At 37.0% G+C, this 72,089-nt stretch overlaps 2 protein-coding genes and 1 long non-coding RNA gene across 5 annotated transcripts; 1 reads left to right on the forward strand and 2 right to left on the reverse strand.

Moving 5' to 3' along the window:
- Positions 1 to 2,067: 2,067 nt before the first annotated feature.
- Positions 2,068 to 5,925, reverse strand: LOC130470319 (uncharacterized). Of its 2 annotated transcripts, none has more exons than XM_056840266.1 (2): positions 5,611 to 5,925; positions 2,068 to 2,898 (listed from the first exon to the last, which is right to left on the reverse strand). In XM_056840266.1, the coding sequence occupies exons 1-2, from the start codon at positions 5,815 to 5,817 to the stop codon at positions 2,767 to 2,769; spliced, it is 339 nt and encodes a 112-aa protein (XP_056696244.1). In that variant the 5' UTR covers positions 5,818 to 5,925; the 3' UTR covers positions 2,068 to 2,766. The 2 variants fall into 2 exon arrangements, with proteins under 2 accessions (XP_056696244.1, XP_056696243.1); XM_056840265.1 differs by having other exon boundaries at positions 2,072 to 2,901; positions 5,611 to 5,912.
- A 7,601-nt stretch (positions 5,926 to 13,526) lies between these two features.
- Positions 13,527 to 19,996, forward strand: LOC130470320 (uncharacterized). The gene is made up of 3 exons (XR_008930473.1): positions 13,527 to 13,716; positions 13,934 to 14,088; positions 19,782 to 19,996. It is a non-coding gene; the product is annotated as an uncharacterized lncRNA (long non-coding RNA).
- A 1,659-nt stretch (positions 19,997 to 21,655) lies between these two features.
- Positions 21,656 to 41,958, reverse strand: LOC110799929 (uncharacterized protein At4g19900). Of its 2 annotated transcripts, none has more exons than XM_022005209.2 (7): positions 41,688 to 41,958; positions 40,379 to 40,820; positions 36,562 to 37,484; positions 34,931 to 35,080; positions 30,487 to 30,621; positions 27,609 to 27,803; positions 21,656 to 21,930 (listed from the first exon to the last, which is right to left on the reverse strand). In XM_022005209.2, the coding sequence occupies exons 2-7, from the start codon at positions 40,793 to 40,795 to the stop codon at positions 21,744 to 21,746; spliced, it is 2,007 nt and encodes a 668-aa protein (XP_021860901.2). In that variant the 5' UTR covers positions 40,796 to 40,820; positions 41,688 to 41,958; the 3' UTR covers positions 21,656 to 21,743. The 2 variants fall into 2 exon arrangements, with proteins under 2 accessions (XP_021860901.2, XP_056696245.1); XM_056840267.1 differs by lacking the exon at positions 41,688 to 41,958 and having other exon boundaries at positions 40,379 to 40,455; positions 40,571 to 40,707.
- Positions 41,959 to 72,089: the final 30,131 nt, after the last annotated feature.

A 72,089-nucleotide genomic window follows, 5' to 3' on the forward strand; every position in this document is an offset into this window, starting at 1 on the left:
ATGGCGGAATTAAGCTTCTCCTCAACCTCTTTCTCTCTCCTCAAACACCGCAAGGTTCTAGCAGCAATGGTTTTATCTTTTAATTAAAATCATCTTCTGAATTTTAGATTGTCGGAGAGAAATTGATGAAAATTATCTTTTGAATGCAAAAGTAGGCTTTCGAAATTATTGAATCAACTACAACTTGATTTCGTAATAGAATAGATCAGTAAATTTGATTGTGAATGTTTAGTTTTGATCATCAAGTTTGCTCAATTTTCATCTTCTATTCAATTTTTTCATCAGTTGGCACTTTGGGTCAATTATTTTCAACATTTAATTATTCATGTGGATTACGAGGAGACTACCAAATTCAATATAGTAAGAAATGTCAATGAATCATTAATCCAGATTGGCTAAAACGACATCAACAACTTCTTGGTTCAGTACTTGCCCTCTTCGATTGCACGCTGCACAACAATCTCTAGTCGTCTGCAAACGAAGGAAACTGAAGATGCCTCAACATCATATCTGAAGATTGTGATCGAGAAGATATCGATTTGTGTTTTTACAATGAGCACATTTGACTTAATTGAATAGTAGATTAATTGGTGAATTGGGGTTGATCAGATCTCTTTCTTGTTAAGGTTCATGGTGTTCAGTAGTACGAAATTTAGAAAGAGGAAGAAAAGTTAGGGAAATTTGCTCATTTTGTTCCAATGAGCAAAAAAGTATATTAAATGACCAAAAAAAAAAAAAAACCTAAATGAGCAAAAATAATAATTAAATGAGCAAAAAAAATTTTAATGAGCAAATCTGATCTTGACGGTACACGTGGATGCGCAAAATAATATGAATTTCAAAAATAAATTTACTCATTTTCAAAATGAACAAAATAAATTTACTCATTTGTGTAAATGAGAAAAATAAATTTACACATTTATAATATGAATAATATAAATTCAAAAATAAATTTACTCATTTGTGCAAATGAGCAAAATAAATTTACTTATTTGTGGAAATGAGCAAAATAAATTTACTCATTTGTGTAAATGAGCAAAATAAATTTACTCATTTGTTAAAATGAGCTAAATTTTTTTCTCATTTGCTAATTTGGCTAATTTATAAAAATAATGCGCAAATTTTTTGAATGTGAAGTAATCGGAGATTTTAAAATATTTTTTCATTTAGACACAATGAGCAAAAATTTTGAATATTAACAAACCCAAATTTTAAATTTTGAAAAATGAGCAAAAATATTTGCTCATTTGTGTGAACTATGTAAAAAATGAGCAAAAATATTTTTGCTCATTGTGTCTAAATGAGCAAATATTAAAGTTCGGATTTTAAAGTTTTTGCTCATTGTGTCTAAGTGAGCAAATATTAAATTTCGGATTTTAAACATTTGCTCATTATTTTTAAATGAGCAAATATTAAAGTTTGGATTTTAAACATTTGCTCATTGTGTCTAAATGAGCAAATACTAAAATCCGAACTTTAAACTTTTGCTCATTGTGTCTAAATGAGCAAATATTAAAGTTTGGATTTTAAAATTTTGCTCGTTGTATCTAAATGAGCAAATATTAAAGCTCGGATTTTAAACATTTGCTCATTGTGTCTAAATGAGCAAATATTAAAGTTCGGATTTTAAATATTTGCTCATTTAGACAAAATGAGCAAAAGTTTTGTATATTAACAAACCCGAAACTTAAAATTTTAAAAATGAGAAAAAAAATTTGATATTAACAAACACGAACTTTAGAATATTAAAAATGAGCAAAAATATTTGCTCATTTGTATAAACTATAAGAAATGAGCGAAAATATATGCTCATTTATAAAAAAATGAGCAAGTTTTTTTAATGTTAAGTAATCTGATATTTTAAAATATTTGCTCATTTAGACACAATGAGCAAAAGTTTTGAATATTAAAAAATTCGAACTTTAGAATTTTAAAAATGAGCAAAAATATTCGCTCATTTATGTAAACTATAAAAAATGAGCAAAAAAATTTGCTCATTTATGTAAACTATAAAAAATGAGCAATTTTTTTGGATGTTAAATAAGTTAAGATTTTAAAATATTTACTCATTTAGACACAATGAGCAAAACTTTTCAATATTAACAAATCCGGACTTAAAATTTACAAATGAGCAAAAATATTTGCTCATTTGTGTAAACTATAAAAAAATGAGCAAAAATATTTGCTCATTTGTGTAAATTACAAAAAAATGAGCAAATTTTTTGAATGTTAAGTAATATGTAATTTTAAAATATTTGCTCATTTAGAAACAATGAGCAAAATTTTTGAATGTTTACAAATCCGAACTCTAAAATTTAAAAAATGAGCAAAACTTTGGCCTTGTTGCTGATGCAGTAAGTCGGGCAGGTTTGGTTTAGTTTTCTATACAGTCATTTAGTCCTGCTCGGTTAGTTCAGTAGCCTGTTAGGTTCAAGTCTGCCTTGAAAGGGTCTTTTTTAATCTGCCTTGGTTGATTTGGCTTGAGTTGACTTAGGCTTAGTTGGGTACTGCAGATTTTCTTTGTGGTGCTGGTACTGAACTTGTGCTGGACATTAAGGATAGAAAGAAAGCTGATGTGGTGGTTCTTGATGATCATAAAACCATATAGTTGACTCCTTCCCGGGGCAACGAGTTGGTAGCGCGCCACTGCCATAGTGCCAAGGGAAACACACTTCTTACAGGCGGCATCATTGACATCCAGACGACAGAAAAGCAGGTCGTAGACCTTATCCCGTCCGTTGCCAGCACTTGTGTTGTAAAAGCACTTCACCCAGCCAGAGTTTGAAGAGAGGTAAGAGAGAACTGTATTGATGTTGTGCTGATATCTGCTACCCAGAGCAATTGTGGTCTTGTCTGGGCAAAGAGCATAAACATATTCTTGGGGTGCGTCAGGATCAGCTGCTGAGAAACACATAATCCACCCATTAAACAGATAAAAGAAGACAAACAAGGATGACCATGGTCTAATATGAAGTTTCATGTCTAAGAAAAGATTATGCAGTACTATGATCAGCATAAGGTGTGAATGTAAATGACATAGGGGTGTTACATTAAAACACTCACATACTCCAGATAGAGAAGATATACTCCCCTGTGGACAATAACATTAACCATAAAGTAAGTAAAATAATACAAAAAGTAAATGTTAACCTACGTAGGATTCGAACCCACAATTTTTGTGCATTTGCACAATGCTCTACCTATTGAGCTAGTAGGCTAGTATATTTTCTCGTGGTTATTTTTTTATGATCAGATGCAGTGGTTACTTTTTTATGATCAGATGCAGTCAGTGAGACAAGTTCTTACCTTAGCATGTAATATAACCAGAAGACAACAACGTAAATCAACAACGTAAGAAATGTTTACATCCTACAACGAGCCTAAACAGATACTTAAGTGCAATCATGACGACACCAAGAATGAAGCAATTATTGGCAGAGAAGTTATAGGCTCAAAAGGACAAACTAAAGCAAGAGATACGACTTCAGACAGAACTATATTTGACCCTTTGTTTTCCATTCAAGTCAAAGGAAATGAAATCTTTCCTTTGGGTTTTGCTGTACATCCGAAGACTACTCTGATATCTATAAAGTTCACTTTGACTATCTGGAGGTAGGGATAAAGTACTTGAAGAATGCTCTACTGGTAATAACAGCGCGTGATTATCAACCAGTGGGCCTTTCGCCAATGCACAGTACAAGTTTTCTCCAACAATTATAATTAGATGAGACTCCACACTGGGGCTTGACAAGCAAAACCAGCATTCTTTTGACCTGGCATTATATGATCATGTATAATCCAAACCTGGTGTAACACTAGCAGCACACGAGAAAGCTAATCTATAAAAAAAACTTGCTGAATCCATCAGTCTTGGTGTCAACCTTTGCAGTTGAAGTATTTGTTCTTCACTGGGAAGCGACAACTTTCTCATTAAATCACTTAGACGAGAAGCTTGGCAAGTGATATACGCACTCTTGATCCTGGCAGCTGACTGCATAGGTCTATACTAAAATAACTAAAGACAACAACGTAAATCAACCTTGCAGAGCTGAGAGCCTCCATCTAGTATCACTACAATAAAAAAGATGTCACTAAATGTTCAATACCATCTGAAATAATAGACAGTTTGAAAGAGGGAAAAAAATAAAAAATCTAATGACATGGTATACAATGCAGCAACATAAACTCAGAACAACAAGTATGTGAACCATCAAACTGTGAAGGGTAAAAGCACATTGATCACTCACAGAAAAAGGAATTTTGTACCTTTTTATGATGAATTTAGATATCTAATTCAATATAGGTAACCTTAAGTCCTTGACAACCCAAAGAGAAGAAGAGATGACTGTATCAAGTGGAGGAGGAACTAAAACCAAAGGGCTATGAGGTTAGAAGGCGAGAGTAAATATTGTGTTGGTAGAGAGCAGGATAACAAAAAAATGGCATTGAAATAGAGAAACTGAAAGAAGGTTTCAGCTAAGTTAAGACACAGAAATGGAGATGTAAAGAAGATATTGCTTGCTACATAGAACAGAAAACCAGGATATTCCCTTTAACTTATTGGAAGTGCTTGATGCCGTAAGATTTTCACACTACACCAATATTATGCTTCATTATATAACTGCAAAAATGCAGTACTACAACTATACGAGGCATTTCACCTTCTTTCTTCCTCCCAAGTCCTCTAACATAATTCTAAAAAGGCATCTGCAAGTCCGCAAAACAAACTTGATATTCCCTTGTCAAGCAAACACATAGCATAAAAAAATCCGTAACAAATCTCAAAGAACCAGCAACTTCAGAAATACACTCATTAAATCCATCAGATCATTTTACAGCCTTTGCTACTAATTCTAAAGTAATGGGAAATTGTCTATGTCTTAACGGCTACCTAAAGATAGTAGACGGGGATTACACTAGTCACTATCAAACAGTTCAAATCCAACTAAAAGGAAATCATACAGACGGGAGAACGGTTGCAGTGCTTAAGGCTCATCTCCAACAGGATTCTGGAAATCGAAGCATGAAATTGGTAAGCTCTTGTCTACCACACCAGTAGAAGCATGAGTTGTTGCAGAAGGTGTCATGGTAATAACTACATTGTCATAAGGTTTCAATAAAAGAAAAAAGCCCACTATAACTTTGTAAATTTCCACAATCAATGACAATTAGCTAGACACAAAATGCTTTTAACCTGATAATCAACCAATCATAGTAGTTTATTAAGAAATGAGCAAAATTGAATCAAAATAATGAACAATTAAATTTGCTCATTTGAACAAATTAATAATTATAATTTTTCTCATTTGGAATAAATGAGCAAATTTTTCAGTACAACCAGCTTCAGAATAGATTCTAAAAGCATTTGCTCATCTGTGTCAACAATCCGAAAACAATTGCGCAAAGAAACAGAACCAGACAGAATTCAACATCACACATTTCAATCATTCAATCATTTGAGGAGCTTCAAATTAATCAATTTTAACTAATCAACACTGTAATTATCAACACAAAATCACAGGAAAGAACAATCAATAACCTACTCAATTGCAGAAAATTCCAACACGAACTAAAACCCTTAAATTTAAATAAACCCTAAAAATAACTCACGATAGGAGAAGACGTAGATATGGTGGCGGTCGGAGATGGAAGGGTGGAGATGGTGGCGTCTCGGTGGATGACGGTAGCGTGGAGATGGTGCCGGCGCGGTGGTTGCAGCAGGTGAGGATAGGAGAGAAAATCACGAAGGAGCTCCTGAGAGGGAACTCGTGAAGAGAGAGAAAATGGAGCACCAGAAGTCAAGAGAGAGAAAACCATTATTCTTTTGTTCGATGATGATGCCAATTGTTTTTTTGTAATATTTACAATAATGCCATTACTAAAACGCAATAGGAGCGGTTATATTGAATCTCATCGAACGCACGAGATTGCTTCTCATTCTTCTCATTTTAAGCTCCCTTCTCATTTGAGTGTAAATATATACTTCGCATATATATATATATATATATATATATATATATATATATATATATATATATTAGATTATACGGACGGAAATGATTAAATAATTTGTTTACAAATTTTAACTTGGACTGTTGTTGTTTATATCGTGAGTTTCGGAAGCAGCAGGTCACTTCAACCGTATCATTGAGCAATTAAAAAAATGTTAGTTGAGCATTAAGTGGATTTTGACAAGGTCCTAGTCTCTTAGTTTATCTCCATGGAGGATATTAAAATAAACGGAAATTTCATGAAATGCCCCCGAGTTTTGCAGTAATTCACCAAACGCCCATCAAGTTTCAACAATTCATAAAATACCCCTCACAATCCGTACAAATACCCACCATACCCTTACTAATAACGTGCCGTTAGTCCGCCGTTAGCCAAGTTTCCAATTCACCAAATACCCCTATTCTTAAACTTAATGCACCAAATGCCCCTATTTTTAAACCTAATTTCCCAAATGCCATATAAATAACTGCCAACAATACAACCTTTAAACGAGCATTATCTTCTCCAAATTTTCAGTATGCACTTTATATAAACGGCAGTAACAACTATTATGAGATTTTATAAGAGCAATAGTTGCACTAGTTTGATTAAAAGTATAACTGAGTATAATCCGAAAATTTTAAAATAAATAAAATTTAATAAAAAATGATGGGAAAGGATGATTATCACACGGTCAAATTTTATGGCAATGCAATATGATACAAGCAGGAATTTCTTATCATTGACAGCTTCCCGAAGGTAGCATTGAAGCTGCTCCTTGTTCAGTTGGTGGCAATCACTTCGATTTACGGATTTCAGAATTTTTCTTGCTATCTCTTCTAAGCTGAGACTTTAGAAATGCAAGCCCAAACTTTAAGCTCAAAATGCTTTTAAATACGGAGTACTACGGAGTATCATCATAAATAAAGACAAGTTGAGCAGAGTTGTTTTTCCTAACCCACCAATCCCAACAATCGGGATAACTGAGATACTTCCTCCTTCATTATCACAAAATTGTCTAAAACCATTGTTGTAATTTCCTTTTTATCAGTATCTCTCCCAATTATCTCTTCCCCCAACATGAAAGAGTGTGTTTCTCTCCTACTCACCAGACTAACATAAGGTTGTACATCAACAGATGCACTCTACAAGCTCATCAAACTACTCCATAACAATTGATAGTTGTCCATACTACAACATCCTTCCCATCAAGCTCATCAAACTACTCCATAACAGCCTCCATCGCCCCACCCTTAGCATACGCAACAATGAGTGAAGTCCTAGATATAACATCTCTCACAGGCATTTCATCAAACACTTTGCGCGCACTTTCCATAACCCCACATTTCACATACAAATCAATCAAAGTATTCCCAGCCTGCAAAAAAAAAAAAAAACCGACCCACCAATTCTCTTTAGCACAAAATTGTATTTCCTGCCGCAAAGTCGATTACTCCAAGATCAACCTTCTTCGACGACTTATTATTACTCCCACCACCCCTGCATTCCCATCAATCGGTGTCGATTTCATGGCGGATTGTGATCTAAATCTAACAAAAGTATTTGGCAGTAGAAGTATTTGGGTTTTTGTTATCTTAAGAGATTGATTCAGAAGAAACATCTCCAGACTCTAAAGTTTCGAACTTTGTCAACAATTAACGGTGGTGGAGGTTGTTGGTCTTTTTCCGGCGAACAAAAACGAAGAAGAAAAAGCCGTGTGAGGAGAGATACGGGCGGTGGTGGAGGTTGCTAGTTTTTTCCGGCGAGAAACAATTAAGCAGGCAGCCATGGAGGAAAGGTCGGTGAAGGAGGAATGCGTTGATCTGAGTAAGGATGGGCAGTGGAAGGAGTAAAGACAATAATAAGGGCATAATGGTAATCTTACACTAACGGCAAGTTAACGTCTGTTAAGTCTGAGGGCATTTAATGATATTGTATGGTTTGTGGAGGGTATTTTATGAATTGTTGAAACTTGATGGGCGTTTGGTGAATTACTGTAAAACTCGGGGGCATTTCATGAAATTTCCGTAAAAGAAATAATAAGCTCAACATTTCGTGGGTTTTGCAAATTTTTAACTCCTAAGTGGCGCTGCACTCGCTCATTTCAAGTACGCTAACAGCTCAACACTAGATCAAAGCATAAAAAAGAGGTTAGCCCATACAAAAATATAAAACCGTCAAGTCCAAGTCTAAGGAGTTGTTATTGGGTCAAGTACTCAAGTGGAGTGAGCTACAATTGTGTTATAAGAGAGTTCAAGACTCAATCACGAGCAAACACCCAAAATCGTGTATGTGACTCAGCCTCGAGGGGGCAATTTGTAGGCACCAAAAAATTGTTAACATGTCACGTCGAATATCATTCGGGTCAAAGGTCAAAATATTGACTCGGTAACGATTTGATATGAAGTTAATAATTTGGTTATGCAAATTAATTTCTGCACATTTTGGTTATTTTAAACCCATTCATTTACGGTTAAAATCCAATAAAATGGTCAAAGAGTATTTAATGGGTCATTACTACCAAGTCCATTTAAAAATTCCTAGTGTGCATCAAAACCCAAAAATCCCCTTCACTCTATAAATCAACCTTTTCTAAGCCTAACTTCAAGAAGGCCATGATACATGTGTGGGGGTGAAGCAACAGATTCTGAAGATGATGAGGAACAGCCAAGTGAAGAGACTGCCGATCTATGTCTTATGGCTAAGGTGAATGAAACCGAGCAAGTTCCATAAAATAAAGTAAGTTCCTCCTGTTTTCTTTCCCTTTCAAAGTCTAAATTAATTGAATTGTTGCTGGAAACACTAGAAGATTACAAAAAGCTCAGTATATTAAAAAGTCAAAGTAGTAAGGCCTTGGAACTTAGTAAGGGACATATGACCTACCTAAACAATGTTAGATCTGATGTACAGGGTAGGTTCTTTGAATTTCTTAACAGGAACACCACCATTAGTGAGTTGTTTGAAAAGGTTAAAAATGAGAACATTCTACTCCAGGTGGAACTCAGTCAATGTAAGATGTTTAATACGAGTCTAGACCCTACTAGGTCGATGGAAATTAGTATGGGAATTTTTAATGTCGACTTAGAAAAATTAAACAGTGACTTGATTACAACGAAGGAACATAAAGGAAAATTGGAAAAAGGAACTAGCAAAGGCCAAGGCTCAGAAACAGCCACATAAGGACCCTCCCAAATGGATTGAAAATGCTCAATCTAAACGATCATAAGGCTTAGGGTTCTCATATAAAAAGGGGCACAATAAGGTCAAAAAGTATGTGGAACTACCTAGTGTAAAAGTCTGTTACTTTTGCAAGAATGGTAATCATGTCAGTACTGAGTGTTCCATGAAAAGGGAACAAGATAAGAAAAATGAAAATTATGTGAAACAAATATGGGTTAAAAAGTCAGATGTTGTACTCGAGGAAATACAAGTTTATGTAACTAATAATTAATTTTATACAGGTTCTAGTGAGGGGGAACAACTCGTGGTATCTCGACAGCGGGTGTTCCAAACACACGACATGAGACAAATCAAAGTTTCTCTCACTAGAAGCCTACAATAGAGGAACTGTGACCTTTGGAGACAACAAGAAAGGAGACATTGTTGCCAATGAAAAAGTTGGAAGGTCAAGTTCCCATGCAATTGACAATGTATTATTGGTCGAGGGTCTCATGCACAGTTTACTAAGTACTTCCCAATTTTGTGACAAGGGAAACTATATAAGTTTTAACTGAAAGTTGTCAAATTATTAACAATGACACTGGAAAGGTTATTTTGGAAGGAACTCGTAAAGGGAACACATATACTGTGGATCTCAACAAAGTTCCAAAGAACAACTTAACTTGCCTAAGTTCCATTGATGATGATCCACTACTATGGCATAAGAGATTCAGGCATGCTAGCTTCTCACTACTTGACAAACTGATATCAAAGGAACTAGTTCGAGGTTTACCTTCAATCAAGTTCCTAAATGATAGAGTTTGTGATGCTTGTGCTAAAGGAAAGCATGTCATGAGCTCTTTCAAGCCTAAGGAAATGTTCAGCACAACGAAACCATTGGAACTCATCCATATGGACTTGTGTGGACCAATGAGAACTCAAAGAAGAAGTGGAAACATATATGTTTTGGTAATTGTTGATGATTATTCTCGTTTTACTTGGGTAATTTTCTTAGCTAGTAAGGATGAAACATTTAATGAATTTGTTGTTTTCTCTAAGAAAATACAAAGAACCACAATCATCAACTGATACACATAAGGTCGGATCATGGAACATAATTTGAAAATCACAAGTTCGACGAGTACTGCAAAGAAAAAGGTACGGATCACAACTTTTCTGCCCCTAGGACTCCTCAACAAAATGGAGTTGTTGAGAGGAAAAACATAATCTTTGAAGACATGGATAGAACCATGTTAATTTCCAGTTCCTTACCAAGGAAGTTCTGGGCAGAAGCAGTAAACACAACTTGTTATATAATTAATAGGATAATGATTCGTGCCATATAAACAAAACTCCCCATGAACTGTTAAAAGGAATTAAACTCAATATCTCTTATTCTAGAGCTTTTGGGTGCAAATACTTTGTCCACAATAACGGCAAAAAGGAACTCTTATTTTCAAGTTCAAAGCTTCAATCTTCAATGCTTATTTTTGAAAACCATGATTAGTGAGTAAGGTTTTCACTCTTGAAAATGCTCCTTACTACAATCATCATACAAGTTTTACAAAAATCCTAACTTTACAAATGTTCAAGGATGTTTGAAGAAGTGAAATTCATTCTTCAAACTAGAACTCATGAACTTCAAATTTCATGTTCAAAATTCAAAGTTCAATGATGTTTAAATGAGAGCAAACTCTCTTTAAATTAGAACAAGTTCAAGTATTGGAGCATATAAAAAATGAGCTCTTTTTAGCATAAAAGTTTTAATATTTGAATATCTAGCCATCTAATTTCAATACTCAAGTTCTATATTTTATATATGCATATTATATAGAGATTTTACCCCCACCCCTTAGTACTTTTATGTGTTAAATGAGCTCTTAGGAGCCATTTTTAGTACTAATATGTGTTATGAAGTGTGCCTTGAGTTTCAGGTTGTTTGAAGAGGAATTGGCCTTTTTAGGCTCGTTTCGTGATATTACGGGCCACTACGCGATCCCGAGTAGGTTTCGGACGGTCATTGTCAACTCTCGGGAGCCTAGGATGTACATGTTTGAGCCTAAAGAGTTAGACTTGGTGATGTTAATGAAGGATGAAGGGAGACCAACCGGACGAGAAAAGGAGGATTTCCCCCTTTCATCACGCGCCCGATCGGGCGCCCACATTGCAGCAACCACATAAGGATATAAATCCGCCCGATCGGGCGGATGCATGCCCGTCGGGTGGGTTACGAGCTGTTCTCCCAATCAGGCGGCCCAATGCCCGATCAGGCGACGACAACCACGGGCATGCTTTACTTAGTTTGTTTCCGGGTTTTTTTTATTTAATTTGGGCATTACTATAAATATAGCCCTTAGTTATTTGTCGGAGCTATCTAATTTTAAGCACTTTTTAATTGAGTACTTAGTTTTTATTCTCTCAACTTGTTCCAATCATATTTGTTATTTCAATCAAAGCTCGAAGTTTTCATTCAATTCGTCGTTCATATTTTCAGTGTTGTTTCATTTCTTGCTTAATTATTCTAGATTAATTATGTTTTCATTTAGTATTATTGCTTTTCTTATTTCGATTATGCGTGAGATTTTAATCTAGGCTTTTGGGAATCCGTGAACTAATATGAAGGGATGATTGGTTATTGATAATTGTTGGCATTGTTGGTTGATTTCCTAATGGTTGATTTCATATACTATGCAATTAGATTTGCGCAGATTTTATTGTATTAGTCTAGCAATATCAAGTTTGCAATTTGATGTTTAGGCTTGTTTCAATAGGTAGAATTGGGTTTAATAAATTACGAAAGCCTGTTAATCCTAAGTCTATGATTAGTATCGATTCGAGAGAGCATGATAGTCTGATTAATTGCTTTGTTGGCTATTAGTGATTGTTTATCGTCCCAGACTATTGTTCATTGGTGAACCTATATCCTAGGTCTTTTATTAATTTATTTATGCCTATTTAATTATTGTTGTAGTTTAATTACTCAAACCGAACCAATTTCTTGTTACCAATAGTCTAGACCTGTCGATTAATAGTAGAAAGAACATTGTTTCCCTGTGGATAGGATCCCTACTTCCTTGTTATACTTTTAGTTGGTGAATGTAAGGTTTATCTTTGATAGGAGTGCGATTTAGCCTGTCAATATTCAAGTTTCCAGTTCAATATTCAAGTTCAAAATCGCTGATAATGAGCAACTTATTTAAAAGTTAGATTCATACGAAAATTGGGTTCAAGGGGAAACATGTAATGCTTGAACAAAGCTTCCCTCGATTGAACTTTCAAGATCGCACCTTTCAATTCCTTTATTGCAATTTCGGTTGTTATGCATTGACATTGCTTATTTAGTTGCTTATTTCAATATTGCACCTTTACAATTTCACACCTTTTGTAATAGCCCTGATTTTTAAGCAGCTCGTAATCTCATGCTGAGTATATTTATAGTCTTAAACTCGCTCTCAAAATACTTCCTTTGAAACTAACTTGGAATTTAGGTCGATTGTTCGTAATCTAAATTATTCTTTGAATTAAGTTATCGAATTTCACTCCAATTTAAAATTTTGAAAACTAATGCATTTAAGGATTAAATGACATGCTTTCCTAAAAATTTGTTTAAACTCAAAGATTAATTATGAAATTACAATTTAAATTTCAAAATCGAATTAGTGTTTATTCTCTTTAAATAAACATTTTCTAAATCAAATTGTTAAAGATTTTACTCAATTGATTAATGTTAATTATATTTAAGCTTTAAAAATCTACTCCCTCCGTCCCGGAATACTCGACCCGGTTTGACCGGCACAGAGTTTAAGGGACTTGATCGAATTGACTTATTTAATTTAATAGGTAGTAGTTGATAGTGGGGTATTATTTTAATGTAGTTAGTGGGAGGTGGGTTAAGAGGTGGGGTTGGGGGAGAGTAGGGGTTGAATTTTTAATTATTTTTTGTATGGAGTAGGGAGTAGGTGGATTAATAGGGGTGGAGTGAGAAATAATATAATATTGTTAGACTATTTCCATTTTTAGAAACAGGTCAAGTATTAAGGGACGACCCGATAAGGAAAACAGGTCAAGTATTAAGGGACGACCCGATAAGGAAAACAGGTCAAGTATTCCGGGACGGAGGGAGTAATTTTTTTTATTTGAGTAAAATGAATTTTATAAATGTGAGACCTCTTTTCTACATTTACATTTGACAAGTGCCATAACATAGAAATGCTACATGCCTACTCTTTTGCCATGTTGTCATTTTCTCTAGAAGCTTGTTCCTTGTACCTAAGAAATCAAAACCCAGAAAGCTCATTTCTCTTACTTTCTCCTCTCTCACGCATGTACCTCTTTCTCTCTCTCTCTCCTCACCCGAATCCCTCCCTTCACCTCTGCCGATGCTATTGCTCCATCACCGCCGACAATCCACGCCATTTTCTCTTCTATTTTTCGGCGTGATGCCCTAGTTGTCGTGTGGTGTTGCGTTATCGCAAATACTCTCATGTCCCATGCTGGCTCGACTCTTCCGCCGCCAACGGTGCCCATGGTCGCCATCCTTGCTTCCTCTTATTTCATCTCCAATTGGTAAATTATACAAATTCCCTCTATTAGTTAGATGAAATTGAATTGAATTAAAACCCCCTATTTGCAAACCCTAACTAACTCAATTTTCTCCCTCCTCTGTCATGGTGGTGCGTTGCCGCCCTGCCCTTATCGCTGGTTTGTTTGTTATCGCCTACGGCCTTACTTGTTGATCAATGGTCGTTTTTGCTGTCGTCCCCCTCCTTCTCACTGTCTCTAGGTGAGCGGTTGTTATTGCCACCATTGTCGCCGCCTCCCATTTTCAGCTGCCTATAGGGACTCTGCTCCCCTGTTGCCGTTGTTGTGGATTGAATGTTTCTCCTGTTATTGTTGGTCTTGTTGTTAATCCCTGCTCTTCCATTTCTCCATGCATGGGTATGACCACAAGCCATTATATTTTTTATCTATGTTTGTTGAGCTAAATTAGGTTGCGAAAGTCATATGGAATTTAAATTTTCATTGGGTTGTTATTTTATTTTGTGGAAATAATTTCAATTCTCCAACTAAGTAAAGTTCAATTATACGAAAGGTAATTTTAAATTATCAATTTTAAAGGTTTCCTAAATGCTAATATAACTAAGATTTCATGAGTTGAATTCATTGATTGAATGGTGCTTGCAAATCAATATAAATAGTTATCATGGGATTATATGATTTTCAAACATAATTTGTGTTGGATTTCGTTAAGATAAAATGGGTCTCCTGTCGTTTTGAAATGATTTATAAAAAACTAATTGAAGAGGATTCTGAAAGGGGAGTTCAACTGAGATTATGGTTTATTTAGTGTGAAATTCGAAAGGCTATTGAAAGATTTCGAAGAGAATTCAATTAAAGTGATTGGTTTGTTGATTTGTGATTTTTGTTTGTTGAGGTGTATTATTGGACGTCGATCAAGAACTATACCATGGGGTTGAGTGGAGAATGATGGTCAAATGAATGGCTTGAATTTGTGCGGTGGTTAAAGCTACACATTTTCCAACCAACTTCTGATTTCGAAAACATATTTTGTGTGTTTGAGTATGATAAAGTATTAGCAATATTATGCATATATGTATGATGTTTTGAATTGTGATTTGCAATGATTTTGTGGTACTTGATGAATTTCTATTGCTTTAATGAAATGATTTATCTATTTAATTTCCTTGTTGATGAGAGGAATGATTTTGAGTTTCATATGCGTTCTAAGAATTAAACTTATCAAGAGTGCTTGAGGTTGGGCTTGTGCATAAAGTAGTGACAAGGTCAATGTAACACCCTAATAATTCCTTGATCTTATAAAACCATTTTCCAACTTAAAATAAAGGAATTACTAAGATATTACCGCCTATCACGGTTAAGGATATTACCAGAATTACGCAGCGGAATTAACTAACCTTCAAACCATATTTAATAGTTAATGGCCTCCATACAAAGAGGAACCATTACGGCCCAAAACCAAAACGTTTAAAATCCATTAACTAGCAAAATAAATAGTTAAGTAGTCATGACTAGTAAAATATTAGAGTTTATTTTACAGGAGAAAAACATCTCTCAAACTCAATCCCAAGCTTGATAACTTCTCCCGCAAGTTATCTCTACAAACCTGTTATTCAAAATCTACTCCCCAACAACGCAAATGCAATGATGGATCATCATAGGTTCATTAAGGCAAAGGCCATGACCAAAGGAAACATGAACCACGAAGACGACGAAAGCTGAGTATGAACAAGCTAGAATGAAATCCTAGTCTAACATGCTTCACTCAAAAAATATAAATAATCCACATGAAAAATCCATTTAATAAACAATTAATCATGGAGACAAGACTCGACACATGACACGAATCTTGACTCATAGATTAATTAAGAATAAGCTTCGAATGAGCCCAAAAGAAATATCCATAAAAGGAAGGGTATTGGGAGCCCACCAAACACCAAAATAATAAATAAAGTAAATGTCGGACCATACCGACGGAATTCCAGCACATAAAAAGAAGAATGAAACAACGTCTTGTATCAATTGTAGGAGTACAAGTTTTCCGGCAAGACTCCCTCCATTGTTCATACTCAAAGTATATACGTTCCAAGAGCTGTGAAGCTTGTTCTGGTTTCACTTTACGTTAATTAATATTTTATTCACAAGGTGAACTCAAGACACAACACATAACATAAAATAAGGCAACCAAACAACACTCTTTTTAATTCATTAGGACTTGTGATCAACATACAAGACTCAAGTGATATTACTCCCATTGTTCCTTCTCAATATACTATTGAGATAACCCGACATTGCCAGTTAACAACCGGGGTGTGCACAAGGCACGAAAAATCCTTAGTTCAATTCACATAGACTTCCCAAACATACCCTACAAACGGGGTAGAATAAATAGTGCAACGAGGCACGAGTACTTGACTCAAAGTATGCTAGACATTACGTATAATAGCATAAACATAATCCCTTGGATGTGAAAAAACCATACATGCATGATAATACTTGAACAACATGCTTGACATTAAGCTCAACTATTATAGATAATCACAACATGCTTGTTCACATAGTATTCATAAATTCAATAATAATCCATAACATGTTTGTTCACAACATCAAACATGAATCCAATAGTAATCAATAACATGTTTGTTCATAACATCAAACATGAATCCAATAATAATCCAAGTCACATGATTCACAATAATAAAGTATCACAAAGTCCTCATGTAAACGGTGGTCACCCTAGACATGTACGTATCTCGAATATCTATAAGTACGGGGCCACTTTGCGAATCACGACTCAAGATTAGAAATCACCTCCTATCATTAAAATAATGAAAACTAATTATTATCCAGGCTCACTAAATTTCCAGCAACTTTTATAAATTCTAAAACCTTTGAATTAATTAGAATTTAATTGTTCGTTAATAAAATAATAGTCTCAATTGAAAAACTAAAGTCCTAGTATGATTTCATTAAATTTCCACATTTAAAATCATTAAAATCGACACTCTTAAACCTTGAAATAATTCTGAAAATTATATTTGATTTCCATAATTGAAATTAACATTAAATTATGTAAATCAATCCATCATTAAATTGGGATTAAAAACCCTAACCCTAATTAGTCATAAAATCACTTTAAACCTTTAAAATCAACACTTTATTAAATAATCAAATCTGAAAATTGTAGTACTTCAATATAAAATATTCCTCAATCATCTAAACACGTAAATCCTCAAGGTGTTCATAACCGTTCCCAGAAGTTTAATACATCATAATCAATAATAATAATATAATTTAAAATACGGAATTGAAATAGAATAGGCAAGGAAGAAGAGAATTACACCAAACTGGCATATAGCACGGTACAATCACGAATTGAATTTGATTGGGCGCAAAAAGGATCAAAGGAACGAAGTGTAGTACTCGGCCACACACACGACTTGGTGTGCGTGTGTGGTGCGACGGGTCAGCGGGTGCAACAGCAAGGCTCGCTGGGCGTCGAGAAAGGGAGAGAGAACAAGGGGTGTGCGAGTGTGGGCTGGGGATGAGGGACGAGGGACAAGCAACAGTAGCAGCACAACAACACTCGGCGAGGGTGCGCGAGTGCTGTGCGACAAAGAGCGAGGGGGCGAGAGAGTGCGTGATGTGCGAGAGGCAGCACCAACGACGAGAGGAGTGAGGGGCGAGGGGCTGCGATGCACGAGGGAACGAGGGCACGAGATAGAGATAGGCAAGGAGTGCTCGGCTGCTGTGCGGGCAAGGAGACGGGCGAGCAAGAGGGACGAGAGGAGAGGGAGTCGGGTGCAAGGGAGGAGAGAGAAAATTACTGAGGGAAGTGGGGATCAATTCATTAAGAGAGGTATATTTATAGGCTTCCCCAATCCCTAGTGGGTTAGGTTTAGGAATTGAACATTGGGCTTTGCAATTTAGATGGTTGGGTTTGATTTGGAATTTGAGATTAGAATCTCAGTTAGGCTCAAATAGTGGAACGAGTTGGGCTTATAATTAATTCAAACCATTTAAAAATCAACCCAATAAATTCCCGACTTCGAATAATAAATTTGTTTCGTAAATTTAAAAAATAATAAATATTTTAATTAAATATAAATACATTTAAATAATATTTAAATGCGATTTTAAATTCTAAAAATCATAAAAAATGCTTTATAAATATAATAAAATATATTTATAAATACAGAAGAATACGAGGTATTACAGTCAATAATGAAGTAAGTAAATGAGTTAAAAGGTCTAAGAAGAGGTATGCAAATAATAGAATTATAAATGAGGATGCTAATGGTAATTCAAGTGGAGGTCGAACTCAAGAGGTCATGAGGTTGCATCGAGTCTTAATATATACGAGTCATTGTCTATTGATCGCATGTTAATAATGAAGGAATTAATCAAAAGGTTGAAGCTAAGGAACTAAACTATATTGAGTATGTAACTAAAAGTCGTGTTTTAACTTATTTCTTTAAGGAGATATTTCTTTTAGAAGACGTTTTATAAATTATTTTATAAAATTACATCTTTGTTTAGTTTTCTAAAAGTCAAATGTTTTCTTTAAATCGTGAATTATGAATTAAGAATAGTTTTGAATGTCGATAAAGATCTTTAATGAACTTAAGAGTTAGGAAAATTGAGTTAAAAGATATTTTCATAAAAAAATGAATGTATTCCCTTAAATGTTAAAGATTGTTGCAAGAGAATTAATTCTTTCAATGAAGTTTCACGAAAAGGATTTTGTTAAAAAGTGATGAAATGCTTTCTAAGAATGATCAAATTATTTTGAATTAGTAAATCTAAAAATAAATTAATAATGATCACTCCTTTACTAAAGGTTATTTTTTTAATTATATCAAAAGGTTATTTAAATGTTTACCAATCACATTTCAGGCACACTAAGCTCACCTAGTGAACTTAACGTTTATAATTAAATCATACTACGAGTCTAATCAATATTTCATTAGAGTCTCAAGTGGATGTGTGATTAAGGATGTTACCAATTAGAGGTCGATTTATGAGTTTGTGGAATAAAAGTTTAGTCAAAGGAATTAACCCAACAATAGTGTCCATGTCTTAATTAGACCGTTATGGTCTGAGTAGTGAAAGATCAAAGTATCAACAAATCTTGAGGATGATAATGAAATCGTGTTAAAGAATTATATAAGGTAGAAATTGAGTTGATTTTTTTTATTGAGGATGAACTAATGCATGAATGAGGGAATACAAATGATATTTTGAGAATGAATTTGTATAAATTGGTAATAAAGTACTCATGTAGGGGAAAGTAATCGTGTATGTGTTGTGTGGTGCTCACATGCATCGGTGATAAACAACCTTTATATCGAGCGTGGTGCTCATTTATATCAGGGCGTCCTGCAAGTCTTGTCAGCATATGGTAAGCAGGAGGGCGATGGCCCCCACCGTATAGAGACAGTTGGTCATGGTGATCCCTCTCTATTCGTGTTTACTTTCCCCAACTACAAAAATAAAAAATATATATATATGTTGTGATTGAATTATATAGATATATTGGAACATAGTTAGTATGGCTAGTTGGTTTCAAGAATTACCTGGTCTAGTCATCATTGAATCATATTTTGAGCAAATGGCGTGAAATGTGAAATACCTTGAGAAACAAGTGTTATTAGTGATGTGATTGTATTTTTGTTGTTTTTATTAACTAATGTCTAACGATAAGGTTACAATGTGAAAGTGCTTAAGAATATAAGAATAACTAGATGAGTCTTAAGTTGTGAGCTGAATTATTGATGTGATTGTGAATTGGGAAATCATGTGAGATGTTAAGTAAATTTCCGAGTTATCGTGAGAATACTATGGTAATGTGGTTGCATTATTTTTCAGAAAAGTATTGTTCGAACCATAAGGACTTCGTGAAATTGATTCCAAAAGAACTAGAATGATTTTATCGAGTAATTTTTTCCAAGTGTTTTGAATAAGTGAAGTTGCATTTCAGAACAAAACATAAAAGCTACAATTAAAACTATTTTGAGCCACCTATAAAACGTATTTCAGGTTGGATAGTGTGTACTCGTTTTCCCTGACTTTGTTCTCTGAACTTCTCCTAGTGAGGGGCAGTGTCAAAGTGTTTTGCAGGTAGGGATGCTCAATGAAGATTAATGGCAAGAGATGCTTAGTCGATTAATGTGAGGTTTCTTTGGTTTCAAGTGGAAGTTGTAAGTAGATGTATTCTAAATTTTCTAAGGTGTAATTTGTAAGATTTATTAAGGTCTACCATTAACTTAGTTGTAAATTTATTTCTTTAAAGGATTTCTTTGGATTATTTCTTGTGGTTTTAATTTCGCTAAGAAATATTTGCTTTTAAGTTCTGGAGTTAAGAAAATTTCGTTTAAATAAGGTTTAAGTGAATTTTTACCATTGAAAATCATTTCCGAGTAAGCAACTCATTTAGGGCTGGCTATTACACCTTTACCATTCATTGAATTTTTTACAGCTAGTCCATTCTAGGTGGTGTATAATCTTTACTCTTATGCACCCTTATTCTATTGTTTGTGATGATTTGCTTTAAATGTTTATCGCTTTCATCACCTCACATGCTAATCAACAAAATACAAAGTTCTATCACGATTAACATAAGATAAATTTTGGACAACCGGCCTAGGTTCCTTGAATTTGACTTAAAGTGAAGCGATCACGTACAATTTAGAAATTCTATGTTCTAAAATGCATGCCAACACCAGCCTAAATTAGTGGCATGATAAGGATTTTCTTACACGAAAACGATCCTTGTCTTGAATAAACCATGTTTGCAAGTCTTTTTAAATAAGTGTCTCGTTCCCGAATCCGAATCTTTATTCGATTTCGAGTCTTGATGCCTTATCCCGAGTCATGGTCTTTCCAAACCGGACCATTGAAATCGTTTGGTGGCGACTCCATCGAAATTCAACGTCCTAAGCTATAAGGGCTATTGCGCACTTTTATAATTGAATTTCGATTTTCAATGTTCAAAAACGGTTAACGTCACTAGTATGACCCTATAATTTGGCTCCCATTGGGGATGAGATTGTCAAAAATCAAGTCAAATATAGTGGTCACGCTTTTCGATAAATCATACCAAGTTTGGGCTCTTGGCGATTTCCAAACAGAATTCGTCAAGGGTCTAAAACTTATTCAAAGTCCAAAATATAAATATACGAGAACCTACAACCCCTACACAATCCAACCCACCAAAAGCAAAATTATGCCTACATATTCAAATTTAAGCCTATGTGATAAGATTTTATAGATTTTCATCAATAATTGCACCAAGATTTTCATTAAATTTAAACCCCAATGTATTCATGAACCCTATAATTAGACATTTATAAAATTTTGGGAAATGACAATTTACCTTTAAAGTTACCGTCGAACTTTTTCTTCAAGATTTTTCACTCCATTGTTCTTCAAGGTGTTATTCAAGGTTTCGCGTTTCCTCTCTCTTCAAGTTTGAATTTAGAGCAGTTTCTTTCTCTTCCCCTTTCAGGGAGTTTGAAATGTGATATATGTATTCAAAAGAGTATGGTATACGTATACCATCATCCCAGTCATCAAACCCTGCCTAATCATCTAATCCCAGTCACCAAGTGTTTTGGGCATATCCCAATCAGCAAGTGTGAAATTCCTAAATTACCCCCTATTTAGCAGGAAACCGAGAATGTCTACGATTTATAAACTGGAGTTGTTTTGTAAGTTTGATACCAGGTTCAAAGTTATTTATTTATTATTTGCTTGTTCAAGACTTTTAATTTACCACACGTAGTCTAATTGTTTGTTTACGAAAATCAAATTAATGGTATTCATGTTGGGTAAATCCACCAAGCAATGTCTTGGCCTAGTGAACGAGATCTCACCTTCCAACCAAAAGGTTGGTTCAATTCCCATTACTTAAATTTGCACTTTTAGAGAACAAAAACGTGGAAGAACTAGCCATAGGAAGAAAATGTGTAAGATAGGCTGATTTTTGCATTGTTTATGTGTAAGTATAGTAAGAGCATTAATCTGTGATTTTGAGAGAATAAGTATATTGGATTTTACAACACATCCAAGCAGCGAATACAAAAACTGTTGATAATTCTTGATACCAAGCTATACGGTTCTGGAACAAGAGCAGAAGTTAAACTGTTCCAGAAATGGAAAGTATGCGACTCATTGAGAATCTTTCTTAGCAGAGCATGCTGATGAGCCTTTTCATCGTCTGTCACTGGTGCAATGAAGTATCTGGAGAAACAAACATTGTACTGTAAGAATGCAACAAAGCACATCACAGAAATTGCATTAAACATAGCTTCATTGGTGTAAGAGATGAATGTTACATAATTGTAACAAAGTATGAAACATTTTCAGACACGGAACAAGGAATTCTAAGCAAAAGTTAAGGGACAAAGTAGAGTATAATTCTAGTCATTTAGACCGAAATTCAGAGTCGTTTGACTGTTACTAATTCCAGTCTTCAAATACTCCCTCCTCTCAAAAAAAATTCCTCTACTCATTTAGATCGATATTCAGAGTCGTTAGACTGTTACTTCTTTTCCAATGAATTTTATGTTTAATCATCAACTCTGGGGGTAAAGATACAAAACCCGCAATGCCAATCTAATCCCCCAGCAATAATCACAATAACCCGGCTGCCACCTGATAACCTGGTTCCCCACCTCTCTATTTTTTGAAAGCCTGCAAATCTGGGAGATTAAAGAAGCGTGGGAAGGAGGAATAGAAATTAAGTTTTCGAGGTAGAGGTTGAAGATCTGACTTGCAGAGAAAAAAGATAGAAGTTGAAGATCTGACCTGCACAGGGAGGCGAAGATGCAATTCAGAGAAGAGTGTAACTGTAAGTGGGGAAAAGTTATCGTAGGGGGACCTTTGGTAATGATTACCCTTATTTCAAGAGTAACTAGTTATTTAGCTCGTGCGATGCATGAGTTTTCACTAAAATTTAAAAATTGATAATGTATGCATGTGTAATAAAGGAGCGGGAGAATGGAAAAGAAATTTTTTGAAACAATATAACATGAATAGTTAGAAGTTTTATGAAAATCGTTTAATTGAAATAAAGAGGTCAAACTATTTAAAGTAATTGTTTGGAAAAGGAAATGAGATAACGTTTGACGTTGGAGATATAGGGAAAGAGAAATAGAGAGGAAAAGTGAAAATAAAAGGGTATGACATCATGACATGCAAAAATTCATGTTTTCAAATATTAGTGTAGATGTAGATAAACTACCCGTATATTCCAAATCCAGGCAAATTTGTTTGCTCCCTTAGTTCACCCTTATTTTTAGCGATCCTTAGAATCTTGAAGCTCCATTTTATCAACCTCCATTTTATCAACGGGCTCTCTACTTCCCAGAGTTTATTTAACAAACCATCAAGCCTGGTTTTTACTATACTCCAGTAATTATGCTTCCAGAATTCCTGACCCCCGTAATTTATTCAGTTCCAACAAGAACTTGAATTAATTTTCACCCTCCACAATGTTTAGGGAGGTGTATCTGGCCTACCTGAGCCCTCCTAGAAAACATTAATCTTTCCAATCTGATGTTATAATCTGAAATACTTCTCAAATTCTCTTATTTTCCTTTAAGGCAATAAAAGTTTAACTTCAGAACGTTTAAAGCTTTGAATTACCCAAAACAAGTCTATCTTAATTAACTGCAACTTTCCAGCATAACTCAACAACTAGCAGTCCAGGACTGAATTTTGCCAACCACTATCTTAACTAATGGCTCACAATTGTTCCAAGAGAGTTTCATGGACGACAAAGGAGCACCCGAATACACCTTTCGGGAAGACAGGAACGAAAGAGCAGCGTGGAGAGTCCTGAGGGCCAATGTCCACTCCACCAAAATAAACACGACTTTTATCCAAGTTCTCACAGATCTAGAAGATAAGAGGGAATTAAAGGAAAGCTTTGTATAATAAACAGATAGAGGTAACATAAACTATGAAAATAAAAGAAAATCAACTACACACATTAAGTGAGAAGTACCAAGCCTTTCACACTTAGGATGAAAGTTGAATTTGGAATGTCACTAAGCTCGTTTTAACCTTTCACGCCTAGGATGAAAGTTGAAATCTGGAATGTCATTTAACATCTGGAAAGATACTCCATACCTAAGGCAAATAGAAAGAAGACGTACGATATTTTTCCAAAGGAAAGAAAATTGAAAAGAACCCCATTTATTTAAATGGAGTGAGAAATGGTAGAAGTATATCTGTATTCGACTTATTTTGATAAAATACAACAAATTCAGACATAATAAGTTATTTTAATACAATTTCAGACAACATAAGTTTTCTCCAAAGAATTGTACACAAGTCAAATTTAAGACAAATAAGTTTTTTTCAAAAATATAAGTTCGGATAAGTTTAGATAATATAAGTTCACAAAATAGTATGAATATTATACAACAGAGCGTTAACAAATTAAGCAGGCAAAACTCATAACAAGAAATAGAAAACTTTACTCAACGGATTCTTCAAGATCCACATCCACTTCAATCATACACCTAGCAGAAATATGAATTCTTCCACGACCTTTATTAAGCTTAGTAGCCAAAATTCCCCATTACTTTAGTAATTCAGTCAAGCAATTGAAAGAAACAACCTTACAATCCAAGGTGCAACAAGAAAAAGGCCCTGAAGTAAGGATAGGAACCTAAGACACTTAGGTGATACTAGTGCAACGCCACTGCTCCAGCGTACTAAAAGTATGAAAGAGCTCAATACTTGAATTGTATACAGTATACCTCATGCTTGATAGTAGGCCAGCAACAATTTCTTTTATCTTAATTGTACTACTTTATCTTACTACTTCGCTCTACAGCTGTATAAAACAGGTCAAGATGCACCAAGATGATTCAATGTTCTCTGCACTTTGGGGTGCCTCGAAATGAGGTGAACCAGAAACACAAATTTGAAAAAATTGTGAGCCTTTGCACCTCAGCTGATCATTGAAATCACTTTGACTAGGCCATAAGTATATATTCCCAAAAACCTCAACTTTGCCGTCTCTAATTCTTAGGACTCACAAAAACATATCCTACTTTCAACATCTTCATTGCATCCTACTTTCACCCACCACAAATCGGAACGTCATCATTCAATCAGCAGTCTCGTTGCCGCTAAGGTCTAAGGAGACTAGTCACTCTCCCCTTTGTCTTTCCCGCTGTTGTGTAGTCATCGTTGGCAACAAATTGTATTTCGCCATTACGCTACTTTGTTTCTCCTTCATACTTTAGAACTATATTTCCTTTCTTGTGGATGTAGCATCATACCAAATACTTCCTCCGTTCCTAAATAGTTGCACCATTTTGACTTTTGACACTATTCATTTGTCTTGCTTTGACCTCACTTTTCTACTAATAAATAAAATTAAAATTTATCATACAAAATATTATTAGGTTTGTCTTAATATATATTTTAAATATATCAACTTTTTATAATTTTTACTAATACATAATTATAAGTATTAATGGTCAAAGTTATGCGTTGGGAAACGTGAAAGTCAAAACGGTGCAACTATTTATGAACAGAGGAAGTACATCCTAGTTGGCTACCACTTTTATTTAACAAGATAATATTTCATATGTTAAAAAGTAACTATGATTTCGTATTATTCATCTCTTCATTTTTACATAACTGGATGCTTTTCTTTCCCTTGAGATTTCCTACATCACAAATACGGTGATAACTCTTTTATTTTTTATTGTGTATTTTCTTTCGATTAACAAAGAGTTGACTTTTAATTTTTGAAAGCTTTTATATCTAATCGGTTTGCAACATGCATTGCTTCATTATTTTTTCCTACAGAATATTTTAACACCAATATCTCGAACTAGAGTAGTTTGGCTCAAATTTTAACATTCCAAGTGAGTGTAAACATAATAAGCATAAAGCCGACAGACTAATTTAGGTTTACTTATTTTATGTATTAGTATACGGAGGCAATCTAGGTATATGCAAGGAAACTACTAGTATTGAGTACACGCGTTCAAGGTAATTCTCGATGTCCATCATCTTTAGATCCCGCTAGGAAAAGCGTTTTGGACATTTTATGCGTTATTGTGTTTGGGAGATAAAGTGTTGTGTATGAACTATGTGATTGAAATTATAGGCATATCTAATAGTACTATTATTATGAAAATGTTATTTGAACCCTATAATTATTTTACGCAATGGCTAACGATTCATGTTTTACAATATGGAGTACTATGGAGGAATTCGGTCACATGCGTATGATATAGTTTACAGGAGCATACTAAACTCCGTGATATGAGTTGCAGCAATGGCCTAAGTGATGCCATATGTTAATACTGATGGGCTATAGTTGTCTAATTGTAGTTTTGGAATCCTGTGATTTCTTGTCCTCTATGTGCTTGGACCTTTATTAAAATAATAATAACACAAAGAGGAGTTTAAGAGGGAAAAGCCCATAAGGGTATGAAACAAGTTGCCCGGCTAGATGCTGTTTTATCGGTGCACTTTTGTGGAGACCCGGTAGGCTTCTAGTAGCTTTCTATTATTCTTTTAAACTTTTTGTTTAGTCTTCTTCCTAATTCTACCGGTGCGCGATCGCGGAGACCCATAGTCAATTAGTTAGGGGTATGCACACTCGGGACATGTTGTACTCATCTTACTTTGGCCATTTTCTACGGTGGAAGCACTAACGCGCGACCCTTAGTGTTCTTTCCCTCAGTTAGTTAATATTGATCTTTACGTGATAAGTTTAATAATGAAGTTATTAAATTAATACTTCTTGTCGTATTCTTATTTTATGTGCCCCAAAATGCTTTCAAACTAAAACTACGGATTTTACCGGATGGTGTTGGAATTACTCGGTTTTTCCGACTTTTTGGGAGTTCATCTCTTTTGTCCCTTTGCTATATAGTTTTGCAGGTTGGAAAAGATACTTGCTACGAGTGATGAGAAGCTTTCCGAGGTTCACCAATTCAAATATCTATGGAGAATAAATGTAGCAGAGACACTCCCATGGTTTGGACGGTGCTTTTATGAAATAAAAAACAGGGATTTTGTTTATATAAAAAGGTCCAAATTTTGGGGTGCTACAGTTATTAACAGACAAAGCAGCGAGCGATCTATGTCGCACTGTTATGTAAAGAGGTTTCGCCGAACGGAAAACCCAAAACCCGCTAGAGAACGGCCACGTAAAGGTGGAGTTTTAATTCCATGTTTAAAGTTGATGAAGCCAATGTCAAAGCTTGACTACACCTTCGCCATAAGCGACATCATCATTCTTAAGATGGATTAAGATCCATCATATATTCAAAGAAGCAAGTTGTTGATGGCAAGTCAGGGTGTACGACTAATACCTTTTTCCATTTTCAATATTTTAAATACTCTCCCGATTTCTAATTGATTGTACTATATCACTTTTTGCACAACTTTCAATGTAACATTTAAGCATAAGTATCTTCAAATATGTATCATAAAAAATTATAAAAAGTTGATACCGTGAAACTACACATAGAGATGAATCAAACAAGATCCTGCATGAGTGTATTGAGACTTTGAGAGTATCAGATCCCATTTAAAATGGAATCTATAAAGATTCCACATAGGACAACCAATTAGAAACGGTTGAAGTACTTTTTTCAATTTCAATTTTACTTTTGTATCAATTGTATGATAAGTTTGGGTTAGATCTCAATAGAAATACCTGGCAACTAGCATAAAAGTTTTACCTTTCATATTTTTGTTACAAAAAAAAGAACCTTGGAAATGCAGGTTTCTAATGCCAGATTTCATAAATGTTATCAATCTTTTACTGGTTCTACATGCAGGCATGCCTTAACTCTCGACATACATATAGCAATAGAATATTCGTCTTTCATGAAAGAAAATTAAAAGAAATAAGACGTATAGATCATGTGAAATACCTTTGAATATCATGTGAACTAATAGGAAAGAAGTTCGATGCGACCTGCACTTTCAGCATCCGCTTTTTCTTCACATCATTTTCTTTTCTGGAGAAATTTCCAGCAACTCTTGTTAACAGATCAGCACCATTCCATCTCAACAGGGTGTCATCATATGAGGAAAAGAACTCCAACATGCATTGCCTGATAAAGAAACTGCGTAGCAAACAAAATACAGATTATAGTAAGAAATAAAAGCATATTTCCAACAAAAGTAAAGAAGCAAAAGGTACTTGCTCCAATTCACCAACACAAATATAAGTTATGTTAGGGAAGACAACCAAGTGGCCAACGCAAGATTTGAATGTCTGCACATACTCAACAAAAGAAATTTGGTCTTAATATGAATACTGATTTTATTAATGCATCATGCAATGTTGTCATGAGATACGACAAGAGGATATTCATTTTGGGTTATTTCAGCTTGTGTATGCTTGGGTAGAGTATACTTTTTTATTGAATGAAAAACATACTTTGTCTGATAACTTTTTGCAACTTCCTTTTCATCTTTTACCGTAATATTCCATTTTTCACTCTTATTTTGCGAAAGGCCCCAGTATTATTGTAGTACATTTCTCTCCTGACTACTAAATATTTAAGGTCCAACACTCTCACATTCGATAAAAAAAATTACGCCCCCATCTCCTATCACATCTACCTTTACAATAAATAAATATCACAAAGATAAGTTTAAATACAGAAAAGGAAAATTAACAACAATAATCCGAATTATTGGTGGTCTTTTCAAAATAATCCCAACTATCGATTATTACACTATAATCCCAACTATTAACCTAGCCTTCCCAAAACAGTCTTAATTTTTTATTGACCTCTTCAACGGGTAAAATAGATTACGTGTCGTAATATTATTGGTCCAGTATTTATTTTTCCTTTCTAACTTCTCCTCTTCTCTGGCATGCCAGCAACTGAAATCAAGACTTTGCTTGATTGGTCACCAACTCACTGTTAATTACCTCGTCCTTATCATCACAACAACCTACCTTCATGATATTAACCTTGTTTAATTTTACATAAAAGCCCTTGATTTTTGTCTTCTTTGTATTCTTGTTCAAGAGGATTTGAGTAATGACTTCGTTTTTATATCTTATGATTTGGTTTTTCTTTTTTTCAATAATAGTGAAAAGGAAAATATGTTAAAACGTATGTGTGAAAGGAATGGGGATAGAGAAATTTAGAGAAGAGTGGATTTGTATTCATATTACCCATCTTCGGTGAAGGATCCGATGCAAACATCATGAACTTATAATCAACAAAAACACATCGCCTCTGTTTTGTGCAGGAGAAAGAGAGAGAAAGAAAGAGAGAGACAATTACATAACTCAGACGACCAATTAGCAACAATCTGGTTAGAAAAAGTTAAGGTATTGAATGTTAGTGGGGGTATTGCCATGTTTTGTTGAAAAGGGGTTGGGTTGAAGTGTTACGGTAGGCTAAGGTGGAGGAAGAGAGAAAGATGAAAGGTAAATAAAAGAGGGAAGAAAGAATAAAAAACTGGCATCGCAGGTTACTGGTAAACTGAGATGGTTTTAGGAAGAGGAGGCTTATAGTTGGGATTATTGTGGGTTAATCAACCGTTGCGATTATTGTGAGAAGACCATAAATAGTTCGGATTATTTTTGTTAATTTTTCCTAAAGAAATGCTGCTTGAATTTAAACTTTTTTGGGGGGTTGTGGGGAGTATGGGGGGGAGCATTGTTAAGGAAAGATCAACGCAAGATGAAGAAAAGAATCCTTCTAACCGCATGCTGGATTGGCGGTAATGAATTAATGGGGTACTATGAGAGAAAATAAAAAGAATGAAGATGAGTGGAGATGGTGGTAGATGGGATGGGTAGTGATAACCCTGATAGAGGGTGGAAGGTAATTATCACCGTATTATTACCCCAAAATGATGGTAATGATTCATCCATCTCTCCCCTCTTACACCATCAGTAATTCAGTACCTCATACTCTCTACCAACAACCTTCATTCCATATTCTCCCCTCTTACACCATCAGAATTCAGTACCTTATACTCTCTACCACCAATCTTCATTCCATATTATAGTGACTACTATTACCCCCTGAATTTATTAACCAATCCAAGCCCTAAAGATCAATGATCAAAACTGGAGGTAAGCTTTTATGAGAAAACCCCACTCCGTGTCTTGAACAATACAGAAGGAAGACAAATATTATGGGAAATTGCGCAGTTCCTTTCAGCTATATACTGCAAATGCCAGAAAAAAACAATACATCTCCAACTTCACCATCAACAGAAAAGGAGGGAAGTCCTAACCAGAGAGAGAGAGAGAGAGAGAAAGAGAGAGAGAGAGAGAGAGACCAAACGGTTTCAACACACCTGCTAAAATAAGGGATAGTGCAATAAAAGATGATTACAGGTCGCTGCATTGTTATTTGATTACAGTACACAAAAGATTGGAAAGTTAGCTATACAGGATTACCTTCTTGTCACTTCAAAATTGTCACTTGCGAGTCGTATTTACATTTTACTAGTCACACTGAACTTGTCGCTGAGTGTAATTCCACTATAAAAAAAACGCTGTCTTGCTCTTATTTTTTCCACAATATTTTGCTAATACAGATATTGGGAAAACTGAATGTTCAAGGTTTAACCTTACAAAACTTGGATGCCTTGTAACAAGAAATTCAAGGAGTATGATGCATAGAAGTTGACGAACAATTTAAATTGAACATACACTAGCAAATATTTAGATATATATGCCAATGCTCAATGCTCATTACATACACCATAGATGATAATTCCTTTTCTAAGGAAGACTAAACAAAATGTGATAGCATAAATAACTTAGAATACCTGTGCTTATTGAAAGCCATAACAGCACCATTCAGAGGACTCCCAGGAGCCAACACCTCCATTCCAACCGAATTCCTAAAGGAAGATATTGGCTTGAGTACTACAATGTCACAATCCAGATACATACCCCCGTACCTGTAAGCCAGAGAAAGATATGTAACGTAGAATATACATGTGTGTTAACTTGCTATACAGACATGGATTAAACAAAACAATGAGCTTGCATTTCCTCTCCTTACATCATCTTATAAACCTACCAAGGCAATAGAGAAGCACTTTGCCAACAAAAAATAATTACAGCAATAAAATATGAAACTTTATAATTTCAGAAAGATGTTTAATGATGTTTATACAATATTTTCAAGAGCAAACTGAAACAGTCTCACACTTCTACATTCTTATGAATAAGAATAACCACGTACAACAATGGAGGATGTAATTCCTCTGCTTAATACTTGCAACACTTTAACTTTCACGCTTGCAAACGCACGATTTGACCATTAAAGTCTTTAGTTAACTATTACTCCCTCCGTCCCTTAATACTCGCACCGGTTTGACCGGTGCGGAGTTTAAGATATTTTAATTGACTTATTAATTTAATGGGTGTTAGTTGATAGTGGGGCAACTTTTTAATATAGTTAGTGGGAAATGTGTAAGGGGTGGGGAGGGGTGAGTGAGGGGTGTGAATTTTAAATGATTTTTTGTAGGGAGTAGGGGTGTAGGTGGGTTAGTAGGTAAGTGTGAGAAATAATATAATATTGGCAAAGATTTCCATTTATAGAAGCGGTGCAAGTATTAAGGGACGACCCGAAAAGGAAAGCGGTGCGAGTATTAAGGGACGGAGGGAGTAATAACATTAATAAAAAGTAGATCTTTAGGAATATACGTTGAGACTAATCGAACAACATTTTACATAAAAACATTTATTTTAATACAATAACAACCAAGCCTTAGTCCCAAAAATGATTGGGGTTGGCTAACATGAACCGTCATAAGAAAACGTATGCGCAACGTGAACTAAGAAAAGTAAAATGTTATGTAAAATATGGTAAACACGCAAAAATTAGAAAGTGAAGGCGAGACTAACGAGGCACGAATGATAGGGAACAAGAAAACAAGATAAGTCGATTTAAAGATGAGGTGCAAATATGTTTTAAAAAAATAGAAAAATGAGAGAAGCTTGCCGAGAAAAAAAAAATGAGGAAAAAAGAAGTCATGTTGAGTCGTTGCCATATATCATCTTTTTCCGCTCCGCCCTATCTAACGCCGTATTTTCCTCGATACCCAATAAACTCATATCACTCTCAATCACCATCTTCCATGTTTGGTTTGGTCTTCCCCTACCCCTCCCAATTCCATCATTTTGCCACTGTTCAAGCCTTCTATCGGCACATCAACTGACATCAAATCGGCACAAGATTGTAGAAAGAAATAGTATCTCTAAATTACCTTTCGGTTTTCCCCTTATAAAAAATAGTGCTTCTTACTACCATGTCGACATAACTCAAGATTTCTTTAGTTGGGATTTGGAAGTTCCTTTAACATTCTATTTTCCATTACAACCTTTCATAACAAGGAGAGAGGAGAAATAGGCTAGAAAAAGTTAATCGGGTGTTGTCATTAACAATTACTTGTATTGTTGTATACCATATGGAGTTTAATATGTAACTACCTTCAATTTGAAGGAAAGATCGGGTTCGAACATGAACGCAAAAGAGAATGAAAAGGGTAAAGGAACGAAACTTTAGGTTAGGGGTTTGGTTTTTGACAGTTTTCTATTGGTAGTCTTGTGATGTTAACCGGTTAAGAGGTTAAGCCCCACGTAGCTAGGGGTAGCGTGTAAACAATAAATAGTTTATGTGTACAAAACAGAAAGACAAAAGTATAAGGGTATTGCATAGAAATAGTTTTCTATTACTTCGTTTTTCTTTGTGGTGGGGGGGGGGGGGGGGGGAGGGGGAGGCAACACATAATTAAAGGAAAAGACTTTCCATTCCTAGCTGAAGTTCCTAGTTTACGGGCAGTACTAAAAACCAAGTATTATGTATTTTCAGTGAATGTTGTGAATATAAAATGAGAATTAATTAATTTTTAGGGAAAGTCCCAATCTTTATCATTAAATTCAACAGGAGACGGATTACATTAGTAATGATGTGGCTCTTGTGTTTTGGAATAATCAGTTTCTGTTAAATTGTTGTTGCAGCGTGCATGTTTATATAGAAACTTCAGAATGGGAAACCCTCTCTCTGATACTATATCTGCAAAGAAGTCACTGGTTTTGCCAAAAATATGCAAACTCTAGACATTAAGGAGCTTCTTTTCAATACAGATGCTAACAAAAAGGAGTTTGTTGACGAGTTCTCATTTGATGTATTTTATAGCAGTTCTAGTTATGTTTCTAACATTTTTAGTTGACAATATCGTACCCAATTAGGCTGAAGTCATTTGCAACCCTCCATACACAGTTACTGACAATAAGTTGAACTGCAGAGGTTTAGTTGTACACCAAACAATTGCACAAGGATAAATCTCGGCTACAATGTGGAGACCCAAAACTAAACTTCAGCTTTAGCATAACTAACCTCAATTCTGAGAACAAGTCAATGAATTTTATTTTTCCTGCTCTATACCCTGTATCCGACACTGTAAAGTCCTAAAAAATTCCTAGGCTAAGATTGATGCATACTCATCTGAGCCGATCTGACCCGTTATAACAAACATAAACTAAATCAAGGCGGTTCCATAATGTAATTGCAGAACTAAATGAGAAGTCAACTAGCTGATTCAAGAAAAGATGCCTCATAATATCCGTAACAGATCATTTTGTCACCACATCCGCCATTATAGTCGCCGGTAAAACCACAATATGCAATGATGTTATTGAACTTCAAAAATATTTTAGTTGGTACTACTACTTAGGGCAAATTTTATCATAGAACTGTTGCACCTTGCTAGGTGCAACTGAGGCTTTTTTTTTGGCTCATTGAATCATTTAACTTCAAAATGAGCAAATATGCAAACACAACGGCCTTCGTTGTACCTTACATTGTACCATGCATGAGCCTATTGTTTAGAACCTTAAAAAATCCACAAAATAACAAGACAAGATTCCAAAAGAATATATTCTACTCTAGTGTTATACTACCTCTGTTTTCTTATTTTCAACTCACTTGCAATCTAGGATGCTCGGATTCGGGTACGGGTGTCCGACTCGGGTATGAGTCCAAGAGTTGGACCCGAACTTTTTTAAAATCAGGGACACGTTTTAGAAGTGTCCAAAATTCAGATACGGACTCGGTGACACGGCAACCATTAAAAAAATACTAATTTTATGCATTTAAATATTTATAATTACGGTATAAATATTAATACATGGAAGTATTTTTTGTGATTATAAAAAAATTTAAAAGTAAATGTTTTGAAAGTTGAAACTAGTAATTACACGTGATCTCTTTTCCCAAAATAAGAAAGTCGGGGTTAGAAGTCAAAAAGAATATCAAAAGTTAACAAAAATAAAAAAAAAAAGCTGGCAAGCCCATTATCCCATGTTATTATTTAATTTCACTTCTAAAGAGGAGATAGAAGCAACCTAAAGCTATCGACTTCCATGGAGGTCGTCTTCCATGGAGTTTGTCTGCAACATGCAACAGCATCAAACCCAGCCGGTGAATATCTTAGCGAGCTTGCATTTCTCAGGCGACCAAAAGCCCCAAGTTATCGGTCTCCATATCCCTGATTTGAGGCCTCTATTTTCATATCTAGGTTTTCAAAACCCTAATAGACGAGTCCATTTTTCCCATGGCGAGTCCGGTCCGGATTCCGTGTCCGCACCCGCATCATGTCGTATCGACACAAGTACGGCGGGGTCGTGGGGCGAGTCCGAGCATCCTAGCTTGCAATATACACGGTCTCCCATGCACATTTTTTACCGCTAACCTATTTTGTTGTATATTAGAGAAAATAATAAAACTTCATATTATGAGTATACACATGGAAACGAATCCAACAAGACCCCAAAGGATAATTTCTTTCTTTTATACAACTCATAACATACTGTCAAACACTTTTTTACTTTGACTAAGTAAATAGTAAGTGAGTAGAACAAAACAACGAAGGTAGTATAGAAATAGATTTTCAAAAACTATTGAATTACAATGATGAAGTGGAAATTTCTCCAATTTGTGAAATACTAAAATCACACTCCGATTGCTAAAAACGAATTCCCCTAGATATGCCCCTTCTGCGGCACTGTAATTTTGTGACCGTTATCTTTTTTTACCGTTATTGTCATCAAATCCACAACACTATTTTATTTTATGGTAGGACTTTAGAGCAAGTCTCTATTGCCCAAAACAAAATGAGTGGAACACCTAGAATAAGTTTTCTTTAATTAAGAATAAGAGGAATAAAACAAAGCAACAAATATGAAATTACTTCAGCTTACTTGTAGAGTGCAGCAAGCCGGATGAGTTCACTGTAATGAATAGAATAAAATTTGGTAGTCCTCCATTCATGCCAAACAGAAGCAAATATGCTTGTAGGTGTATCTTTCAAAAGTTCTTCCAGGTTCGGCATTGCAACCGCGATTTTGAAACTAGTTAAGATAAGCAATTATTTAGTCAAACCATTAACACTAACAAACAAATGAAGACTAAAATATTCAAAATTATATCTGAAAACATTAAATAATTATTGAAAACCAACACCAACCAAAGAGCGAATATGGACCAACAACACCATATTGAATTACTCCCTCTGTATTTATTTAAGGGATACACTTGGCTTTTCCGGCCGTATTTATTTAAGAGATACACTTGCCATTTTTAGTAACTTATCAACCTCACCGTCTAATTAAATAATATATCTACTATATCCTATGTCCCACCACCCTATTAAACAAATAATTTCATAACTACACCCTACCCCCCCCACCCCCTAAAATGACATGGTCTCCACTTGTTTTACTTATTAAAATATCTACCATATCCTACTTGTTTTATTACTTTATTTCATTTAATTTTTCTTCTTAATACCCGTGCCTGGCCAAGTGTATCTCTTAAATACGGAGGGAGTAGAATTACAAGGTTGCTATATAAAGACAAAGGTTAGATATGTATATGAAGTGTTCGCGGCTTCAAACTCAGGATTCAAAACACACTAATTTAAGATGCATTAGGAGAAAATATAGATGACAAGGGCTTGAGCACACAAATACATTTTTGGAGATACTAAAAAAAAAAAGTGAAAATGCTTAGTTTGTCATTACTTGTGATTTTGACATATGATTTTTGTTCTCTTCTGCTAAGTAAATACTTATCAAAGTTCTATTACTTTTAAATAATAGTTTTATTTTTATCATAACTCTATCTTGTAAATGCAGGTAAGAATCAGGGGAGAGTGGTCAGACAGCCCTGGATTAGCATATTACTCCTTTATAACCATCCGAAAATATTTGCACGCATCCTCCTAATATTTTATTTTTCACTACACCCTAATAGTATCTTAATCACAACTACCCTTCCATCCTAGGACCATCCTATTTGACTTTCACAAAATATTGCAGTACGATTGAAGGGTAAGATTTAACCAATAGTGTCTTTGTACAGAGGGAATCAAAAGAACTATTGGTAAATGTACATTAACTAATGAAGGAGGACAAATAAATTAGGACAAACTAAGCTAAAAAGTGGAATCACTCCAGGACGAAAAGGAGAATAAAAGGGACAGTAATCACAATGTGAGGATATTTTAGGAATGTCAAAGAGAAATAATAACATGACAATGCATTGAATATAAGTTTGAGTACATGTAAATCTTTGAGGAATAAATCGAGTTTGATGTGTTAAGAAAGTTTCTCAGTAACTAACAACTAGGGCGTAGTTGGCAGCCATTCAATTTTCGACGTTACACAACTGATTTATAAGTGAGTTGTTGGTCTTTTTTTGCATTTAACCCAATATTCAACAAAGGTGTAGTATAGAAGACATAAAACCAATCAATGCACATTTTTTAATTCAAGCCACATGCTGCATCTGAAAGTGCTGCAGAAACAGAAAAGCAGGTAACCAACCATACCCATCTTTCTGAAACTCTTTGAAGAAATCAAGTTCAATGGTTTCCGAGAATACAACAACACAGGCATCTGGATGGTGGAAAAACACACTTTCGAGGCCTCTCTGGTGTCTGACGGTATACATCCAAGGGGCTGAATTCCACACCATAAACACCCTCATAGAACACTTGGATTTCCTGAAAAAGGAATCCATAAAACTTGGAAAGGATAGATAAGGTTGCAGTCCGGGAAAATAACCCCATCTTCTGCCACCAGCATACATGGAACCTGAAGACTCGGACTCATTATGTGCAACAGAATCTGTAACTTTTTGGATTTCTCCTTTATCTATTTTACCCAGAGAAGAATCATAATCTTCTGCACCTTTTCTCAAGGATCTGTCATATACTCCTTTCATAGCATGACTACCCAATGCAGCAATTTTATCATCACCCAGAGTTCTAAATTCATTTTTCCTTACTTCAGTTTGTTTATCAAGACCAGATCCCTGTCCTCCATTGCCTCTGTCCCGACTTTTATAATTCATACTACTACCTTCTTTGGCTTGATTGTCAATATTATCTTCGCCAAACCTAATATCTGGAAATCCCAAGGACGTCTTTACAATAAATGGAGCTTTATTCATCTCATGAACCAACCCTCTCTCCACGACCTTATCTCCTCTTGTAAGTCCAGTAACACCAAACCCCTCTGGATCCTGAAAAAGCGGATTGTTAACAGGATGTAACAATTCCAGTTTGGACTCAAACCTACTATCTCTCCCCAAAAAGTCACTCTTGGCATCAAACCAATCTCCCCAACCCTCTCTTAGGGGCGAAAAGTTCGATCCTAGTCTTAACAAAAGTGCATCTTCAATGCCATTCACTTTAATCAACTTTTTTCTCAACTCCTCATCCACAGGCACATCATCCGAACCAAACGCAACCTAGTCAAACAACGATTTCCCCTCTAATTAGAAAAACCCCATAAATAAATGAAATGATAGGGACAAAACAATTTGATGGGACACGGCATTAAGAATAAGAATAAAAGTAAAATAAATAATGAACAAAAAAACAATATTTAAAGGAAAAAAATACCGGATTTGTTACACTTCCTCCAAAATCCCAAACGTTTTCCTTTTTGGGAAGTTGCAAAATAATTGAAACATTACTTTATTTGGCTAATGGTTCTCTTTATGTCTTTCCTCGTCACATATGTCCTCTCTATCTATTTCCTCTCATACAAAACTGTGCAGACTTCCACATTGCGATTGTTAAAGACCGGATGAAGTACAAACTAAGACAATATAGACCATTAGCAAAAATTTCAAGTACTCCTAAAAGGCTGCAGGATGTGGCACCACTGGTTTGGAAAATCTATTTCTCAAAAGAAGTAAAGGAAAAATAATAATTTGCTTTCAGTTATTAAAATTTCCGATTATGCATATAGAAAGGACTAAGGAGTGGAGAGACAGAAGTATAATTACACATAAGACATTAAGAGAACAACTGAAAAGTATTCGTCAAAGTTGTTCTATACTCCCTCCGTTCTTAAATGCTCTTCCTACGTTCCATTTAAGGGTGTTATTTTTCTAGTGTTGGTAAAGAAACTTTTCTCTAATTCCATTCATTACCCAATCACATGGTCAACTCATATTACTTAATAATATGAATTCTAGAAAAAACTCGATTTCCTACCCAAAAAGTCAAAAAAGGGACTCCCCTTTCCACCAACTCTTTCATCTCCTTGGTTTATGTTGCTACAGTGAGTAAAAAGATCATTTAAGAACGGAGGGGACTATTCAACAAAATGTTAAAGTGAGATGGTTCTCTCTCCCCCTCTCCCTAGAGGCTACAGGCCTACCCGCCCGCCACACCCTCTCCTTCGCTTTTCCTCTCCCCCCCTCTCGATTTCTCCGACTTCTCTTCAAATACTTTAGAATATATTTTTCACATTACAAATACACAAACTCGTGTATTAGGTTGACTTGTATGCTAGTTCTCATTAAAATTATAAACTTAAGTCCATCTCTGACCATATATCACATAGTTTTATCATATCTTCTTTTAATTTCATTACTAGTGTGTGGCCCGAGCGGATGCCCCGGTTGCTACTTTGAATAATTTAAATTTGGAGATTCTTCTCAATTCAGCTTAATATTTGACCAAAGTACGTGTAGTCTATAAAAGTGAAAAGAATCATTAAGTTCACCAACTACACATGTACATTGTGTCATTTATCATGCCAATTAATTTTTCAATTACATCATCTTACATTTCGTTTAATTTATTTTCTAATGGAACTAAGTGCTTAAAATTAATAAGATATATGAAGGGCATTTTTATAGTTGATGCTTATGAGACTTATGATATCATGTTTAATTCATGGTTTTCCTAATGCTATAATTGTTATTTTTATTCCAATATAGTCTATAAGAAATAAAAGGTAACATATAGATTTAAATGTTTTAGACTTCATGTTAACATGTATTTATAAATTAATGTGCAATGGATAAACAACAATTAGTGGTTGGTTAAGATGGTAATAAGAGTTATTCTCCAAACTTGAGGTCTTGTATTCAAACCATGTTGCATTGATTTTTGGTTGTCAATAACATCACATAGCCTTGGTGAGTGGATGACGCGGCGTAACAGGAGAGTTCTACGTGGCACATAAACTTTTTTCACAACTCCTTTTAATATATTAGTATAGATTTCTATATGAGTGTGGTTGAAGATACTTAAGTGTCAAAATCAGAATTAAAATGTCACGGATTTGTGTCGTTGTCAGGTGTCATGTGACCGGGTGTTCAAGAGAAAGAAGTGCCAAAATAGCTTGTATTGGTGACCAAATGTTGGACAATGTCCCCGTGTCTTAAAATTTTTGAACAGCCGTATCAATCTCTTATATTTGTACCATTTTCACACAGGTTAGATGATACTTAGTGTTAATCATTGAAGGTTCTGCCTATTTAGTCCTTGTTGTATGCTAGATTGAGCTTGTTCTGGTTTGCTTTGAGCCCTAATCTCCATAACTATATATCCCCTTTTGATAACCCTTCTTATCTTTTGGGTGAAAGGATTAACCTTATTCAACACCAAAGAAAAGAAAAGGGGCCACAAGTCACTAAAAATCAAGGACAAAGAAACATACAGGACTCTAGCCTCGCAATACATCTTAGGGCACGTTAGGGAATGCACCATGAGTAGGGGATTGAAGAGAAGCTAAACACACCACACACTTCATTAACCAAAGAAGACTCCGAACCACGAAAAGTCCAACAAAGCACCCACATTATGGCAAACAAAGATCACCCTGTCACAGAGTATTCCTCCAAATTGATCGAAAAAATCCTACCTTTGATTTTTACCAATTTCTACACTAACCTTAAAAATCCTCCGGTGCCCCCCATACAGCCACACACACCACACAAACAGTGTTTGACTTTTGAGGATTCAGAATCAACGAGAAAGATTAAAGATCAAGTAATATTAGATAAGTTGGTGAAATATTTAAGTTACATTTGGTCTATTACTTTTTCACAATGTTTAATTTTACCATTGCTTTTTTATATATATAAAAAAAAAATTAAAAAAAAAAATAATTTTAAAAAAAGAGGAAATTTCAAATATATTAGCTTTTGTTTCACAATTTTGTGAACCAGACACAGAAATTGTATGAATTTACTTGCATATCAGTAACTTTTCACCTTTGACAGAGTATACAAGATTACAAACAAACAAGTGAAAAGTGCAAATTTCTATGTTTCTCGCTAGACTGATAAATTTGGCATATGAAAACATAAAAATAAATAGATACAGGAGTAACAGGACCAACCTTGCTCCCAGCAAACTCATCAACAAATGGCATCGCATAATCCCCCCACCGTTCAATATCATCTACGGGTCGTTGGTCTAACGCACGACGAACAACAGAAGAAGAATGATCAAAATAGTAACCAGAAGAAGAAGAAATCCTAAATGGATCATTCTCTTCTACTATAGAGTTGAGGCCTCTGAGGATCTCTACCTCATTGGAAAATTTGGACTGGTGGTCTATGATATCAGCATCAGAATCCTGATACCAACGATCTTTAAAGTTAAAGGGATCATCAAAGACGACCCTGACTTCACGCTGGAATGAGCTTAGATGGTCAATTGAAAGGCGACGGAGGAGAGAGACTGATAAGAGCAGCAACACTGTGATCACTGTGCAATACGTATAACATCGTCGTGTGGATTTTATCCGCAACATCTTTGTTCAAGGTAACTGGTTTTAACTGGTTCACAAAATCACAAAAAACAGTAAGATTAATAAATTCATATGACAACACTTACGAAATGTTGCTGGCGATGCAAGTGGTAAATCTAAGCCCACCAAATTCCGCATTGTATCCTTAGACTTGCATTATGTTTACAGCCTTTTTAATTGAAAATTCTTAGGTCTATTATTGTATCCTTAGAACAGCCTTTTTTATTGACAATTCTTAGGTCAATTATTCAGAGCGTATTCAGTACTCCTCACTCTTTTGTCAGCAAGCGAAATGTTCTAATTTTCAGTTATCCTGACCAAATTTTTCCACAATTTTTTTCTATCATGTGAGCTTTTCTCTCTATTATTAACAATATTACCTGAGCAGAAATCACATTAATCTCATTGACTGTATCGCTAAATTTAATTATGGTTCTAGCTTTACATACACGCAGATTGCAAATCAATAACAGTGCATCAGGGAATCATTATAATAACAATTCAACTGAATTAATACGACAAGTTACTAGGATAATCTGCCACAAATTGCCTAGGATAATCGCCGACAACCGGTTGTAATACGACAAGTTACTACCAAGGCTATTTTGTTTACCATTTTCTCACAAGGTACGAGCCTTGGGCAAAAAATAGCCTCGGTTGCACCATGCACGAGATAAAGCTGGTTGTACTTCAAATTATCCAAAAACCTCAACTTTCAGAAAAAAAAAACCCAATTCAAATACACATAGATAAGTAGACAGAAGTTAAGGGTTTTTGTCAAGGATCAAAATTATTTAACCAAAATCACTAATCCCTTAAAAATCAATAATTAAACTGAGGATTTAAAAATTATTTAAACCCAAGTAAAAGTAATATTGAGGGTTTTGTTACTTACAATCAATTGCCGGAAAACTCGCTCTCCACTGATCATCTAGCTTCTCTGTCTGGACGGAAGTCTGATTTTTAGAGACGAAAATTAAACAATTGAGAACGTTGATTTTGAAGGGATGAGAATTAGAGGGTTAGAATAAATTGATTTGCGAAGTAGAAGGATCAGAACATTAGCAAGAAGATGAGCAGAGCAAATGGGAATTCGAAATGGGAGAGAAGGCTACGCAATGATGTTAAAGTAACATAACGGAAACATTAAATCTATAACTACTCTGTACGTATTTAAAAATATATATATATATATATATATATATATATACGGATGACACGTGTCACACCGAACTTTCATCAATAAATTTGTTTTTTTTTTTTTTTTCTTGGGTGTTTGCTATTTAATATATATATATAAAGGAGGCATATTTGCTGAAAGATTAGAGCGCCACCTAGGATTACTAATGGTTTCGGCCAATGAAAAATAAGATTTCTAATTTCTTTTTGAATTAAAAAATCAAGTGTCACGTAGATATTTTAATTAATTAATTACTAATATATACAACTACATCGAAAATCAAACACTCTAATAATTAAAAAATAATCGATTGCCACGTAGATAATTAATTAGGTGTCACGTAGATATTTTAATTAATTAATTAATTACTAATATATAGAACTCCATCTAAAATCACTCTAATAATTAAAAAATGATTCTAGAATAAAATTCATCCAAAATCAAAAAATAATCTAAAATAAAATAAATAAAATTCAATTTAAAATCAAACATTAATCCAATATTAGAGCGCCACGTAGAAAAATCTAATGGTTTCGGCCAATGAAAGATAAGTTTAAAAATTAATATTGAATTAAAAAAAGTTGAGTGCCACGTAAAGAAATGATTAAGTGTCACGTACATATTTTTTATTAATTAATTATAATATTACACTTATACAATTTCATCCAAAAACAAATTAAACACTCTCATAATAAATTAAAATAAATCAAAAATGAAATTCAATGCAAAATCAAAAACTAATTTAATATATAAAAGTGGTATATACATAAGATTTTTATTTAAACATAACAATTTAATAGAATCCGTGCATCGCACGGGCTAAAATCTAGTACGAATTATTTTAGAGCTTTAACACCCCCTTCTGCTTCATCTTCTTTATTCAACATCAACTTCACCATTTAATCACATATCCATTCAACCTCTTCCCTTCCATATCCCACTTTAATACTCAATATTAATTTACCATGTAACTTATGTATTTTTTCAACTTTCAAATTTTAGCTCTATATAAATCATATATTCCCACTAAAATCACAAGCTCTGAAAAAAAATGAGCAGTTTAAAATACAACTTAATACCCACTATATAATTACCCGTTCATCGAACGGGCTATAAGGTTTATTTTAATAATCCAACGTTATCATTGTCTGCTTAAGGCTTTGCTAGGAAAAAGGAGGCTTACTTTGGGCCACCTTCTTAAACATCTCACCAGCTGGATCAACTCCCTGGTTGTTCCTATTCTGTGCTAAGTTCTGCACTACTTCAGCTAGTTGCCTAACCACATCGGCAATTCCTTGGGTAGTCATTTCCTTCCTCCTGAATAAAACAAAAGACTAACTTTAACAACTGAGTTTGGACACTGCCTTACTAAATCATTGCACTAACTAGCCATTCAATTAGTACACAAACATGAAATTTTCGGACCCTAAGCAAGATAGGCGCCTACTATGGGCCGCTTTTCCACTTAGTCCGCATCACAAAGTTCAAGTGGTGAAAATTGAACCACCTTGCAAGTATAATTTCATTGAAGAAATACATGAAGTTCTTTTGTGATAATCGCTAAAAGAGAACATAAACTTAGAATTAGTGGTAAAAGAAAGAATTCTAAACTTTATTACTTCAATGGGAAGAATGATACATCCTTTGGATCGTACTTTATTCGAAAAACCACAAATTGAACTACTAAAACAATAAATAGTAGTTTACTACTTTATTACTTCACTAAGATTTAAGCATTAGCTATTACATTAGAAAAGTCTTTTAAAATTCTACTCTACTATCCAACCACCTCTACAGACTGGTGAAGAGTACTCATGGTCTTCAAGGTCATCAAAATCTTCCTCTGGATCAGACTCATACTCCATATCCTCATTATCCTGTTGTAGCTCACTGTTTACTTCATTAGTGTTAGTCTCTGGCTCAATTTCTGTATCACTGGAGATCTCAATAGTAGGTTCAGGAATGATAGGATTAGGGTTCTCAATCTCAACAACATCACCATCACTATCCTCATCCATCTGAGTTTCTGTATCATTATCTAATCATGTAAGGTTGATGTTTTCCACTGTTTTACCATCATCAAAGCATTCCTCCGCAAGCTCTATAATCGTGGTCATAATCTCCAAATCATATCTACATCTACCATCTGGAGTACCATACTTGTAGTAATTAGGAATACCATTTTCCATATGCATATCACGAAAACGATTCTTAAGCTATATGTATGGGTTCCTAGCAGGTAAGCAATGAATAACCATCTCTGCCATAACATCTTTCTTCCTTAGTTCGGGTAGGTTCTTCACTGTAGCAAAGTAATTGCAAGCAAACTCGATCTTCTTCACATAAATGTGTGGGGTTTCACAATCTAGCTTCTCTAGGTTTCCTAGATTTGCGTACTTTGAAATCAACATCTTAAATCCTGAAAGTTAACAACTACAAGTCTTACTAAAGTGTTCCAAAAACATAGTAAGTTCGTTGAGCCATACAATTTCAATGCACAAGTACATGCTTAATCATGAATCTTGATGCAATTAATCATATAAAGCAAAACAAGACAAGATCAAACTTTAAATAAAAGATCACATAGTCAAGGCATAATCACATAAACACTTGATTAGCAATGCATACTTAACTTAAATGCATACTTAGTCTAAATATGCCCTTCTTAATCTACCCTTTCCTCACTTAGAGTAAAATAAAAAATTTCGAAATTAATTTAAATAAATAATTTCAAATATATACGAATTATTAAAATTAAAATCGAAAATAAGTAACCGAATAATTTAAGAAATTAATTCGATTATTTTCGAAAATAATAAAAAAGGAATAAATAAATAATTAATTATTCCGAAATTCTTTTTTTTTTTTTTTGAAAAATCCGAAAATAAAATTACTTTTTTTTTTTTTTTTCGAAAAATCCGAAATTATTTCGGAAATTCGAAGAAAAAAAAATTCGAATTTAGTAAAACTCGAATAATTAAAATAACCTTAATAGTTTTCAAATACTTGAAATAATTGGTATTTGGCTTTTCAAAATTTTGAGTACTCAAAAACAACATTTTGACTTTAGGAAAATAATTTTCGAAAAAAATATCATAAAGTTCCGCAATCGTAGTTTAAGGATTTACCACTTTGCACTATTAATTAATGCAAAGCAGCTCTCAAACTAGAGCTCTGCAAATACCACTTCGTAACACCCTAATAATTCCTTGCTTTTTATAAAACATTTTCCAACTTAAAACAAAGGAATTACCAAGATATTACCGCCACTGTGATAACGGCTAAGGCTATTTACCAGAATTACGCAGCGGAATTAACTAACTTTCAAAACATATTAAATAAATAGTTAATGGTTATTAAAACAAGTTGGAACCGTTGAGGCCCAAATCCAAAGTATTAAACCATTTGAAAATCCATTAACTATAAGTAGTATTAGTAGTAGTCATGACTAAATAAAAGTAGAGTTTATAAAATACGGAAGAATTAAACTCTCAACTCGAATCCTATGATAACTTCTCCCGCAAGTTATCTCTACAAACCTGCTTTATTATAAATCTACTCCCCAACAACGCAAATGCAATTAATGGATCATCATAGGGTCATTAAGGCAAAGGCCATGACCGAAAGACATGAAGCACGAAGTCAGCAAAAGCTGAGTACGAACAAGCTAGAATATATAACATTCTATCCTAACATGCTTCACTCGACAAATTAAATAATCCACATGCAAAAGCCATATAATAAACAGATAAGCATGGAGACAAGACTCGACACTTGACACGACTCTTGACTCACAGATTAATAAAAAGTAGCTTCGAACGGGTAAAGTAAAGTATCCTCAAAAGGAAAGAAAAGGGTGATGGGAGCCAACCATACACCAAAGTAAGTCGGGCTACTACCGACAGTCGGGTCATACCGACAGGAATTCCAATGCACAACGGCATAAAAGAGAATGAAACAACGTCTTATATCATTCTAGGAGTACAAGTTTTCCGGCAAGACTCCCCCATTGTTCATACGCAAGGTATATACGTTCCAAGAGTTTTGAAGCTCTTCTGGTTACACTTTACGTTAATTAATATGTTATGTTCAAGGCGACTCAAGACTCTACTCAAGACACAACATACAAACAATTGAACAACTAAACAATTCAACAATGACACTTCATTATTTTACTTCTTTAGGACTTGTGATCAAACAAGACTCAAGTGAAATTACTCCCATTGTTCCTTCTCAAAAACACAGTTTGAGATAACCCGGCATTGCCTATTAACAAGCGGGGTGTGCCCTTATCACGAATTGTCCTTAATTCAATTCACATAGACTCTCAAACATATTCTACCCCTTTGGTAGAATATATAGTGCTCACTGGCAATATTCGACTGGCTCAATATTTATGCTAGACATCCTGTACTATAGCATAATAATAATAACAACTTGCATGCGCACTACTCATACATGCAAACCAACTTGAACAACATGCTTGATATAATTCAACGATCATAAAAGTCCATAACATGATAGTTCAATAGAATCTACGGTTTTTTCATGAAATACCCCCGAGGTTTACAAAAACGCACCAAATACCCTCGCGTGTTTCACATAATATACCCCTATTTATCCGTATTGTTCATGAGATGCACCTAACAGTTAACGGCGTTAGTCTACCGTTAGTGGAGTTTTACTATTTTGCCCTTAATTGTGTTACGACCCCCATTTACTTACCTTCCCTTTGACAGAAACTCAAAAAAAAAATCGCATATTCTTCTATTTCTCTCTCCTCTCCCCTGTTCTTCAAGCTTCAACCTACTCGAAATCCAGTAATTCTGGGTAGATCCTCCTGCTCTCTGGTCGCCGGTGACGTCCGATCTCCGCTCTCTAGTCGCCGGCGGAGGCCGATCTCTGGTCGCCGACAGTGATCCGGAGGATCACTTAAATCAGATGCTGATGGTGGTCGACTTGGCTTCGCGGAGGGTGGTCGTTCTCCGGTGGCCGCATTGGGAAGGTTGTAGATTCTCCGGTGGCGCGGAAGTTTCGTGGCGGTGCGTTGGCTGGGAGGGGTTTGTTGATGGCTGCGACAGTAGGGTGGTGGTTGCTGATGGCTGCAACGGGGGTGGTGGAATCTGGGTGGTCTTTCGCATCCACGGATAGGTTTGCTGGCGCGGGTGGTTGCTCTTGTGTTGGCTGGGTCGGGTATTTTAGCCTAGCTCGATCCACTACTTGAGCTTCTGTGACATTAAGCAAATACTAAACTGCTCCCAGATCTCCCTTGAACTTGAAGCAACTCCGTACACAAGCTCGTGTCCTCAAGAATCCCAAACCAAATTTTCGATGGAATTCTCAACGGACTCCCGCGCTGAAAGAAAAGTTCCATTCCCCACAGGTTCATGGTTCAGTCCTCTCCACACTTCAATCTGTTCCTTCATAAGCGTAACCGGGATACATGGCACCAAGTCCTGATAAAAAATTTGGTGACAAACAACCAGAGATTCAGAGGAATTAACTAATCTGTCATTTGAAAAATTGGTTGTTGCCATTATTTTGTTGGTGTAGACTGTAGAGTGTACTTAGATGTTGCTGACTTGCTGGTATAGTACTTGGGACCCATTTGTTTCATAAATATTGAAGTGGTAAAAATTGGGAACTTGACATGGAATTTGACGGTAGCATTGCAACTGATTTGGTATTCCTTTTTAGTGGTTTGGAAAATTAGGCTTTTTTTATTATGATTTTTCTTTATGACTTCTCTTCTCACGGCTAATGAAGAGCTTCAAAGAATCAAGCAAGAGCTGGTCATAGTTACGGATATTAAGAATCAGGTGGCTGCTAGATTTAGATGTAGTACTGCAGTGACTAATGCACTGATCGGATTCAATATAATTCAATTCAATCAATTTCTTATTGGATTTGTTGTTTGATCATTTCAATTTTCTTTGATTATTACTTCTATTTTTGTTTTATGTTTAACTTTTAGGTTGATTAATTTGATTAATTAGGTGAACAATTTGTGGAAATCAAATTCTGCATTTTAAAAACAGTTTGAGTATTTGGTGCAACTTAGTTTCAAAATAGGTGTATATTGTGCAATAAGTTTATAAATAGGGGTATTCTGTGAATTATAAACACGACTTAACGGAGGACTAACGGAAGGTCGGTTTAGGGGTATTTAGTGCAACCTTGGAAAAAAATAGGGGTATATTATGTGAATCGAAACACGCGAGGGTATTTGGTGCGTTTTTGCAAACCTCGGGGGTATTTCATGAAAAAACCGTAGAATCTATAAAGCATAATTCAATTAATAACATGCTCGTTCACATAGATTCAATAATAATAATACATGCTTGTTCTCAAAATCAAACATGAATTCATAATAACACATTCATTCCCAATCATCAAACATGAATTCATAACATCATATAATTTCACATGATTCGCATTCAATTCACTTCACAAAGTCCTCAAGGGATGGGTGGTCACCCTATTCTTGTACGTACCTGGAATACCTAAGTACGGGGGCCACTGTGCGAATCACGACTCACTAGAAATCAACTCCTATAACACAAAAAGAGAACTAAATTATTATCCGTGTTTACTAAATTTCCAGCAACTATTTAAGATTCTAAAACTCTTAGTTTAATTAGAAATCAATCGTTAATCGTTAATTTAATAGTCTCAAATAGTCAACTCAAGTCCTAACATAAAAACATTGACTTTTTAGCTTTAAAACCATTAGAAACCAACTTTTTAAAGCTTATAAACAATCTGAAAATTTAAGTTGATTCCCATAATTTAAATTGTCATTAAATTATGTGAATCAATCGCTTAATTAATTGAAATCAAAACCCTAACAATAGTTTATCCCATAAACATGTTTTGACTTCAAAAATCAACACTTTATAAACTTTATTAAATCTGAAAATAATAATTTCAATCATCAAAACCAATCTCAATGATTAAAACACAACACTAACCCCATACGGTGTTCATAACCGTCCTAATTAATTTAAACAACCCAAATATTTAAAATAATCACAACAATTAAATCCATTTAAAACTGAAAATTAATATTTTTGAAAATAAATTTTGATTTAAACAATTGATCAACACACACACACACAACGATTCCGTGTGTGTGTGCGCGCCGACCGCGCAACACAACAAGCAACAACAATAGCACCGCACACACCGCACAGCGCGCGCAAGGGAGCGACGAGGGGCGAGGCACGCGAGGTGCGCTGGGCAAGAGAGAGGAGAACGCAAGTGCACACAGCAAGCAGCAGCAGCAGCAGCGGCCTCGTGCACGAGTGCTGGGTGCTGCGGGGCTGCGACGCGAACGAGAGGGAGAGAGGGGTGCGCGTGAGGCGCGGCTGGGCACGAACACAAGGGCACGAGGCTCGTGCCTTGTGGCTTAAGAAAGGGCCGGACGAAGAGGAGAGGAAAGAGAGGAGAGAGGATTCAGAAATGTTAGGTTAGGGGATCTCATGAAGGGGAGGGATATTTATAGGTTCTCATCCCTTAATGGGCTAGGGATTAGGGTTTAAGTTTGGGCTTGCTTTCGGGCTTAGTTGAATTTAATCCTTGCAAGCTTTTATTGGGTTTGATCATGGCAAAACAACTGGGCTTTAATTAAATTAAATTCGTTTTCGAAATACGAACCAACAAATCCCGATTAAATAAATTCGTTGAATTTATTTAATAAAATTCGGTTTTCGTAATTAGTTAAAAATTAAATTACTTAAAAATAAAAGCGCATTTAATTCTCATTAAATGAAATTAATTTATAAAAATACTTTATAAATATGACGAAATGCTTTATAAATATATTAAAATATATTTATAATTATAGAAAAATACGAGGTATTACAATTGGATTATCAAACCTATTCATAATCCTATTCAATTTTTTGTTGATATTGATCGTTCGTTAAATTTGAATAATTTGTTAGCCTAGATATATTATACTTCCTCCATTTTTTTATAATTGCACCGTTTTCCTTTTTCGGAAGTTGCATATTAATTGCACCATTTCCTTTTTTGGTAAGTTTATCCACATAAAATGACATTTCTATCCTTATCATCATTTGTTAAATCACATTTGTACTTAGATCACATGGGTATATTTGTCATTTATCACCTTTTAACCCCCATTCTTAAATCTTGTGCCCAACCCAAATGGTGCAATAATAAAAAAATGGAGGAAGTATTTCATTAGTTGGATTGTTTGAAATTTAATAAAATCGAACAAACGTTATTTTTCGTAATTAAAACGAATAATTTTGTTAAAATTATGGAAAATTATTTAAGTTGATTTTTTTTTTAAAAGAACGGACAGCAAGCCGCTTGCACGAAGCAAATGGTGTTGCCCGTAAGCGAGACGAAGGGTGCGCGCACACGAAGGCAGCAAGGCGCCGGCCTTGTGTGCGTTGCGTGCTACTCGACAGGGAAGTGGGTGCGCTCGCACCAGAGCTCGAGCGAGCTCGCGGCACGCCACACACTAAGGCCAGCAGCGTTGGGCCAAGGCAGCGACGAAGTGGGCATGGGCGATGCGCTTGTGCGCTGCTACGGTGCTCGTGCCTGCGCGATGGGCTTGCGCCCTCGTGTGGGTGCGATGTTGGCACGCATTGCGCGTCGTTGGGCTGGGCACTCGCCTAGCCCACGATGCATCCAAATGTGCATGTTTGCTTCGTTTAATATCAAGGCCCAAAATTTGGGCTTCAGACTTAATTTTGCACGAAATGGGCTAACGGTGGACTTTAATTATTTTATTATATTTGACTTGGGTCGGCCGTGAGTTTAAATATTTAAAATTAAATTGTCCAAATTAAAATATTGGTTTAAGTGGGAGCCATTTAATGAAATTAAATGAAATAATTAATTCTAATTATTTTCGTAGGGCACCATTATTTTAATTAAATTAAATTTGGATTAGAATAATTCTAAGGATTAATAATTCGGAATTGATTAATCTTTTAGGACGCGTTTTACGTGAACGTGATTTTAAATAAATCATGTAAATACTTGCATATTTATTTGGGCTATTCGTTTCACGACACGAATGGATGAATGCATAGAAATTATTTTATGCATTGCAGGTATTCAAGGTGACTAGTATGGCCAATCTAGGATAGTTAAATACGGTCTGCATACCGTTTTATCTTTGAATGTAAAATTTTAAATATGTTATGCGTACCATTGAAGTTTTGATATAATTCTTTATTATTTCAAGTTCTTCTAGGATTTTTAAAACTTTAAGTTAGCTTTTGAATGAAGTTCAAGACGATGCCAATCTAACAAGGTGAAGGAAGATTGGATGCTTCAAGACCAAGTTTTGGGCCATACTAGTTCACCAAAGTTAAATTTATGCACTTGTATATATTATGAATGAATGTATATTTTGCATGAATGTTGTTTGTATGTTCGATTAGATTTAGTTCACAAATAATCAAACCAACATAGAAACAACTAGGTCCAAAGTAATATTGAGTTTATAATTGCCCTCCAAATCAAGAACTTACAAAAATCTAAGGATCTAAGGTAGTAGGTTTACGCCAAAGTGAGGTGCTAATTTAGTTGACTTAGATGGTAAGGTATCCCAAATGAACACGTTGATTGTGGTTGTAACTGAAACAACAATGGCATATGTTGTGGCAAATGGATAAATTATGGCATTAATTTATTAACCAAGAGTAATTTGGAGATTACTAGCAATTGGTTTTGCTTACTGTAGACACCTACTGTTGTCCCCATTCCCGAAAGGGAAAGGTTCGATGATGAAAGCATAAATCCCCACTTGACAACGCATCTCCTATAAAAATAACGAATCTCAATTCCCCTTTTCATTTCACCCGAAACCTGCTATTTATGGAAACCTGCTAAAAATAGTAACTGCCGTAAAGGGTAGCTTGTAAAAGTGGCAAGTCATAAAAGATAGAAACCTGTCAGAATTAGGTGTTGCACTCCAACATAAATCCTAAATGAGATAGAAAACTGCGAGAATCCTATTCCTAATATGATTCGGAAATAAGAGTTACGTATTAATTAAAATCCTAACGAGCCTAGAGTTCGTAACGGGCCCAGACGCATTCCATCATGAAATTGATACGCACTAAAAGACTCGATTAAGTCTCAAACACTACGGATTTCAGGAATCCGAATCTGACTAAGAAAACAGCCCAAACATCAATTTCAACGCCCAACCCTGGGCGCTGAAATTGCATGGGTCCTATTTTCAACGCCCAGTGCTGGGCGCCGAAATCTGTAACACCCCGACAATTCTCTCTTTTCTAAAATAACCTTTTAATATAAACGTAGAGAATTATCAAGGCATTATCGCCCGTGTGAAAACGTAACGGCTTATTCAGAATTTTGCAGCGGAAAACATAAAACTAACTTTAGGTTTATAAATAATCGATTACAGGTTTAGTCCCAAAAATCAACCAACGAAAATAAGGAAATATAAATAGTATGACAAGTTTAAAGTCCAATTAAACAAACCCAAGTCAACTTAGCAAATCAAAACTAAATACAAGCTCTCTATTCCCGATCCCAATGATGCAACATCTCCAAACCTGCAGATGGACAATGCTTATTGATCCTTAGAGACTGCTCACCAAAGATTGGGTCATCACAGGATCAATAAGGCATAGCCATGATCAACATGCACAAGAAAAAGCACGTAATCAGCAAAGCTGAGTACTACATACTAAATCAATAATAATCCTAACATGATTCTATTAAACGAACAACCCTAACATGATACTAATGAACACAAACAAGGGCAGACAAAACAAGATAGTTTGACGACCATACTTGACCAGACTAGACTAGGCTAGACTTTTAGCAATAATATTATTTTGGTTGAAATAGACAATGGACCGAGTTTTCTAGCTAGAGGCTTCACTAAGGAAGACGAGGTACGGGCGCGACTCCGTAACCTCAGTGACCTGCGATATCGAGGAACGTTTGAATAAAAATAGGACACGGTGATCAATCCGGTCCGAATTAAAGGCCATGGGCTACCACCATGAACCCCAACTCATGTTTGTCCGTCACTTTAGACGTGCACAGTCTAAAGCTATTGCTACTCAGTTTCACTTTACATGATTTACAAATTGACACTCTGTTATGACTCAACAATCACATAAGGCATACAATCCACATTTATTTACAACTGTTTTTATCTTGGAATTAAGTAAGTGATCACAAAGGCATCAAACAAGACTCATTCCAATTAACTCCAATCCTTCCTTTAATACTGATCAACCCTGTATATGGGTATAAGGTTTCAACTTATTAAATGAGGTCCTCGGCCCTCATAAAGTAGTGAAAATCTAAAGGGGAACAACAATCCACTGATCTGAATTATATACAAAGTAATCTAGTGTTCCCAATCAAACATGTTTGTATCAATCATCCATACTAACATGTTATAATCCTCAAAATGCAATATAGGTTCAATATGTCTAACCAACAGTATTAAACATGCAATATTCAACCTGACTAAATTCATGAACGATATCAACATAACCAAGTTCATCAACAATTCAACATGGTTTCAACAATTAGCACACATTCCAAGCACACAGGTATGTACGACCTTGTGTAAACAAACTGATAGGCCACTTTAACACTTTCAAAAGTCGCCTAAAGAGAATTCTCCGCCTAAACAATCCAACAAGTAATCTCAATCAATTTCTAATCATTGACAACCACAATAAAGCATTCTAAATGCATCCTAAACATATTTAGAACTTGCCTAAATATCAAAACTTGATCATTTGCTTTCCTAGCATCATAATTATTGAACTAGTGGTTGAAATTCGTTGAAAACTTTTTGCAATCATCGTATTTTAAATTTTCAGCAATATGAAATCGTTTAAAGCTTTCCCAAAACCAAATTATCATGCTTAGAACATAAAAATAATAATTTTAATAATTTATAACCCTTCTATCATGATTTTAAAACTATTAAAACCTTAAAATTCATACTTTAATAATTAAAACCATAATTTCAATCAAATTGTATAATCTGAAAATTAATAATTTAATTATTGCAAAACATGAAATCTGAAATTCATCATAAATCATAAAAAACATACTTAATTCAATCAAAACATAAATTAAAATAATAACGTATAATTAAAACATTTAATTTATTAACTTAGGGTTCAAGAAATAACCAATAAAGAGGGAGGTAAGTGCTGGCCGACGGACAAGGGTGGCGGCAGCAGACAAGGAGGCACGGCCACGGAGACTGGGCACCGAAGGTGGTGGCACAAGTGGGTCGCAGCGGCGCTGGTTGCTTGCGAAAGACCCAACAACAAGCAATAGGCGAAGAGAGGGGAGACGAACGAGAGGAGAAGGAAGGGCGAGGCTCGCCGGCGGTGGTGCGGCGACTTTGGTGGCTGCGAGTGACAGCACGGTGGCTGTGAGAAAGGAGGACACGAAATAAGGAGACAAAAAGAAAGAAAGAAAGAAAGAAAGAAAGAACAAGAGAAGGAGAAGGAGAAGGAGAGTACCGGACGTCGAAGGACGACGGTGGCGCGGCAGCAGTCACGGCGGTTGGTGCGGCGGCTGGAGAAGGAGGGATGAGAGGGTTTGTGAGTTTGTGTGTTTTGTGAGTTTCACGTGAAAGGAGAGAGCAAAAGTACGTGAGACCTCATGAGGGTTTGAGAGGAGAGAGAAAACAATAGTGAGTAAACTTTTGGGGTTAGTTGGGGCTTAGATATTTTATGGGCTAGGAATCTAATTGGGCTAGGATTAGTATTTAGTTTTAGAATTTGAATCCAAAATCGATTAGGATCGTTTTCTAAGTTCAATCGATTTTCGTAATTCGATTTCTTTTCAACGTAAAATTCTAAAATTATTCTTGATTGCACAATCGCTAAAATATTTAGAATATATTTAAATAAAATTAAATATACATTAAATATATAAATATAATAAAGTTCAAAATCGTTAAATATTTAGAACGTACTTAAAATAAAATAAATATACGTTAATTATATATTTATTACTTAAAATTTATATATTCTATTTAAATATAAATAATATACGTTAAAATATATTAATAAAATTTATAAATTTACGGGGGATTACAATCTACCCCTCTTAAAAGAAGTTTCGTCCCGAAACTTGACACGAAATTTCCCACATTTTCCCAAAAGCTTTTAACTTATTCTTACTAGAGAAGTACTTGTGCCACCTATATGCACTCTTTTGCCAACTCAAAGCTGTTTGTGTTACTCATGAACACCTTTTCTTATGCGGAGAATCTATTTGCTTTGCATCAACTTGTAAAATTTGCTAAAATAAGCAATAAAATGCATAAAAATTCCATAAAATAGGTAAAAAGCGCGAATTTCTATCGCATTCTACCCCCCTTAAAGAAAACGAGTTACGCCCTCGTAACTCACCTCAGGGAATAGCTAACCAAAATTCTCTTTCGACGAATTCTATCCTCAAAATTCCTATTTCACTAAAACTACTCACTTTAGACTTTTCACAACAGATGACGAAACAAAAGAACAAGTTACCACGAATTAAATAATGCTTAACTTGCGCCGAGTTAATAGAAAAAGTACCAGAATCTATATCGGCAGATCGTTCATCCTCATTCTGATTCATCATGTACAACTTTCTTGGAGCCTTATTCGGGTTGTTGTTATCCTTTGCAGGCTTATTATAGTTCTCTTGATTGTTTTGTGCCCCTTCAGGCTTTGAATTTTGACCTCCAAACTGGTTAAACCTCACTTGGTTTCCACCTCCATTACTATTTTGTTCCTTTATGTTCTTAGTGAAGCACTCATACTCCCTATGTCCCCTTTTCTGGCAATAGTTGCAGGTCACTAATTCTTCGTTGCAGTTCTTACCAGGGTGATTGCTACTGCATATCTTGCAATGATGCACTCTCTTAGATTGGTTCGAGTTGTTGTGGTGCCCCTGATTGCTTCTTCCTTGAAAATTTCCATTTCCACTCTCATTCCTATTCACGTTTCTATTCTTCTTGAAATTTCCTCGGTTTTTCCCAGCATCAAACTCTTTTCTTTTCTCCCCAACAACTTTTTCTTGTCCCTTCTAGACTGTAAACCATGAATATGGGCGGTTCTCTCATACACATTCTCTAAAGGTGTAAAGGTTTCTCCACCTAATCCCAACTGGATCTCATCGGTCAATCCTTGCTCAAACATCTGAGCCTTTATCTCCTCCGTGGCTACAACCTCAGGTGCAAACTTCGACAGCGCTATAAATTTGCTATAATATTCAGCGATGGTCATACTCCCCATCCCAAGGTTTATGAATTCCTGCGCTTTTCGTTTTGTTATAAAAGGAGGATAAAACTTTTCCCTCAATGCAACAACAAATGAGTCCCAATTAAATCCCTCGGCAGTACTTAGCCTAGTTTCATTCTCTCTCCACCATAGATCGGCTTCATCTTTTAGGTAAAGGACAGCTTGACCTACTCTCATACTCCTAGGGCAACTCACAGCCTCAAACAGTTTCTCAAACTCCCTAATCCAATTTTCTAAGAAGGTAGGGTCTGATTGCCCCTTGAAGTATGGTGGTTTAACCCTAGCAAGTCTTTCAAACATTTCCCCTGCAGAATTGGGGCGCTCAGTTCTTTCCTGAGTCAGCTTTTCCGCCAAGAGACGAATAGCAACGGCTAGATCATTGTTGTTGGCCATTCTAGAACGCGACCTGCAATTAGTATACTCTACTTTAGGTTTGAAACATCACCTATACGTTATCCCATACAATTTAATACTTGAATTGACCATAAAGATCGCCTCAACCAACAATGTTCACATTAATACACATCATTTACGAAGGCACGACAATCGTTTACGAAGGTGCAACGATCGTCTACAAGATGCAATAATCATTGAAAAATAATCATCCTCAATAATTCACGAAAGACATACACACACTGCACATAAGGCATAACATTTTGAATCATATTGGTCATGAGGGTCTAGATTGGCCCTCACTTCCTTTATGTACTCAAATCATTTAATATTATTGTGGCAATTAAATTGATCCACAATTCACACTGAGTATGCAACCAATAGAAAAATTAATCCATGACGTGTTACCTAAAGGTTGGGGTATTATGGAATCCTCAAAATAGAATAAAGAACAATTCCTTGAAAACTTTAACTTTTATTGCTAACTCCATAAAGGTTTATTACATCCTTCAAAATAACAAAGAACATTTCAATCTTCAATAAACTTTAACCTTAAACTGTTGTAGCTTTGCTACTTATTCTTTAAAACATAAAAGAGCTAATTAACTATTTATGACTTCAAAATATTTGTGGCCTCTTGCCTATCCATTGCTCCTGAAAGCTTTCGGAGTGAACTTTAGATCTCAAGATCATCGAACTCTTCTTCAGGGTCTTCATCGGGGTCTTCCTCAGGGTTTGCATCTTCTTCCATGTCTTCATCTTGATTAGGCTCACTTGCCATCTCCTGTTCACTTTCGAGCTCTTCGTCTGAATCACTAGAAATCTTAATGGTTGGCTCATGGGCCGCTGGGTTAGGATTCTCTGCCTCAATATCTACATTCTCATTCTCCACAACTACATCATTTTCCTCTAGGTCATTATTTACACTTACTCCCATAGGTTCTTCTGTAACTGCATCTCCAACATGACTCCCTATGATTTTACCGTCTCTAAACCCACTTTCTGCCGCCTCAATAATGGCGGTCAGAATTTCTGAGTCATATTTCCATCTACCATCCCTAGTCCCATACTTAGCCAAGTTTGGAGTTCCATTATCAGAATGCATACTTTTCCTTGAGTTCTAGGTATGGAAATTTGTTAGGTAAGCAATTAATGATAGTGGCTGCTATGGTATCCTTTCTCACTAAGATAGGTTGCCCTTGAACTTTAGCATGATATTCACATCCAAACACAATTTTCTTCACGTAAATGTCAGGGGTTTCTATATCAAGTTTCTCGAAGGATCCTATGTTGGTATACTTGGAAAGAAACATTTTATTCCTGAAATAAACAATTACATGTCTCACTAACGATTTTCCAACCAAATCATAAACAAAGTTCAATAATGCAATAATTTTGGTGGAAGCAAACAATTCTTTATGCACATTTAAATGTAACATTAAACAATTAGCACACGCACGTACATAACAATCAATTTCTTATGCTAGCATTGACTAGCTACTAATGCACATATAATTCTATCTTATATGCCCTTCTTATACTACCTATCTCTCATAAACTAAAGCATTGAAATAATTTAAATGACAAAGTAAAAGAACGATAATATAAGAAAATTATAACATAAAATAATAACATAAATATAAATGTAAAATAATTAAAGTAAAATAAATTAAGGAAATGCGTAGCGAATAAATTCGAAAATAAAGTTTTAATTCGAAAAAGATTTATATTTCCTAAATAACGAATTCTAACTCTTGAAACAACTTTAAAAAAAAATTGAACTTCTAAAAAATTGTACTCATTTTTTGAATAATAAATAATAAGAAAAAGAATAAAAATTTCAAAAGTCACTTTAATTCGAATAAATAATTTGATTTCGAACTTAAATAAGAAATATTATATACTTTCAAACAAGATAAAAGGAAATCTGCCCCCCCCCCCCCAAAAAAAGTACCAATTTTTGAACACTATATTACGTAGAAGCTCGATTTTTAAGAAATTTATTTTAAATAACTAGATAGTTAGGCGCCTAAAAATTTATTAAAGTAAAACCTTAGCTTCTAGATACCACTTTGTAACACCCCGACAATTCTCTCTTTTCTAAAATAACCTTTTAATATAAACGTAGAGAATTATCAAGGCATTATCGCCCGTGTGAAAACGTAACGGCTTATTTAGAATTTTGCAGCGGAAAACATAAAACTAACTTTAGGTTTATAAATAATCGATTACAGGTTTAGTCCCAAAAATCAACCAACGAAAATAAGGAAATATAAATAGTATGACAAGTTTAAAGTCCAATTAAACAAACCCAAGTCAACTTAGCAAATCAAAACTAAATACAAGCTCTCTATTCCCGATCCCAATGATGCAACATCTCCAAACCTGCAGATGGACAATGCTTATTGATCCTTAGAGACTGCTCACCAAAGATTGGGTCATCAAAGGATCAATAAGGCATAGCCATGATCAACATGCACAAGCAAAAGCACGTAATCAGCAAAGCTGAGTACTACATACTAAATCAATAATAATCCTAACATGATTCTATTAAACGAACAACCCTAACGTGATACTAATGACCAAAAACAAGGGCAGACAAAACATGATAGTTTGACGACCATACTTGACCAGACTAGACTAGGCTAGACTTTTAGCAATAATATTATTTTAATTGAAATAGACAATGGACCGAGTTTTCTAGCTAGAGGCTTCACTAAGGAAGACGAGGTACGGGCGCGACTCCGTAACCTCAGTGACCTGCGATATCGAGGAACGTTTGAATAAAAATAGGACACGGTGATCAATCCGGTCCGAATTAAAGGCCATGGGCTACCACCATGAACCCCAACTCATGTTTGTCCGTCACTTTAGACGTGCACAGTCTAAAGCTATTGCTACTCAGTTTCACTTTACATGATTTACAAATTGACACTCTGTTATGACTCAACAATCACATAAGGCATACAATCCACATTTATTTACAACTGTTTTTATCTTGGAATTAAGTAAGTGATCACAAAGGCATCAAACAAGACTCATTCCAATTAACTCCAATCCTTCCTTTAATACTGATCAACCCTGTATATGGGTATAAGGTTTCAACTTATTAAATGAGGTCCTCGCCCCTCATAAAGTAGTGAAAAGCTAAAGGGGAACAACAATCCACTGATCTGAATTATATACAAAGTAATCTAGTGTTCCCAATCAAACATGTTTGTATCAATCATCCATACTAACATGTTATAATCCTCAAAATGCAATATAGGTTCAATATGTCTAACCAACAGTATTAAACATGCAATATTCAACCTGACTAAATTCATGAACGATATCAACATAACCAAGTTCATCAACAATTCAACATGGTTTCAACAATTAGCACACATTCCAAGCACACAGGTATGTACGTACCTTGTGTAAACAAACTGATAGGCCACTTTAACACTTTCAAAAGTCGCCTAAAGAGAATTCTCCGCCTAAACAATCCAACAAGTAATCTCAATCAATTTCTAATCATTGACAACCACAATAAAGCATTCTAAATGCATCCTAAACATATTTAGAACTTTCCTAAATATCAAAACTTGAACATTTGCTTTCCTAGCATCATAATTATTGAACTAGTGGTTGAAATTCGTTGAAAACTTTTTGCAATCATCGTATTTTAAATTTTCAGCAATATGAAATCGTTTAAAGCTTTCCCAAAACCAAATTATCATGCTTAGAACATAAAAATAATAATTTTAATAATTTATAACCCTTCTATCATGATTTTAAAACTATTAAAACCTTAAAATTCATACTTTAATAATTAAAACCATTATTTCAATCAAATTGTATAATCTGAAAATTAATAATTTAATTATTGCAAAACATGAAATCTGAAATTCATCATAAATCATAAAAAACATACTTAATTCAATCAAAACATAAATTAAAATAATAACGTATAATTAAAACATTTAATTTATTAACTTAGGGTTCAAGAAATAACCAATAAAGAGGGAAGTAAGTGCTGGCCGACGGACAAGGGTGGCGGCAGCAGACAAGGAGGCACGGCCACGGAGACTGGGCACCGAAGGTGGTGGCACAGGTGGGTCGCAGCGGCGCTGGTTGCTTGCGAAAGACCCAACAGCAAGCAATAGGCGAAGAGAGGGGAGACGAACGAGAGGAGAAGGAAGGGCGAGGCTCGCCGGCGGTGGTGCGGCGACTTTGGTGGCTGCGAGTGACAGCACGGTGGCTGTGAGAAAGGAGGACACGAAATAAGGAGACAAAAAGAAAGAAAGAAAGAAAGAAAGAACAAGAGAAGGAGAAGGAGAAGGAGAGTACCGGACGTCGAAGGACGACGGTGGCGCGGCAGCAGTCACGGCGGTTGGTGCGGCGGCTGGAGAAGGAGGGATGAGAGGGTTTGTGAGTTTGTGTGTTTTGTGAGTTTCACGTGAAAGGAGAGAGCAAAAGTACGTGAGACTTCATGAGGGTTTGAGAGGAGAGAGAAAACAATAGTGAGTAAACTTTTGGGGTTAGTTGGGGCTTAGATATTTTATGGGCTAGGAATCTAATTGGGCTAGGATTAGTATTTAGTTTTAGAATTTGAATCCAAAATCGATTAGGATCGTTTTCTAAGTTCAATCGATTTTCGTAATTCGATTTCTTTTCAACGTAAAATTCTAAAATTATTCTTGATTGCACAATCGCTAAAATATTTAGAATATATTTAAATAAAATTAAATATACATTAAATATATAAATATAATAAAGTTCAAAATCGTTAAATATTTAGAACGTACTTAAAATAAAATAAATATACGTTAATTATATATTTATTACTTAAAATTTATATATTCTATTTAAATATAAATAATATACGTTAAAATATATTAATAAAATTTATAAATTTACGGGGGATTACAAAATCTTTGACGCCCAGAGCTGGGCGCTGAAAATACCTGGTACGTGTTTTTTCCTAATTCTTTGTGGATTAGAACTATGCAATTCTATCTTTCCACGAACTCTTCCCTATAAATACAGCCCCAAATTCGACGTGAACACAACAACAACACACAATTCATATTCTGAGTATTGACTCCAACCCTTAGCCTAAGCCTCACGCTGCTAAATTGTTCACGCGTTCTGTCGCAATCGATCCATAAATCGAACAGAACGTATCCTGTCCCATAATTTGAGATTCGTTAAATAAAAAGGAGAAATAGCAAAGTCAAAGTGGTAAGTTTTCTGAGAACCGTGACGCACCTCTCAAGGGTGCGTCGTAATATGTGTTAGTTGGGAAAATACCCTCTTGGTGACGTGGGCATACGTGGCAAGAATTGTGTGCGTGGATGCCAACAAGGCGTGAGGTGGTAGTATTCGAACGATCTTCCCAACTGCTGGGCTCAAAACGGACGTTACAACCGTTGATGGAGCCGGATTTCATTACGGATTTATTATCTAATTATGGGTAATTATTCCATAAACGTTACACTCATGTTGTAAATGCCTATAAAATGGCTTAGTCGTGTTTGTTTTATATACGCAACTCTCAAGCAATAAACTTACAATTACCTTATGCTTTTACAACTTGTTCTCACCATATTCAATTATCTAGCTCGATCGATTGTTAGCACCATCATCAAGACAAGTTCGTCCCTAAGTCGAATTTGTCCAAAACAATTTGGCGCCCACCGTGGGGCTGACAATCAAAAGCAGCTCGATAATACCATTCCAATCACCATGGCCGGAAACGCTAGTTCATCCGACGACATCACTCGCCGCTTCGAAGCCATAGAGCAGCGCATCAGCATCATCCAAAGGGAAAACGAAGCGCTGCAATCCCAAGTCAGGTCTACCGCCTCCATCGCCACCGGATCCAGGTTCCAATATCGACGCGACACCTCCGGGCTGAACCGCCGCTTGGATCTCGATGCTGCCCCGGATCACCCCCTCCACGTACCCTTTGGCGAACCTGGAGGTCCTGTTCTCCAGCAGATCCGCGAGTTCGATCCACTACCGAATCATCCCCGCTCTAACCCGAGTTGGCTTCCCCCACCTCCAACTCAACCATTTTCCGCAGGAACATCAACGACAACCGTCACCACGACGGCTGCTCGGGTCATCCCATCTCAGGCCGGCACGACGACATCCGCCATGATGTCGATCCCTACCTCCGCTCCAGCATCCCGACCGTTACCTCCCCCAATGGTGACCATGTCGATGCCTCTACCCGTTTCACTCCCAACACCAGGATTGGCGCCGGTAGCTCAGATGCAACGGGACCAGATCCTCTCCCAGCAAGTCGTCCAACCCGTTGTCAACGTAGTCGCTTCGGCACCAGGAACGCTCCCCCAGTTGATGACAGCTCCCCCAGCCAGCCATGCGCCACAAACAGTGTTGCCAAGCGCACTAATGCGACCTGACTCTTCTCGAAACTATTCTCCATACACTCCTCTTAACAGGTCAGTCGCTCCGGTTAGTCACGGCTTTGTAACGCCTTTCCCTTATGTTGCAGGTACCCACGCGACTCAAGGAACGCCCCAATATATGCAGCAAGTGGTACCGTAGTTTACTCCCCACCAGCCTCATGGCGTATACCCCCAAAATACCTATTATCAGCATCTCCACGCCAATATTCCCGAAACCTTCAGCCCACTTGTCCCGGTGCTCAACAGCATCTGCGAGAACACCAATTACCAACTCCAACAAATTATGACCATGATAAACAAAATTCCAGGAGTACCAACACCAATCAAAGAAGCCAGCCTAGACAGTTATGCCGACTCGCCGTACGCTGATCCCATTGATGCAATAGACATCCCTAAACGGTTCAGTCCACCCAATATGCCTATGTATGACGGGACGTCCGATCCAAGAGAACATATCCTGACCTATAAACAACGGATGATGACCATTCCAATTCCCAAACAAATGAGAGAAGCCAGCCTCTGCAAAGGGTTCGGTTCGACGCTAGTTGGGCCCGCCTTGAAATGGTTAACCAACCTACCAAATGGATGCATCACCTATTTTGCTCATCTCGACAATATGTTCAATCAACAATTCGCCAGCAGCAGGTGCCTAGAGAAGCAAATAAGTGACTTGTACCGAATAATTCAACGCCCCGACGAACTTCTGAAGGACTACATAGCCCGTTTCATTAGGGAGAAAGTAACCGTCCCTGAATGTGATGTCCCAACAGCTATCGAAGCATTCAGACAAGGGTTATATGGCGAAACTGACCTCTGGAGGGATCTAATCAAATACCCCTGCAAGACGTTCGAAGATGCTCAAGCTAAAGCAATGGCCCAAGTGAGGCTGGAAGAGACTCTTTATTCTCGGAAAGGGGGCAACGACTACTCGAAGACGGAAAGACGATTGCCCTACCCCAAGAGAAGCAATGATCGTCCTGCTCCTTATTCCCGACCTCAGCACGTAGCAGTGGTGGAAGATGATGACGACTCCGACTGGAAGAACAGCCCGGATCTACCTCCAAAAATTAACGAATACTCTTTTTGTGTTGACACTGTAGGTCTAATGAACCACCTTTCAAAGATGGGGAAAGCAGTGCAATGGCCGCCAAAGTCTAGCAAACCTGAGTCGAAGAAGGATCCCTCGAAATGGTGCGACTTCCATGCTGACATCGACCACACAACCAACGATTGCGTCGCATTAAGGAGAGAAGTGGCTTATCTATTAAAGAACGGACAGCTAAAGGACGTCATGTCAGATAAAGCTCGTGGAGTCGTCAACAAAAACAATTCTAACTCTCCATCTAGACCTCCTCCACCTCCTCCTCATACTAAAACTGTGAATTTTATTGCTGGAGGTTCTGACATTTGTGGTTTAACTTATTCCGCAGGGAAGAGACACGCTCGAGAGAACGAGATAGATAGACCGGCCCGAGCCGTAGCCGCCAAGTATCTAACCCCTATATCCTTTGACGAATCTGATGCAGGGGACATCTTGGATAAACATCACGATGGCCTAGTGATCTCCATTCCAGTTGGGAATTGCATGATCAAACGCGTCCTCGTCGACAACGGCAGCTCTACTAATGTGATGATGCTTGATGCCCTCAAAGAGATGGGGCTTAACCCAGATACGGACGTCGTTAAAAAATCCACCGTGTTGATAGGGTTCAGCGGCGAAGCAAAGACTACCTTCGGAGAAGTCACCTTACCTGTTTACGCTCAAGGGATAAACCAACAGGTAAAATTTTGTGTTATTGATTGCCCTTCATCTTACAACATTATCTTGGGCAGGCCATGGATCCACGACATGAAGGCCATCCCTTCGACGTATCACCAAACCATTAAGTTCCCAACTCGATGGGGAGTTCAGGAAATCAAGGGAGATCAACAAGAGTCCAAAGAGTGCTACAAAGCGGCCCTGAAGCCTTCGGCCACTAACAAACCCTCTTTATAGCAATTACAGTCCAGTTCTGAACCGGTAAGCTACAACGAGCCCAAGTCCGAACAGCTCGATGAGGTCATCCTGGATCCCGCAAAGCCAGACCAGGTTGTTTTTATTGGATACGATGTTCCTGACAACATCAGGTCGGAACTTGTCGCTTTTCTCAAAGCCAACGCAGATTGTTTCGCATGGTCCCATGAAGATATGCCCGGCATTAGCCCAGACGGCATCACTCACAAGCTCAGTGTCGACCCCAATCATAAGCCCGTCTAGCAGAAGCGACGAAAGTTCGCTCCTGAGCGCAACCAAATTATCAATGACGAAGTTCAGCAACTGCTAGATACAGGGAAGATTAGGGAAGGGAAGTATCCGGACTGGCTAGCCAATGTCGTCGTAGTAAGAAAGAAGAACGGGAAGTGGCGAGTCTGCATAGATTTCACCGACATCAACAAAGCATGCCCCAAAGATTCTTTTCCTCTACCCCACATCGACGCCATGGTTGATGCTACTGCAGGACATGAGATGCTTTCATTCATGGACGCGTTCAGTGGGTACAACCAAATTTTGATGCACCCAGAAGATCAAGAGAAAACCACCTTCATCACGGAGCGGGGTACTTATTGTTACAAGGTCATGCCATTCGGCTTAAGGAATGCCGGCGCCACCTACCAACGCTTAGTCAACAAAATGTTCAGAAACCAGCTAGGCGACACAAGGGAAGTCTACATCGACGACATGCTCGTAAAATCCAAAAAAGCCTCGGATCATATCACACATCTCCGACAAGCTTTCGACGTTTTGCGAGAATACAGCATGAAGCTCAACCCCACCAAGTGCTCATTTGGGGTCTCTTCTGGAAAGTTCTTAGGCTACATGGTTACGCAAAGAGGGATCAAAGCAAGTCCTGATCAGATCCGTGCAATCATCAACCTACAATCACCTCGGAACCAAAAAAGGTGTGCAAAAATTAGCAGGCAGAGTGGCCGCCCTCAACCGCTTCATCTCCAGGTCGTCCGACAAATGCAAATTGTTCTACGACATTCTTAGAAAGAATGAGAAGTTCAGCTGGACCGACCGCCACGAAGCCGCTTTACAGCAACTCAAGCGGTACCTGACGAACCCTCCCCTGCTATCCAAACCAAAAGACAATGAAGAATTACAGGTGTACCTTGCGGTGACGGAGTCGACCATCAGTGCAGTATTAGTACGAGAGGAAGATGGGAAACAACTACCTGTTTATTACATCAGTAAGTCTCTACTTAGCGCCGAAACAAGGTACTCTAATCTCGAAAAACTTGTCCTTGCACTTGTTGTTGCTTCCGTTAAATTACGTCCTTACTTTGAATGCCATCCTGTTATTGTTAAGACTAACTATCCCATGAAGTCAATCATGAGGAAACCCGAGTTATCTGGCAGGATGTCCAAATGGGCGATTCAATTAGGTTGTTACGACATCAGGTATGAACCTCGCACAACCATCAAGTCACAAGCTCTAGCAGATTTTGTGGCCGACTTCAGCCCGAACCTACAACTCGAAGTCGATCTTGAAGTAAACACACTAACCGACGCTGGATCCTCCTCAACATGGACCCTACACACCGACGGCTCCTCGAATATACGGGGAACAGGCCTCGGCATCGTGCTGAAATCACCACAAGGGGACACCATAGTGCAATCTGTCTGTTGCGAGTTCAAAGCTACCAACAACGAGGCAGAATATGAAGCTTTGATCATAGGATTATCACTAGCGCTCGACATGAACATCCGCCGACTTAAGGTACGTTGTGACTCTTTGTTAATTATCAGTCAGATTAATGGTTCGTATGCAGCAAAGGATTCAAAGATGCAGGCTTACTTGGAAATAGCAAAAAGGCTCGTGAACAAGTTTGACTCATGCATTTTACAACAAGTACCAAGAGATCAAAACACCCAGGCCGACGCCTTAGCCAATCTCGGCTCCAACATCAAACCTAAACTCACCTCCATCCCCGTAGTCCACTTAATGTATCCAGCCATCACCAAAGATAACTTGCCCATCACCGAACAGCCCCAACCCACTCAAACGCCCTCATGGCGCGACCCATACATACACTGGCTCAAACACAACACCATCCCACCTGGAGTTACCCACGAAAGGTCCTTCCGCATGAAAGCCTCCAGATTCATCCTCATCCACGGAGTATTGTTCAGAAAATCAGTTGCAGGACCATACCTAAGGTGCCTAGATCATGACGAGATCGAGTCGACACTGCGCAACATACATGATGACGAGTGTGGAAACCACGCCGGAGGAAGAAGCTTAGCCCACAAAACCCTTACCATGGGATATTTCTGGCCCACCATGAAGAAGGACGCAATCACCTTTGCAAAGAAGTGCGACTCCTGCCAGCGGTTCGCATCCATCTCTCACCAACCTTGTGAAGTACTCCACCCCATCCTATCCCCTTGGCCCTTCATGAAATGGGGGATGGACATAGTGGGGCCATTACCACAAGCGTCGGGGCAGCGCGTCTTCATGCTGGCAATGACTGACTACTTCTCCAAATGGATCGAAGCAGAAGCTTTCAAGCGAGTTTGAGATACTGAAGTCATCTCGTTCATCAAACGCAACGTCCTCAGTCGGTTCGGTATCCCTTCCGAGATCGTCTGCGACAATGGTTCTCAATTTATCAGTAACAAAACCAAGGAATTCTGCAGCAGGTATAACATCACCCTGCACACTTCAACACCGAGACATCCTCAAGCAAACGGCCAAGCCGAATCCAGTAACAAAATCATCATCAACAACCTCAAGAAACGTCTCGACGACGCCAAAGGGAGATGGGTAGACGAGTTACCTATGATCCTCTGGGCCGACAGGACGACACCCAAGACGGCGACCAATCACACTCCTTTCTCCTTGGTCTTCGGTTGCGAAGCAGTCATTCCTCCCGAAGTCGAGCTCCCCACAGCAAGAAGTAACTTCATGACTCCAGGGATGAACGACTCAGTCCTGGCTTACGACATCGATACCGCTGACGAACTCAGAGAAGCAGCATTGGTTAGGATGGTATCCTACCAGCAAACAGTAGCAAACAGCTACAATAAGAATGTAAGGGTTCGAGTATTTCAGCAGGGAGATTGGGTTCTACGCAAGGTCTTCCCAAACAAAAAGGATCCTCGACACGGTAAACTGGCCCCGACATGGGAAGGTCCCTACCGGATCGTGAGACGAACAGGTCATGGAGCGTATGAGTTGGTTGACAAAGATGACACACCCATCCCAAGAAGTTGGAACGCAACACACCTAAAACTGTACCACTTTTGAACACTCACATGTTTTTTGCTTTCTAGTTTCTTTTTAAACGCAACAGGTACTCTAGCAGTCGTCACCATTATGTCGACATCCCCGAGATAGGGTGCGCACGGCATATTGTGAAATCGAGAATATCTCGGGTTGTATGCACTTATAGGCAACCAGAAGTTAAGTTCTTCCCCTCTATCTTTTTCCTTTCCCTTTTACATGATATCACCATTACTGACTTAGGCATCGGAGGGCCGTTGGCACCACCAACGGCCAATCCTCACGCCACCATCTCGTTTTGCAGACAACATCATGACGACATCGTAAGTGTATACTTGGGAGGAACATCAAACATAAGGATTCGACTCGACCTCGTCCAGTATTCTTCCTCGAACTCCCTCTTTCTCTTTTTTCTCCTTGTCGTAATTTGCTTTCATTTTCATGTCGCTCCATACTGACTTAAGCATCGGAGGGCCGTTGGCTCCACCAACGGCCAATCCTCACGCTCTGCTATGTTGACAGTATGATGCCCACATGGTGAAGGTACAACAAGGAGAAAACAGATGAAACAAAAATATGCAGTACAACATACAGGAGAACATAATTGAAATTGTGTACGCGTATTCAGAGACACAAAGTGATGAGAAATAAACGTCTGTTTTATTCAAACTTGATTGTATACATTACATGTTACGAAGCTTACATTTACAATTTACATCTTACGAGTTGGGCCATACAAAATGCCTGAAAAACAACTGTACAAATTACAAAACACAATTTAGGCCATTACAAAAATGCCTGGTACACTACAATGTACAATACACATACAATGGAATACAGTTATACATTTTCTACAGTTTACATCTTGCAGATTCTTCTCTGACAGGCTGGAGGCGTCGCCAAAGTCAATCTTGAGGTATGTGCCCAACCTGCAAAAATAAAACACATTTTTTCCAAACACAAACAATCAAACACAAGATTGGAAATCCACACAAATATTTACATGACTTGTCCCATTGGACAAGCCCAAAAACATCCAAAAGACTGCCGCCTTCAAGGCGAAACACAGCCACAAATATTTTTTCGACCTTCCCAAAGGCCGAACACACAAACACATTGTTTAAAAAACAAAAGAAACAATTGTTTGACAAACACAATATTCAAATACTTAATTTTTTAAGGAGGGGGGACAGAACTACTCCTGATGGTCTGCTGGGCCTGCATTCTCCCCTTGTTCGCCATCGCCTGGTGCCGCCATCGTCTCGACATCGGGGCTGGTTGCAGTCGCACCCTCCTCGACGTCCTGTTCATCGCTAAAGGCACCAGGGGGATATATTCCTCGGGGAATGCAGTGTTAAACTGAGCAATGACCTCGTCAGGAGTCCAGTTCACATGTTCGCCCGCCTTGAACTCCTCCATCATCTCGGCCTTCATTTTCCAAGTGTAGTAACCAGCACACTCGTAAATCCTCGCCTTAACTTTGGAGAGAGACGTCTTCAGCTCGTCAACTTGGACAACCAGCGTCTCCTTCTCAGCATTCAGCTGCGCGACCTCAGCAGCCCCCTTCTCCTGACTCACCTGCAGCGCCTCAGCCCTTGCCGTCGCCTCCTTGGCCACATCGCCAAGACGACCAGCCTCCTGCTTTGCCTTCTTCATGTCGTTTTTCAATTTTACTATTTGATCTTCTAACATTATGACATGATGACGTGTGGCTAAAGCAGATTGCAGGGACTGTTCAAAAAAAAAGAAAATAATTTAAGTGTCACTACACTGACGAAACGAAGATGGCATGCAGGGAACGAAACTACAATAAAATAACAAAGGGAGTTGAGACATACCCTCCAGGCATCCGAGACGCTCTCAACAGTTGCAGCAATTGGGGACAAGGTCTCTTGACGCTCCCGGCTTGACGGCATCCACCGACGATCAACCTCGGGCCAAAGCTGAACCTTGGCGCGTCTGTCGACCCATAGTCGTCAGGGAACTCCACTGCAAACTTCCTCTTCCGGGGCGGAGGGCAGTTTCTTCTCAGCAGGCATGAGCAAGCTGGTCTCCCCTGTCACCGTGGTGTCCGTTGAAGTCTTTGGCGGCTTCGGAGGTGACAACATGGTGATGGGTTTGGCTCGGGACGTATTCCCTAGCGACTCGAGCCGCTTCTTCAGCAGTGCATCCGCAGAGGGAGCCTTACCAGAACGAGTCGAGGGTCCAGTTCCTGTTAAACAATATTTATTGACGACTTAGTCTCGTCTCAACGATTGTAGTTTGAAAAAGGGCAACGAACCCGAAGTTGTAAACTAATCCTAACCCATGTTTACCTGTTGATGTCGACATGCTCACAGGTTCAGAGATCTCTTCTTCCTGAGGCTCTTCGCGCTCGAACTTGGTGCCGACAAAGGCTCTATCCTTTAGAGGAATTCCCAGCAGCACAGCAGTCTTCTTTATGGCTTCAGCACCGACACCAACTGTGTCGAAAGATGCACCTACAAAAACAAAAAAGTGAGACAAAGTCAAATCAACAAGCCCAAAAACACCAAAAAACAAACAAATACCTCTAGCCATCCACTCTCCCGTCAAAAAGTCGGAGTCAGACCCTAAACTAGCCAACTCCACAAAAAAGAACCGACCCATCCACCCATGGTCGTTCGACTTATCCGCACCAAGAAGGGCCTCCCTGTCATCCTTGACATGCAGCAAGTACCTACCAGCCCCATAATTCTGGACCTTGTAGGTGTACACAAGGTCCTCGACCCAAAACTCCATGTCCAGTTGGCCCGCCAAAGGGTCAACCAGGCGCATTACCCTCCAGACCTGTGGCATCAGTTGCGCCGGCGGCACCGCCAGCGCCCTCAGAACCCCTCTCACCAGAGGCGAGAAAGGATAAGTGTATCCAATTTTGAAGGGGTACTCGTAGAAGCACACCCAACCGTCCGATACCCAGTCGACCCGTTCATCGGGCTGCGGCAACTGAATTACCGCCGACGGAGGAAAGCCACACTCCTCCCTAAGTGTCTCCACATTCTGCTTTCCCCAAGTGGCCGACCGAGCATTCTTCTTGTCCAGTATATGGGTAGGGGCGAAAATTGGGCCCTCTACCAGATCGCACTCCACCACCACCTTCTTGTTCTTCGCGCGAGTGGATTTCATTCCCATTCGCTGCGACATGAGGAAAATCGGAGAAGAAGAGGGAAAGTAAAGAAGAAGAAGAATTGAGCAGTTACCTGAGGAAAGGAGAGAGAAAGGGCGCCGATCGTTTTTTCTGGGAAAGAGAGGAGAGAGATTGCAGAAGTGATTTCGGATGGTTGAAAGTGCAGCCTTATTTATTGGCGCAGTTGGGCGGTTGGTTTCCCCAAGGCAAAGATCATCATGACTCTAACACCGTCAGTGTTGGGGAGGTTAAGAGGCAGTTTCTCCTTTTCCTATTTCATGAAACCCATTTTTCCTTTCTGAACTTCCCGGAATAAAATTCAAAATGGGTTTGGGGACAATTGTTAGAGGGGAAAATACCCTCTTGGTGACGTGGGCATACGTGGCAAGAATTATGTGCGTGGATGCCAACAAGGCGTGAGGTGGTAGTATTCGAACGGTCTTCCCAATTGCTGGGCTCAAAACAGACGTTACAACCGTTGATGGAGCCGAATTTCATTACGGATTTATTATCTAATTATGGGCAATTATTCCATAAACGTTACACTCATGTTGTAAATGCCTATAAAATGGCTTAGTCGTGTTTGTTTTATATACGCAACT

This window comes from Spinacia oleracea, chromosome 3, assembly GCF_020520425.1.
Source record: "Spinacia oleracea cultivar Varoflay chromosome 3, BTI_SOV_V1, whole genome shotgun sequence".
NCBI classification, from domain to species: Eukaryota; Viridiplantae; Streptophyta; class Magnoliopsida; order Caryophyllales; family Amaranthaceae; genus Spinacia; species Spinacia oleracea.

Coding starts and splice junctions, on each gene's coding strand:
- LOC130470319 (XM_056840265.1), bottom strand. CDS start 5,817: ATGGTTTTCTCTCTCTTGACTTCTGGTGCTCCATTTTCTCTCTCTTCA. Junction 2,902..5,610: donor TATCTACGTCTTCTCCTATC/GTGAGTTATTTT, acceptor TGTGTTTCTCAG/CAGCTGATCCTGACGCACCC.
- LOC110799929 (XM_022005209.2), bottom strand. CDS start 40,795: ATGTTGCGGATAAAATCCACACGACGATGTTATACGTATTGCACAGTG. Junction 27,804..30,486: donor ATGGCTTTCAATAAGCACAG/GTATTCTAAGTT, acceptor TTTGCTACGCAG/TTTCTTTATCAGGCAATGCA. Junction 21,931..27,608: donor AGTTCACATGATATTCAAAG/GTATTTCACATG, acceptor TTGTTTCTCCAG/ATACTTCATTGCACCAGTGA.